At 40.7% G+C, this 63473-nt stretch overlaps 1 protein-coding gene and 3 long non-coding RNA genes across 5 annotated transcripts; 1 reads left to right on the top strand and 3 right to left on the bottom strand.

Moving 5' to 3' along the window:
• Positions 1–3455: 3455 nt before the first annotated feature.
• LOC135741200 (uncharacterized) lies at positions 3456–5912 on the top strand. The gene is made up of 3 exons (XR_010529369.2): positions 3456–5251; positions 5341–5406; positions 5618–5912. It is a non-coding gene; the product is annotated as an uncharacterized lncRNA (long non-coding RNA).
• A 7215-nt stretch (positions 5913–13127) lies between these two features.
• Positions 13128–15604, bottom strand: LOC135741199 (uncharacterized). 2 transcript variants are annotated; one of them, XR_010529368.1, is made up of 4 exons: positions 13793–15604; positions 13638–13703; positions 13497–13562; positions 13128–13422 (listed from the first exon to the last, which is right to left on the bottom strand). It is a non-coding gene; the product is annotated as an uncharacterized lncRNA (long non-coding RNA). The 2 variants fall into 2 exon arrangements; XR_012335947.1 differs by lacking the exon at positions 13638–13703.
• An 11018-nt stretch (positions 15605–26622) lies between these two features.
• On the bottom strand, positions 26623–27679 carry LOC141281607 (uncharacterized). The gene is made up of 2 exons (XR_012335959.1): positions 27087–27679; positions 26623–26881 (listed from the first exon to the last, which is right to left on the bottom strand). It is a non-coding gene; the product is annotated as an uncharacterized lncRNA (long non-coding RNA).
• A 1101-nt stretch (positions 27680–28780) lies between these two features.
• LOC135741069 (uncharacterized) lies at positions 28781–40562 on the bottom strand. Its single transcript, XM_065259712.2, has 3 exons — positions 38025–40562; positions 29637–29731; positions 28781–29361 (listed from the first exon to the last, which is right to left on the bottom strand). Exons 1-2 carry the CDS (start codon positions 40560–40562, stop codon positions 29681–29683), a joined length of 2589 nt encoding a protein of 862 aa, XP_065115784.1. The 3' UTR covers positions 28781–29361; positions 29637–29680.
• Positions 40563–63473: the final 22911 nt, after the last annotated feature.

The following is a 63473-nucleotide window of genomic DNA, read 5'->3' as shown; positions in this document are numbered from 1 at the left end:
CAACAAAAATGCTTTTATTTTATTTTAATTTATAGATATGGGTTGCCGAAGTAGTAGACAACAAGCATACTTGCATGTCCCCACTAACCATCATTACATTTTCATTGAATATCAAACAAATAAAAACTGCAATTAATGCAAAATAGTTGCTGCTAATTTAATCATACGTGGGTTTACTTTAACTAAAATATACATATGTATATAAAAATGCATTAATTATATATGAAATTGCAATATTTATACACGTCCTCCAGTTTGTTTTCCACCCCGTCACGCCATACTATTTACCCCCCTATAAAAATAACGGATCAATCCCTGTGGCATCACACCCAGAAAGTGATATCACACAAGTCTCTTGAAGAACATGCTGCAAAGAAAGGCAAGTGTCAGAATCTTTTCTTACATTTATTTCATGTTTTTCACTGTCAGATTAAGATTGTCAGGCTCAACATTTCAACTCTGTTGTATTACTAAATGATAGTAAACAACGGTTTAAGAAAAATTAAATAACAGTTTTGCAAAACATTAAACTTGTATGATTTCCTAAATGCCATGTGATGCTACTGTCTTAGTTAAGTACGGAGTTACAGCTACTGTTAGGCAAAAACTTCAACCCCGTCACATTCAACCCAAAATTTGACACTTTTTAGTAGAGTACTCAATTGTAGACTTGTTATATTGTTATGTGACCTGTTAGAAATAATCGATTATGGTATTTTATGTTCAATAAAACCAAATTGAAAGATCGATTGATGTTTTTGATCAATTAATCCTTAATTCTTTTGATTTAATGTAAAATACTTATTAAAATGTTTGTTTGTTTTTGCCAACTTTAATAAAATACAATTTTATTGAATGTGATATCATTAATTTTACAGGTAAGAAATCCATGCTATATTAAATGATGATCATCACTTCAACCCTGTTATCATTTTCAACCCCGTTATGCTGAGTTCAACCCTGTTATTTGATAGTTTTTATTAATATTTTGGTGATAAAACGACAAATTAGGTCAAAGTTTGTTTTGCTGTGTGCAGAATTTACAGGACAGTCTGAAAAAATATGAAAGCCTGATTAAATTCTAATGTTAACGCATATTTTGTGATAAGATATGAAGACCAATGTTAGATACAATTTTCATGACCTGATTTGGTATTCAAATGGTGAGCATTAAAAAAAAAATTCTACATGCAATAAATGATATCAAACAAGGGACATCTCATTGAAAAGCTTCTACAAGAATTTACTTGAAAATCTTTTTAAATCATATTTAAACAGGGTCCAAGTCCAAGTGGAAAAAAACACTCAATATTGATTAGAATTTCATGCCTGAGGTGGGAAAATGTATTTTCTTAAAGGTTTGACTAATCCACTATCACATGAAATGATCAAAAATATAACTATTTAAGGTATATATTTAAAAAAAAGTATGACCCAAAAGGCACCCAATTCAGAGAATCACCCATGTACACCTTTCAAATTTTTTAATTACACTTAAGTCATATGTGGTTTGCAAAAATTGGGTGTGAACAGAGGCACTTTTCTAGTCAGCATAATATCTAATTTCTCTTTCTCCATTCAAACCAAATCACCCAGAACTGTCACACTTCAGAAGTAAAAATGGTTATGAATGGTCTTTTTTTAAATGTAAAAATAAATAAGCTGCATACTGCATGTATTTATTTGTTTGCACACTGTGATAAGTATGTGATGTTTATATTTGTTTTTGTTTTTCAGCCACCTTCCGTGAATGGCTAGAGCATAAAAAATCCAAAGGAGGAATTGGAAGCCAGGGCCTCAAAGTCTGGCCGTTACATCACAGAAAAGATAATGGACATTAACAAACAAAAAGAAAAGACCTTCAGCCTCTTCTCCTCATCTGCCAAATGCATTGAGGAACATAAGTCAATTCACACCTTTGTGGAGATAGAGTACCAGTCCCTGCTTATACATGTGCCCACAAGATGGCTGAGCTTGTGGCCTGCAGTGAAGAGGCTTCATGACAGCTGGGCTCTTATCAAGACCTACTTTCTCTCAATGGGAGAGGACCAGTGCCCAAAGTCACTATGACAGCCGTTCAAGGATGACCAGGATGGTGAGGGCAACCCCCTTGATCTACAGGTAATTCATTTTGCACTCAACTTTTTTTTCATCTAAATACTATTAAATGAAACAGGGATTAGAGAAGTTATGATAATGCAAACAGTGGCAGCACACAGGATCACTGACTCTCCTTACTTCCTTTAAGTTTACCTGTCCTTCCTCAGCAATGCACTTAAGATTTTCCACGACACTGTGCTGGTGCTGGAGTGAGAAGATGGGACTGTCTATGAGTTCTACGATATGATGTTCACCCTAAAAACCAAGCTACAGCAACGACAGAGTGATGGTTTCTTTGGGGCCCAGACAGGTGTACTCCTCCAGCAGTTTCCAGACAGACACGCAGCTGTGCTCAGAGAGGACATGTGCAACTTCTACCATTCCTCTCTCACCTACCTGCAGCAGTGCTATGACTTCTCAGACTCCAACTACCAGAAGAAAGTGGCTAGCCTGGCACTAAAGAAGAGCCCATTCAACTTCTCTATGAAGCTGTAGAGGTCCTGCAGCTAAGCAAGAAGTTGGACATGGATGCGCTATATGATGAGTACTGTGTCCTTCTGCCACACCTACAGGCCATCGTGCAGTCTGGAGCTCCAGTCGTGGAGAAGTGGACCACCTTACTCAAGCACATACACACACCAAACATGACAGCATTTGCCATCATTTGTACCAATCACCAGTGCTTCAGTGGATCTGGCATCTGTTCCAACAGATGTTCGGTAAACCTCATCAAGTCAGAAATCCAGGTAAAGAGCAACTTCACATTCAGTTGCAAGGACTTCTACACTTATGTATTGAAAGAGAAGGTTCTCCCCAATGCTGTATGCTCCAACAAGAAAAAACCTGAAGGTAAGCTTGTTATGTAAGACCTCATTTGTCTAAGATGATGTTTGATTGATTTTGAACATCGGTAGACTGTCTACAGGGGTGCAAATGAGTCACTTTTAGGAAACAGTAGCCTTTTAGATCAAAATATCTCATTGTTTTGCATAGAATTATCTATTTGTATTGTTGTCACCTTGTGGTGGTGATAGGTTTGCTCTCCCTCTGTCTATACTGGATAACCATTTGGAAGCTTATCATAAAAATGAATGTTGCTTTAATTCTGTTTCTATTCTTTCTTCCTTATTTGATCCAGATGCTGGGGAAAAGGTTGTTGTTAGGGATTTACAAGAGGAACCCAAGTGCAGACAGTGGTGGATGAACACTAAAGACTTTTATTGTGACAAAAACAGAAAGCAAAACCCATGAGGGGGCAAAACAACAAACTGGATACTTAGTAAACACTAAACTAGACAGGACACAGGACTAAACTAAAACACTAAACTGGATACACTAGTAGTTATAACGGGGCAGCATTCGTCAAACTTTTATGACCCCCTCCCCCACCCGGTGACAGTTGCTATCTGACAGGTCGTTTTTATGACCCTTTGACAGGGGGGCGGGACCATCAATCAAAATCTGTACAAGTTGTCAACTTTAGACAGAAAGTATTTAATGGTTTTATTGCCGGTCATTTAGAGTGATTGTTTTTCCTGAGTGTGTTTTATGTTAAGCGTATGGTGTCATGTTTAATGACGGCTCGTGTTTCGACATTTACTGTTTATTGACATTTGATGTCAGATCTCAACCATCCTCCCACCTTTGCTCGCCCCGTGCGCTTCTCAATACTGACTTTCACACCGCGGGTGTGTTGTTGAATCTAAAGTTTTGCAACAGCATAAGTTTATTTAAAGGCAATCACTAATCATATATATATATATATATATTAGATGTACCAGGCTACGCTTAAAGCCGATGTTTTCTATCGAGCTATAGTTTCTGATCAGACACAAAGTCTGAACTAAATAAAATTTTAAACGGTTCACGAAGTCCGGGAATCTTTTCATGACCTGGTCTACAGTTTCACGCGTATTAAAGATCCGGCGGTGTCTGACAAAGCGTCGGGTGATTGTTCATATCTGTCATTTAAAATAAAGTTAATAAATGTAATTCTGTCCACTATGGCAAAATAGGAATTTATTTTAGATTTAGGGGAATCTTTAACCATGTCTCTGATTAAAACTTTTGATTGTAACATCACAAGTTATTTAATTAAATATTCTGTATACGGGTATAGTTTAAGCAATGACCTGAGCCATTACCTTCGGAGCCGTCAATACTACATTCTTTAGACGATAGTCTAAACTAAATAAATTTTTAAACGGTTCAGGAATCCCGTGAATCTTTTCATAACATGCACTATAGTTTCACGCGTATTAAAGATCCGGCGGTGCCTGACAAAGCGCCGGGTGAGTGTTCATATCTGCCATTTTAAAATAATGTTAATAAATGTAATTCTGTCCACTATGGCAAAATAGGATTTTATTTTAGATTTAGTGGAATCTTTAACCAAGTCTCTGATTAAGACATGTGTATACGTGCACAGATGGTGACAGAGAAACAACGTTAATAATCTTTTAAATGTTTTTAAGACGTATTCACCCCATTTTGGGGTTTTATTTTTAATTAAAGGCTTCTTAAAACATGTGTGAATATGTGTATATTATACAAAGAGTCTTATATTGTCTGCTCTGACAAAAATAAAGTATTTTTTAGGTTTAGGGCAATTGACTGCGTGTGTCTTATAAATACAACTTGATAATACGTTTGTTTTGTAAAGAGACTTCTTTAAAGTCACGCAAGAATAAAATATTTTAGTTGTAACTGGTTAAACTTAAAGCCGATATTTTCTATCGAACTAGTCTATTTTCTGTTCAGACACAAAGTTTTCTGATGCTGATATTATGTCAGTGTGTGTTTGTGTGGGGGTCGTGTGATGTAATCTTTGAAAGTTTATGACCGAACCTTTATTGGGGAGCGACAAGAGATCTCCCGGAATCAGTTTGGATGGAGCAGAGCTGTTATACTCAAGTCTATTGGTATGTATGTGTTTCGCTGTGTTCGTTCCAGTATTTTGTATGATTTATTTAAAAACTAAAAATTCGATCTCTGGTATTGCAGCGAAATTGTCTAAACTGGTATTAACTATTCCTGGTAAATCGCGGAGAAGAGTGGCCTGAACAAAAAAGTCAGACCGAGACTAGAACCTCCCGCAGCGTAACACGGAAATCTTGGAACAAAAGAGACGCCGACTGGCTCGTGTTGTCCGGTGGGTTTTTATTTAATCCTGTTACAATAGATTTAAACAAACTGGTTTGGTTTAATATTTTCTAATAACATGTGTTATCTGTTTTAAAGGTTTGGATATCAGAGGCAAAGCGAACGTTGTGTGTACTATTGCAAAATATATAGCGGATCTCCACGGTACGTTTATCTTGCATAAGAAAATTGTTTTATTTAGATATTTGTCCTAATAACTTGTTTTTATCTGTTTTAAAGGTTTGGATATCAGAGGCAAAGCGAACGTTGTGCTATTGCAAAATATATAGCGGATCTCCACGGTACGTTTATCTTGCATAAGAAAATTGTTTTATTTAGATATTTGTCCTAATAACTTGTTTTTATCTGTTTACAGGTTAGGATACAGACCACAACGCTTTGGACGTATCTTTAAAAAAGATTAAAATCAGAGACTTTTTGGATTTGTCTGGGGACATTTTAAACATTTTGTGGCAAATTGGATTTAAAACATTTCGGATACTGGATACCTAGTTTGATTTGTCCACAGAGCTTGTTTAAGACGTTTTCACCGCATTTTAGGGTTTATTTTTAATTAAAGGCTTCTTAAAACATGTGTGAAAATGTGTATATTATACAATGAGTCTTATATTGTCTGCTCTGACATAAATAAATTTTTATATTAGATTTTAGATCAATTGACTGTGTGTGTTTTATGTCAAGCGTATGCTGTTATGTTTAATGACGGCTCGTGTGACAGCTTGTGTTTAGGCATTTGATGTCAGATATCACCCTTCCTCCCTCCTTTCGCACAAGACCTGCATTCTTTCACAGGAGTGCGTGTTGTAAAGCGATTAAAGATTTCTAAAACTCAATGTTGGTAAAACAATCCCCCATTACGGTGTCAAAAAAGTAAAATGTTTATTTTAGATTTAGACAAATCATGAACAATGCTACGATTAAAACATTTGTTTGTAACATCACAAGTTATTTAATGAAATATTCCGTATACGTGTATAGTTTAAGCAATGATCTGAGCCATAACCTTCGGAGCCGGCAATACTATAATCTTTAGACGAAAGTCTAAACTAAATAAAATTTTAAACGATTCATGAGTTCCGTGAATCTTTTCATGACCTGCTCTATAGATTCACACGTATTAAAGATCCGACGGTGCCTGACAAAGCGCCGGGTGAGTGTTCATATATGCCGTTTTAAAATAACCTTAATAAATGTAATTCTGTCCACTATGACAAAATAGGATTTTATTTTAGATTTAGGGGAGTCTTTAACCAAGTCTCTGACTAAGACATGTGTATACGTGCACAGATGGTGACAGAGAAACTTATATATGACGTTAATAAACTTTTAAATGTTTTTAAGACGTATTCACCCCATTTTGGGGTTTTATTTTTAATTAAAGGCTTCTTAAAACAGGTGTTAATATGTGTATATTATACAAAGAGTCTTATAGTGTCTGCTCTGACAAAAATAAATTATTATTTTAGATTTTAGGACAAATGACTGCGTCTATCTTATAAATACAACTTGATATATACGTTTGTTTTGTCAATAGACTTCTTTAAAGTCACGCAAGAATAAAATATTTTAGTTGTAACTGGTTAAACTTAAATGTACTATTATCTATTTAACTATAAGCTATATTTTCTGAGCAGATATTTTTCTGTTTCTGATGCTGGTCTTATAACAGTGTGTGGGAGATGATGGCTGTTCACAGCAGGTGGCGGGTTGTAAACTAGGGTCTTTTTAAAACTGTAGTGGTAAAAAATGTAATAGCACATTGACAAAAATAAAGCATTTGGTTGTAACAAATTATTTAATGAAATATTCAGTATGTGTATAGCGATGAACGGTGTCAAAATCACCGGGGTCCCAACAATACTATAGTCTTTAGACTAAAGGGTATTTATTTTAATATAAATAAAATCTTAATCTTTTCGTGCACAATATTCTGATCACGCCATTAGATTGTGTACCAGCGTTTACAATAGAGAACATACGCGGATGAGTGTTCATATACACCGTTAAGAAACTTTTTTTTAAACGATTAAAGACATTTTCAAATCATCTTATGGGGTTTGTTTTAAATTAATGACATCTTAAAACCAACAGTGGGATATGTGTTTATTACACAATAAAATGTAATTCTGGCCGCTCTGACAAAATAAGGGTTTTATTTTAGATTTAGTGAATTCTTTAATCAAGGCTCTGATTAAAACACATGAATGCGCGAACCACAGTTGCCAGAGAACGTACGCTGAGGCGCTCTTATGGCGTTAAGAACCTTTTTATTGTTTAAGACATTTTGACCCCATTTCCTGGTTTTGTGTCCGCTGTGGATCCCAACCTCTATGTGTTTATTATACAACAAATGCAATTCTGTCAGCATTTCTAATTTAGAACGCCTTTGATTTAAACATGAGGGTTTTAAAATGAAACGGCCATGTGACTTTTATGACAAAAGCTATTCGATCTTAATTTTTTGTTTTAACATCCAAAAGTTTTATACACAGTCCATAATTAAACAACTAGGTGTGTATGAGTAAGATTATATCTAATGTCACACGAGCACCACCAAATCGCGCATGTGTCTGTGTGTGTGTGTGTGCATCCAGGCTGTTTATGTGTGGGCGTGTTTATGAGCCTGTGTCTTTGCAAGGTGTGTGCGTGTGTGTGTGTGTGTGTGTGTGTGTGTATGTTTGCATGGGGGTCTATGATGTCTCTGTTTGTTACTAAAGTTTTGATATTAAGTCTGTGTCCTCATTGACAATAAGTAAGGGTTTTTAGATGTAGGCTTTATTACACAGATACTGATTAAATCATGTTATGCATTATTTGCGATTTAAAGAAACTTAAAAGGTTTAAGACATTTTATCTCACATTGTGGTGTTGTTTTTTAATTAATGTAACCTTAAAACCCTCTGTTATCCATTTAGGGAACAATAAAATGTTAGCAAATATTATTTATCAAAGTTGACGATGTTATAAGCCAGGATGTCACTAACGTGACAACAAACATTTATTTAAAGACAAAACATTTTAACAAAATTGCCATGGCTTACAGAGACACACTAGACTTAATAATAAAAATAAAAATATACTATTCGAACATCCTAACCTGGTATTAGGTTAGATTAGGTTTTAAGGTCAATCAGCGTCTTTAGCTTTACAACTTACAGCACAAAACCCCCAATGACAGGATTTTTATGAAGTGGAGCAGACCCTTGGTATGCCTGTGGGGTTAGGTACAACTAAGGTCAACATCTATCAGTGCATAATAAGCAAACATGAAATTATATTTTAACTATGGTTTGTTAATGATGTTGCTAGGTTCGCGTATTTTTTCTGAAACAAACTTTTCTTTTCAAACTTAGTTAGGATACACACGTTTGTCGCCTCAAACACCTGATCAAAGTTTTTCTTCGCTAGCGACAACTAATGTCTGAGATTTTGTAAATTCATCAGATGTTTCTTACTTGTGTATTTTCTTAAACAAACTTTTTCTTTTCAATCTTAGACAGTCTTCATACGTTTGTCTTTCGATAAGTTGTTCATAGTTTTTCTTCGCTAGTGTCAACTCATGTATGAGATTTGTAAATTTCATCATATGTTCTTACATGTGTATTTTCTGAAACAAATTTATGCTTTTCAAACTCAGGTAGTCATCATACTTTTGTCTCTACATACATTTGTTCAAAGTTTCTTGTAGCTAGTGTCAACTGATGTCTGAGATTTTGTAAATTCAACAGATGGTCTTACGTGTGTATTTCTTAAACAAACATGTTGCTGTTCAAACTTAGGCAGTGTTCATACGTATGTCTTTTCATAAGTTGTTCATAGTTTTTATTTGTTAGCGTCAACTAATGACAGAGATTTTGTAAACTCATCAGATTCAAACAAAACTCATTCATTTCTGTAGTTTATGTAACACCTTGTCAAACTCTTAAAGGTAGTACTATCTGTTTAAAACAACAATGCAAAGTATTTTAGATTTACTTGATAAATCTTTTACATCAAAACAAACTAGGATAGCAATATGTTTGAATCTGTAACAGGTGATACCACCAATAGCGTGTTGTACATAACAAAGTCTGTAAAATAATAAAGATTGATTAGGTTTTTATTTAGTAAACCTTTTAACACAAAGTGTAGAGTCTTTTGTATGTAACAACAAAGATGCGATGAAACAACGCAAAACAAGAGAGGATGCGTTTGTTAAAACACATATAAATTAAGATGCATACATCTACAAATGGGGCAATGTTTGAAATAGTTTGGCCGTATAGCCTCTAAATTCGGGACCAATAGATTAAAGACATTGCCCCATTTGTAGATGTATGCATCTTAATTTATATGTGTTTTAACAAACGCATCCTCTCTTGTTTTGCGTTGTTTCATCGCATCTTTGTTGTTACATACAAAAGACTCTACACTTTGTGTTAAAAGGTTTACTAAATAAAAACCTAATCAATCTTTATTATTTTACAGACTTTGTTATGTACAACACGCTATTGGTGGTATCACCTGTTACAGATTCAAACATATTGCTATCCTAGTTTGTTTTGATGTAAAAGATTTATCAAGTAAATCTAAAATACTTTGCATTGTTGTTTTAAACAGATAGTACTACCTTTAAGAGTTTGACAAGGTGTTACATAAACTACAGAAATGAATGAGTTTTGTTTGAATCTGATGAGTTTACAAAATCTCTGTCATTAGTTGACGCTAACAAATAAAAACTATGAACAACTTATGAAAAGACATACGTATGAACACTGCCTAAGTTTGAACAGCAACATGTTTGTTTAAGAAATACACACGTAAGACCATCTGTTGAATTTACAAAATCTCAGACATCAGTTGACACTAGCTACAAGAAACTTTGAACAAATGTATGTAGAGACAAAAGTATGATGACTACCTGAGTTTGAAAAGCATAAATTTGTTTCAGAAAATACACATGTAAGAACATATGATGAAATTTACAAATCTCATACATGAGTTGACACTAGCGAAGAAAAACTATGAACAACTTATCGAAAGACAAACGTATGAAGACTGTCTAAGATTGAAAAGAAAAAGTTTGTTTAAGAAAATACACAAGTAAGAAACATCTGATGAATTTACAAAATCTCAGACATTAGTTGTCGCTAGCGAAGAAAAACTTTGATCAGGTGTTTGAGGCGACAAACGTGTGTATCCTAACTAAGTTTGAAAAGAAAAGTTTGTTTCAGAAAAAATACGCGAACCTAGCAACATCATTAACAAACCATAGTTAAAATATAATTTCATGTTTGCTTATTATGCACTGATAGATGTTGACCTTAGTTGTACCTAACCCCACAGGCATACCAAGGGTCTGCTCCACTTCATAAAAATCCTGTCATTGGGGGTTTTGTGCTGTAAGTTGTAAAGCTAAAGACGCTGATTGACCTTAAAACCTAATCTAACCTAATACCAGGTTAGGATGTTCGAATAGTATATTTTTATTTTTATTATTAAGTCTAGTGTGTCTCTGTAAGCCATGGCAATTTTGTTAAAATGTTTTGTCTTTAAATAAATGTTTGTTGTCACGTTAGTGACATCCTGGCTTATAACATCGTCAACTTTGATAAATAATATTTGCTAACATTTTATTGTTCCCTAAATGGATAACAGAGGGTTTTAAGGTTACATTAATTAAAAAACAACACCACAATGTGAGATAAAATGTCTTAAACCTTTTAAGTTTCTTTAAATCGCAAATAATGCATAACATGATTTAATCAGTATCTGTGTAATAAAGCCTACATCTAAAAACCCTTACTTATTGTCAATGAGGACACAGACTTAATATCAAAACTTTAGTAACAAACAGAGACATCATAGACCCCCATGCAAACATACACACACACACACACACACACACACGCACACACCTTGCAAAGACACAGGCTCATAAACACGCCCACACATAAACAGCCTGGATGCACACACACACACACAGACACATGCGCGATTTGGTGGTGCTCGTGTGACATTAGATATAATCTTACTCATACACACCTAGTTGTTTAATTATGGACTGTGTATAAAACTTTTGGATGTTAAAACAAAAAATTAAGATCGAATAGCTTTTGTCATAAAAGTCACATGGCCGTTTCATTTTAAAACCCTCATGTTTAAATCAAAGGCGTTCTAAATTAGAAATGCTGACAGAATTGCATTTGTTGTATAATAAACACATAGAGGTTGGGATCCACAGCGGACACAAAACCAGGAAATGGGGTCAAAATGTCTTAAACAATAAAAAGGTTCTTAACGCCATAAGAGCGCCTCAGCGTACGTTCTCTGGCAACTGTGGTTCGCGCATTCATGTGTTTTAATCAGAGCCTTGATTAAAGAATTCACTAAATCTAAAATTAAACCCTTATTTTGTCAGAGCGGCCAGAATTACATTTTATTGTGTAATAAACACATATCCCACTGTTGGTTTTAAGATGTCATTAATTTAAAACAAACCCCATAAGATGATTTGAAAATGTCTTTAATCGTTTAAAAAAAAGTTTCTTAACGGTGTATATGAACACTCATCCGCGTATGTTCTCTATTGTAAACGCTGGTACACAATCTAATGGCGTGATCAGAATATTGTGCACGAAAAGATTAAGATTTTATTTATATTAAAATAAATACCCTTTAGTCTAAAGACTATAGTATTGTTGGGACCCCGGTGATTTTGACACCGTTCATCGCTATACACATACTGAATATTTCATTAAATAATTTGTTACAACCAAATGCTTTATTTTTGTCAATGTGCTATTACATTTTTTACCACTACAGTTTTAAAAAGACCCTAGTTTACAACCCGCCACCTGCTGTGAACAGCCATCATCTCCCACACACTGTTATAAGACCAGCATCAGAAACAGAAAAATATCTGCTCAGAAAATATAGCTTATAGTTAAATAGATAATAGTACATTTAAGTTTAACCAGTTACAACTAAAATATTTTATTCTTGCGTGACTTTAAAGAAGTCTATTGACAAAACAAACGTATATATCAAGTTGTATTTATAAGATAGACGCAGTCATTTGTCCTAAAATCTAAAATAATAATTTATTTTTGTCAGAGCAGACACTATAAGACTCTTTGGGGCTTTTTAAGAAGCCTTTAATTAAAAATAAAACCCCAAAATGGGGTGAATACGTCTTAAAAACATTTAAAAGTTTATTAACGTCATATATAAGTTTCTCTGTCACCATCTGTGCACGTATACACATGTCTTAGTCAGAGACTTGGTTAAAGACTCCCCTAAATCTAAAATAAAATCCTATTTTGTCATAGTGGACAGAATTACATTTATTAAGGTTATTTTAAAACGGCATATATGAACACTCACCCGGCGCTTTGTCAGGCACCGTCGGATCTTTAATACGTGTGAATCTATAGAGCAGGTCATGAAAAGATTCACGGAACTCATGAATCGTTTAAAATTTTATTTAGTTTAGACTTTCGTCTAAAGATTATAGTATTGCCGGCTCCGAAGGTTATGGCTCAGATCATTGCTTAAACTATACACGTATACGGAATATTTCATTAAATAACTTGTGATGTTACAAACAAATGTTTTAATCGTAGCATTGTTCATGATTTGTCTAAATCTAAAATAAACATTTTACTTTTTTGACACCGTAATGGGGGATTGTTTTACCAACATTGAGTTTTAGAAATCTTTAATCGCTTTACAACACGCACTCCTGTGAAAGAATGCAGGTCTTGTGCGAAAGGAGGGAGGAAGGGTGATATCTGACATCAAATGCCTAAACACAAGCTGTCACACGAGCCGTCATTAAACATAACAGCATACGCTTGACATAAAACACACACAGTCAATTGATCTAAAATCTAATATAAAAATTTATTTATGTCAGAGCAGACAATATAAGACTCATTGTATAATATACACATTTTCACACATGTTTTAAGAAGCCTTTAATTAAAAATAAACCCTAAAATGCGGTGAAAACGTCTTAAACAAGCTCTGTGGACAAATCAAACTAGGTATCCAGTATCCGAAATGTTTTAAATCCAATTTGCCACAAAATGTTTAAAATGTCCCCAGACAAATCCAAAAAGTCTCTGATTTTAATCTTTTTTAAAGATACGTCCAAAGCGTTGTGGTCTGTATCCTAACCTGTAAACAGATAAAAACAAGTTATTAGGACAAATATCTAAATAAAACAATTTTCTTATGCAAGATAAACGTACCGTGGAGATCCGCTATATATTTTGCAATAGTACACACAACGTTCGCTTTGCCTCTGATATCCAAACCTTTAAAACAGATAAAAACAAGTTATTAGGACAAATATCTAAATAAAACAATTTTCTTATGCAAGATAAACGTACCGTGGAGATCCGCTATATATTTTGCAATAGTACACACAACGTTCGCTTTGCCTCTGATATCCAAACCTTTAAAACAGATAACACATGTTATTAGAAAATATTAAACCAAACCAGTTTGTTTAAATCTATTGTAACAGGATTAAATAAAAACCCACCGGACAACACGAGCCAGTCGGCGTCTCTTTTGTTCCAAGATTTCCGTGTTACGCTGCGGGAGGTTCTAGTCTCGGTCTGACTTTTTTGTTCAGGCCACTCTTCTCCGCGATTTACCAGGAATAGTTAATACCAGTTTAGACAATTTCGCTGCAATACCAGAGATCGAATTTTTAGTTTTTAAATAAATCATACAAAATACTGGAACGAACACAGCGAAACACATACATACCAATAGACTTGAGTATAACAGCTCTGCTCCATCCAAACTGATTCCGGGAGATCTCTTGTCGCTCCCCAATAAAGGTTCGGTCATAAACTTTCAAAGATTACATCACACGACCCCCACACAAACACACACTGACATAATATCAGCATCAGAAAACTTTGTGTCTGAACAGAAAATAGACTAGTTCGATAGAAAATATCGGCTTTAAGTTTAACCAGTTACAACTAAAATATTTTATTCTTGCGTGACTTTAAAGAAGTCTCTTTACAAAACAAACGTATTATCAAGTTGTATTTATAAGACACACGCAGTCAATTGCCCTAAACCTAAAAAATACTTTATTTTTGTCAGAGCAGACAATATAAGACTCTTTGTATAATATACACATATTCACACATGTTTTAAGAAGCCTTTAATTAAAAATAAAACCCCAAAATGGGGTGAATACGTCTTAAAAACATTTAAAAGATTATTAACGTCATATATAAGTTTCTCTGTCACCATCTGTGCACGTATACACATGTCTTAATCAGAGACTTGGTTAAAGATTCCACTAAATCTAAAATAAAATCCTATTTTGCCATAGTGGACAGAATTACATTTATTAACATTATTTTAAAATGGCAGATATGAACACTCACCCGGCGCTTTGTCAGGCACCGCCGGATCTTTAATACGCGTGAAACTATAGTGCATGTTATGAAAAGATTCACGGGATTCCTGAACCGTTTAAAAATTTATTTAGTTTAGACTATCGTCTAAAGAATGTAGTATTGACGGCTCCGAAGGTAATGGCTCAGGTCATTGCTTAAACTATACCCGTATACAGAATATTTAATTAAATAACTTGTGATGTTACAATCAAAAGTTTTAATCAGAGACATGGTTAAAGATTCCCCTAAATCTAAAATAAATTCCTATTTTGCCATAGTGGACAGAATTACATTTATTAACTTTATTTTAAATGACAGATATGAACAATCACCCGACGCTTTGTCAGACACCGCCGGATCTTTAATACGCGTGAAACTGTAGACCAGGTCATGAAAAGATTCCCGGACTTCGTGAACCGTTTAAAATTTTATTTAGTTCAGACTTTGTGTCTGATCAGAAACTATAGCTCGATAGAAAACATCGGCTTTAAGCGTAGCCTGGTACATCTAATATATATATATATATATATGATTAGTGATTGCCTTTAAATAAACTTATGCTGTTGCAAAACTTTAGATTCAACAACACACCCGCGGTGTGAAAGTCAGTATTGAGAAGCGCACGGGGCGAGCAAAGGTGGGAGGATGGTTGAGATCTGACATCAAATGTCAATAAACAGTAAATGTCGAAACACGAGCCGTCATTAAACATGACACCATACGCTTAACATAAAACACACTCAGGAAAAACAATCACTCTAAATGACCGGCAATAAAACCATTAAATACTTTCTGTCTAAAGTTGACAACTTGTACAGATTTTGATTGATGGTCCCGCCCCCCTGTCAAAGGGTCATAAAAACGACCTGTCAGATAGCAACTGTCACCGGGTGGGGGAGGGGGTCATAAAAGTTTGACGAATGCTGCCCCGTTATAACTACTTACACTTAACAATAAACTAGACAAAACACTTAATATATAACACTAGACTTGACAGCTTAACAAAGTACTCACATGAATTGGAAACAATGCACAAGCACAGGACAACAAACAAGGATCTTAAATAAAGGACAACTAATGAGGGCAACAGGTGACAGGAGTTAAACAATGAAGAGGAGGATAACAAGGGAGCGGGGTAAAAGAGACAAAACACAGGGAACACGTGGTCTAGTAAACCAATACGGAGACCACGTGAACCCACACAAAACGTGGGTCTGTCATGATTCTGCCACAAGACTAGATTAAACAAAGGACAAGATGGCAGAACCATGACAGAATCCCCCCCTAAAGGAGCGGCTTCCAGACGCTCCCCAGGGGAACACTAGACATGGGACAAGACAGACTGACAGATAGACAGACACCAAGAAAACATGACAAATATACATAGGGGCAGACAAGAAAAAATTACAAGAGGGTTGGGGTGAAATAGTAAAAACAATAAACAAGGGAGGGGGGGGGCGAAGGGACAAAAAAGTTCACAGGTGGTGGTCCGGGCTGGGTGGGACTAGGTGGGGAAGGAGTCTTGGGTTCAGGGGTAGTTGAGGGCTTGGGACGAGGAGTCCGGGTGGGCTTGGTGGGGTTCTTGGAGACAGCAGGCTTGGTAGGGGAAGCAGACTTGGTGAGGGGAACAAAAGGAGGCAAGGCAGGGTTCCAGGGCGTGGTAGGGGTAGACAAGGGAGCAGATGGGGGTGAGCCAGGACTCACAGGGTAGGGGAGAGAGTTCAGGGAGGACATGGAGACAGTGGCAGGGGACCAGGCAGAAGAACAGGACGACAGTGCAGGGGAGGAAGCAGCAGGTGAGACAGGGGGGCAGTGGTGGCGAGACAGGAACAGAGACAGCTTATCATAAAAATGAATGTTGCTTTAATTCTGTTTCTATTCTTTCTTCCTTATTTGATCCAGATGCTGGGGAAAAGGTTGTTGTTAGGGATTTACAAGAGGAACCCAAGTGCAGACAGTGGTGGATGAACACTAAAGACTTTTATTGTGACAAAAACAGAAAGCAAAACCCACGAGGGGGCAAAACAACATAAACTGGATACTTAGTGAACACTAAACTAGACAGGACACAGGACTAAATTAAAACACTAAACTGGATACACTTAACAATAAACTAGACAAAACACTTAATATATAACACTAGACTTGACAGCTTAACAAAGTACTCACATGAATTGGAAACAATGCACAAGCACAGGACAACAAACACAAGGATCTTAAATAGAGGACAACTAATGAGGGCAACAGGTGACAGGAGTTAAACAATGAAGAGGAGGATAACAAGGGAGCGGGGTAAAAGAGACAAGACACAGGGAACACGTGGTCTAGTAAACCAATACTGAGACCACGTGAACCCACACAAAACATGGGTCTGTCATGATTCTGCCACAAGACTAGATTAAACAAAGGACAAGATGGCAGAACCATGACAGTTGTGTTATATTGTGAGTTGTGACTTTTTTCAACTGTTCCTGTGGCAACTTCAATTCCTGTTAATCCTATAATTTTATATTATAAATTATTTAAAGTGAAAACATTGTAATGAAAAAATAAATAAAATTAAATAGCTAAAGTAAACCGTAAGTGGAAGTGCATCTGTCAATTCATTGAATGTTCAAAATATTATGAATCTTTATTTAGAAAAAATAACATTGGTTGGCCTATTCATGAGAATACCTAAGCAATTACACATGTTTAGGGGAAATGAAAGCTATAGCGTAAGTTCTAATAGGAAGACTAAATTCCACCTCATTCATTACATTTTGATCTAGCCAATCATCACTTGACTCTTGGAGTATATAAGTTCCCTACTCATCCTCTTTTGCGTGTGCAGATGCTGACGCTGATGTTCACTTGCTCGATGCTTAGTGCAAACCAAACGTTTTCAAAACAATTGTTACTCGTACTACGGAGAATCAGATGTCAAACCGTTCGCCCTCCCTCTGCTTATTTGTGAATTTGGTATGTTTACTCGGCCATCAATGTTTTCGTGGCCATTTAACTGCTTCCCAGGATATTTCCATCCACGAAATGCTGCTCGTTCTCATCATAGACTGCAACACAAGTTACCGTTAGGCGTGTTGTTTGACCAGCCTCTTCGAAAGCAACTCTCAGGCATCTTTGCCAAAGTACCTTATTTAAGGAAGCTCGCAAACTTGGCACAAAAACGCAAAAAACGTTTAATTTCAATGAAAATATTAAAATCCAACGCTGTCCTGTTAAACGTAAACTGTAAGGTCACTGTTTTACATAACAATTTTCCTGAATATGTCTTATCTATACAACCTTCCCGAAACAGGTGCCTACCTGTTCCGACCAATTTAAGGGACATATTAAATATGTTACCTATTGTATTTGTTAGTTATTGCAGTCTTTTAACAAAAATTGGCAGAAAAATAAAGCATGCAGTTGTAACGCTCAACTTGCATTGCTTGAGCAAATCGCGAGTGTTTGTCTGGTTATGTTGTGCAAATGTACAATTATCACTGTTTTATCCGACGACCGTTCGAAACCCTCTGTCACTTACACAGTTTAAATCAATTTATTGTATTTCATAAGAATTGTGGCATTTAATGCACTGTCATTTTAATTTTGTGTGTGGTAAGTAACACATCATTAAAATTATTTTTCTGATCTAGAATTGGGCGATATTACCCTAGTGCGAGGAGAAGTCCATTCTACATGCATTACAAGTTCAGGTGTGTGGGATTTTTATGTTGTTTTATTAATCAGTATGTTATGTTATAATCCATATGTGCCATTATGCGTTTTGTGCTGAGATATGTGAGTAAATGTCTGTGTGAGTGGAAAGTAACCAGCTTTTGTATGTGTGTAAAAGCTACAAGGAGCATATGCTGAGGAATTTACGCCTGGTATAGATCAAGATAAGAGAGAGGCCTGAGGGGGAAAGCAAACAGGCAAATATGTCATTAACTACTGTAATGCTTTAATGTTCACAGGATAAAATGTGCAATGTATTTCTTACTTAATCAGTATTAATCATTGAATAATTGATGTAATAAATATAAGATGTTGTCTTTGATAAATGTGTATTAACCAATGAAATGAAGGTTGCATACAGAATAACTTAATGGGGGCAGGGCAGCTCAACCTTGAAGAAACAGAATTTCCTATGTGTATGTATGTGTGTGTGTGTGTGTGTGTGTGTTTGTGTGTGTGTGTGTATGTGTGTGTGTGTGTGTGTGTTTTCTTTCCTAACAGATGGTTTTTAATAATGATTAAAGTGTTTGCTTAGAAGTAGTATTGCAGTAAAAGATTTAATATGTGTTTATCTATCTAAAGAAGTTAATGTGTGCCTTATTCATATAACCAATTTTACAAATAATGAAATGATGTCATGATATTGAAATATGTTTTACATAATAATCACTTTCATCTTACAGCTTATGTTTTTTATAAATGAATGTTTTATTAATGATTTGTTTTTAAGAAAGCATTATAACATGCTATTCAAAGTGGAGGAGTACTGGAGAGGAACTGCAGGGCTCCCAGGGATGAGAGGAGAACAGTTTGTTTTTCTTTGTCTATGTGTGTCCATCTTTGCCTACAGGCTAAAATTGGGTGTGGTGATGGAGTCAGATGGACGAGGGGAACAGCCTTTGTGGGTGGAGATTTTCTGAAGAAAGATCGACGTCACATATTTTATAAATAAGCATGTTACTTCCTGAGCTGGTTGTTCGCTACTTGAGAGGACCCAGCGCTGTTAAACTTTTTCATATCTGATCAATAAATATTTGAACTTAGATATTTGTATCTTTTGCCTTTCCTCTAAATTATGAACATGCAAATGGACGCCTTAAAGTCCAACAATTGGTGACCGCCGACGTTTTGTGGAGGGAAAGGAGAGAGTGAGAGGAAGGAGGGTTTCACATTGAAGAAACCAGAGTAAGGGAGGGCTCCATTTCAACACAAAAGACCGGTCTTCTAAAATAAAGGTAAGCAGAAACCTGTTATATCAAATTCTGCTATTTGGATATACCAAATTAATTGTGTTGATAAGGAGATCCGAACTGAATTACAAATTTACATTTTTGTAAATTGATCAGAGTGAAAAACTTTTATTTTTATAGATATTAAGAGATTTATTAAAATTGGGTTTGAGGCCCTTAATGTATTAGACATTATAAAGTAATAAGTTTGGGTTTGAGGCCCTCGGGTTAAAGTCCCGTAAAGGTAAATTGTGGTTGGAGTCCATTAATGTATTAGACATTATAAAGTACCAAGTGGGTTAAAGTCCCTCGGATGCAAATTCCGTAAATTCTAATTTTAATCCGGATATTATTTAATCGCTTTCAACTTTCGCTAAAAAGACGGGTCAGTAGTCGCGCGGGTGAAACCCCTGAAAACTACTGGTGTATATATTCTTTTGCTAGATTAGAGTGACGTTTTGTGGTTTTTTGAAATTCTGAATGCTTGTAAATTGTGTGAAAATGGCTAAATTTCAGAAAGAATGTAATGAGTATGAGTGTCCACCAGTGTATGTGTAATCGCAAAAGATTGTGAGGCTTAGGATGGTCCGCACAGATCCAAATGATTTTGTATATAAAGAAAAGACAAAAAGAGGTTGCATTAGCGTGGAACACGTTGAGAGAAGAAATCTGTTGGGAGGCAGAGGAGAAAAAGAGAGTTCCTCTCACGCCTATTATTTTTGCCATGGAACATAGACTGGTAAACAAAATTAAGATTGTAAAAGCAGAAGGAAAAAGTGGTTTGGTAAAGGACCAAATGTGACAAGCTTAGAGAAAGAGTTGAGAATTCAGACGAGATTAGCTCTGGTTGCTGGTGCCATGCAGGCTATTAAATCAAATAGAAAAGGGGAAGTTTTCAGTGGTGCAGCTGCAAAGCAAAAGGAAGTTAAACAAGGAAACAGTCAGCCAGACTCAAGTGTGACACCTACGGCTCCTCCTCCAGTTCCACCCCCAGTGAAATCGATCTACCCCTCCTTGCACACACCTCCTCCTTATGAGAAATCCAAAGCCACAATGCAACAGCCTGTTTTTCAAATCAATAGCGGTGAATTAAATGTAGATGTAGATTTTATTTGTGTGAAAATGTAGTGTGTCTGTGATATAATGAGTCTGTTAAAACCATAAATGGGATTAAGCAAAACCTAGCAGAAAGACAGAAGCGAAGCTTTGAAAGAAAAAACAACAAATTACAGAAAAGAGTAGAGACCAAGTTATTAAAGGTGGAAATAAAGATGAACAATTAAACAAGGACAGAAAGTTGTTAAAAGGTGAATGACACAGATAAATTGTATGAAGGACAAAAAGATTTAACAAAATGAAGAGGAGTCTTCATCTGATGATGGAAGGTGGTCACAAGATAAATTTTATTTTAAATTGAAAGGCAATATTTTGCAATGGGTTAAGTTAAACCTTGAAAGGCTGAAAGCTCTCATCCTTTGACATTCAAGAAAGTGACTAAAAAGCTGGCAAGTAACAGACAATGAAAAACTGTGTGTGATATCAAAGTGTTGGAGCAGCAAAGAGAGGAGTAACTCATAAACTGGACTGAGAACACATTCTATTTGAATGGAACTATAATTGAACTCAAGCAGTGAAGGGGGCACTGCATATGGTCAGAGACATTTACAAGGATGAAACACCAAAAAGACTGAGTGGAATCCAGAAAGAGACTAACAAAGACAATAATGTTCTTGGAGGCAAGAGAAACTGGACAATATTTCACTGGACACTGAACTTTTTCATCTTCATACGAGCCTTTGAGTGAAAAAGGGGAAAGAGTAAACAGCCGTTCAATGTTTAGTAAAGACCTTGTTACTATAGGGACACAGACAATCTTTATGAGAAAATCAGCTAGACACATTTAAAGGCTGATCAAGAACTTTGTTGTTAGGTGTGACTACCTGTTCTGAAATCAAATCAGACTCCTATTAATCTGACAGGAAGAAATGCATAATTAAATTTGGTATCTACAGAGGAAGTCAGAATTCCACTGATGGTATTAGGCTAAAAAGCAAATATATATGGCATAGAACAGCTATGGCAGAAAGGAAATTAAAATAGATATAAGAAATAAATTGAAAAAGAAAAAAAGAACACCATAGAACACTATAAAAGGTAAACAAGAAAAGCTGTGAGTATAGAAAATAACTGATTATTGTGACCAACTTTGTATTTAAGGAAATCGCCAGCCCCAGACATCATATATGTGCATGAAGGTGTTCACATGGCAGATCTAATCACTGAGGGTGAGCCGCAGGATTGTATACCATTGACTGATATACAAATTATTCTTATTGTAATTAATTATAATTGTTATACCATTGACTGAAAAAGCAAATAAATTGAGAGATGGTTTGTTCGCGGTACCACTGACAACTACCCCACCATTAATCACAATGTTTACAGATGGTTGTTGTTTCAGAGCAGCAGATGACAAATTCAAGGCAGGCTTTGCTGTGGTTGAGCAAGTTGTGGGTGATTTTGTAACACGACTGAGTGGTAGATTGAAAGGTAAACGGTCAGCACAGAGAGCTGAAATGACAGCTGTAATCAAAGCCTTGCACTACACTGGTGAAGAGAGGGTGATTGTTTATAGTGAATCTGCATATGTGATTGGTGCAGTATATATGGAACTGCCATATGGCAGATAGGTGGGTTTGAAACCAGGAAAGGCCGGCCTATAGTAAATGCTAGCAAAGCCTGACACATACTACAGGCTGTGAAGGTACCTAATGAAGTGGCTGTTGTCAACTGCCTAATAAACCACTTATATCCCCAACCATGGTTTCCCAAGACAAAGTTAGATCTGACAAACTGACAAACACGCAATGGAATTGACATATAGTTTCGGGGCTGCTTATCACCCCAATGTTAGAGCAAAGTTGAAATAGTGAACCTGACTTTGACATTAAAACTTGACTTGACAAACTATGTGCACAGACAAAAATAACATGGCTTGACGCATTACCAATTGCATTAATGTCTATTCACTTTTCTGTTAAAAGGATCACTGGTTTGACACCATTTGAATTGCTTACAGGTCGTCAGTTTCCGGGTCCGAGGAATGCCTTGGTGTAGGATCCAATCCTGCCACTAACTAATGCTGTTTATTTCTACAAACTAACTGCTATGATTGAACATTTTTCCTGACAGGCTACCACACAACGAAATTGTGAGAACGACCCAGCTGTTAAAAATGATGATTGGGTTTCTAACAGACACAGGTGTGGACCTGAGGACTCAGGTCCAAGAGAGGGAAAGTGTTGAAAGTGAAAGTGAATCAGCTGGAATACAGAGAGGACAAACAGGAAGTGGTAACACATCAGTGGTAACACTCACACAACACCAACAACAAAGTCAACAAACACTCTGTAAAATTGTGCATAAAAAAGGTGACATTTTTTCTAGCCCAGCAACAGAACCCCTAGCACACTGTGTGAGTGCAGATTGTGCCTATGGAGCAGGTATATCCGTACAATTCAAAGCGAAGTACGGTACACAAAAGGTTGTAAGACAGAACAAACACACAGGTGAATGTGCAGTTACCCATGAGGACGACGGCAGATTGATTTTTCATTTAATAATAAAACAAAATTGTACTGATTTACCAACATATGAGAATTTTACCTACAGCCTCAGATGTATGAGAGAGTGGTGTGAGAAAGAAAACATAACAAGTGTATCCACTCCCCGGCTGGGGTGTGGCTTAGATAAATTGGATTTCCACAAAGTGCTGGAAATAACTACATACCATATTGACCTTTGAATTTTGATCTTTGAATTTCTTAAGTTTCTTATACAATTCTACAGTATTAATTTCATATTTCATTTTTCTTTTCCTTTTTGAATTTACGATTGTTATTTGAGTATTAGCCAATAGGCATAAGTGTATTTTTTCCACAGAGATGAAGCTATATGGAAATTGGAAGGTTCTGTGGGCCCTAGGAGTTATAACTGCAATTATAATCACCATAATATTTGGCATAAACAATGGAGATCCCTGTGTAACAGACTGATAGTGTCTGCAATAGAGAAAAAAAGAGAATAGTCCACCCCCATATAGCATGCCCCTATTAGGCCTAACCTGGACGAGGAGGAAGAAGAAAATGTGTGACCTCTTTCAGAGGTCAAGAGAGGGAATTGTGGGATTTTTATGTTGTTTTATTAATCAGTATGTTATGTTATAATCCATATGTGCCATTATGCGTTTTGTGCTGAGATATGTGAGTAAATGTCTGTGTGAGTGGAAAGTAACCAGCTTTTGTATGTGTGTAAAAGCTACAAGGAGCATATGCTGAGGAATTTACGCCTGGTATAGATCAAGATAAGAGAGAGGCCTGAGGGGGAAAGCAAACAGGCAAATATGTCATTAACTACTGTAATGCTTTAATGTTCACAGGATAAAATGTGCAATGTATTTCTTACTTAATCAGTATTAATCATTGAATAATTGATGTAATAAATATAAGATGTTGTCTTTGATAAATGTGTATTAACCAATGAAATGAAGGTTGCATACAGAATAACTTAATGGGGGCAGGGCAGCTCAACCTTGAAGAAACAGAATTTCCTATGTGTATGTATGTGTGTGTGTGTGTGTGTGTGTGTTTGTGTGTGTGTGTGTATGTGTGTGTGTGTGTGTTTTCTTTCCTAACAGATGGTTTTTAATAATGATTAAAGTGTTTGCTTAGAAGTAGTATTGCAGTAAAAGATTTAATATGTGTTTATCTATCTAAAGAAGTTAATGTGTGCCTTATTCATATAACCAATTTTACAAATAATGAAATGATGTCATGATATTGAAATATGTTTTACATAATAATCACTTTCATCTTACAGCTTATGTTTTTTATAAATGAATGTTTTATTAATGATTTGTTTTTAAGAAAGCATTATAACATGCTATTCAAAGTGGAGGAGTACTGGAGAGGAACTGCAGGGCTCCCAGGGATGAGAGGAGAACAGTTTGTTTTTCTTTGTCTATGTGTGTCCATCTTTGCCTACAGGCTAAAATTGGGTGTGGTGATGGAGTCAGATGGACGAGGGGAACAGCCTTTGTGGGTGGAGATTTTCTGAAGAAAGATCGACGTCACATATTTTATAAATAAGCATGTTACTTCCTGAGCTGGTTGTTCGCTACTTGAGAGGACCCAGCGCTGTTAAACTTTTTCATATCTGATCAATAAATATTTGAACTTAGATATTTGTATCTTTTGCCTTTCCTCTAAATTATGAACATGCAAATGGACGCCTTAAAGTCCAACAGGTGCAACGAAGTCAAAGCCGGGAGCATTACTAGTGTATTCAAAAGCCTGTTTCTCTTAAAGCTCTTCACTTCTCTATGCACATTTTTGTTGCAACTGCAGGTTATGTAAGAATGTTATGTAAAGATATATAATTTCTTCGTCATCCTTTTGGGGTAGGCTCCGCCCCTGCCTTCGTCTCAGGCAGGAACAGTGAAAAGCTCCGGCTAATGGACAGTGGTTCTACGCAAAAAGAACTGTATCATAGCTGCATCCTTTTGCTAACAAACTGTTAAATAAATGCTATCAAATATTACATTACCTCCTGAGTCTTTCTGGTAGAAATGAAAGTTATAGCGTAAGTTCTAGGAAGACTAAATTCCACATCATTCATTACATTTTGATCTAGCCAATCATCACTCGACTCTTGGAGTATATAAGTTCCCTACTCAACCTCTTTTGCATGTGCAGATGCTGACGCTGATGTTCACCTCCATCCTCCCCACCACTAGGTTGGCCCTATCCATACATCGGGGAGTAGGCTCTGCCCCTGCCTTCATCTCAGGCAGGAACAGTGAAAAGCTAAAACCCTCCGGCTGAGTAATGGACAGGGGTTCTACGCCAAAGAACTATATCATAGCTGCATCCTTTTGCTAACAAACTGTTAAATAAATGCTATCAAATATTACATTACCTCCTGAGTCTTTCTGGTAGAAATGAAAGTTATAGCGTAAGTTCTAGGAAGACTAAATTCCACATCATTCATTACATTTTGATCTAGCCAATCATCACTCGACTCTTGGAGTATATAAGTTCCCTACTCAACCTATTTTGCATGTGCAGATGCTGACGCTGATGTTCACCTCCATCCTCCCCACCACTAGGTTGGCCCTATCCATACATCGGGGAGTAGGCTCTGCCCCTGCCTTCATCTCAGGCAGGAACAGTGAAAAGCTACAACCCTCCGGCTGAGTAATGGACAGGGGGGTAACACTTTATTTTACGACCCGCAAAGTACCGCGTAATTAAACCGAATTTACAGCGTACCTATTTGTAACAACAGAGTACCTCTACAGTACGTACTTGTAGTTATAAGGGAATAATATTTTAAGTTTGGGGTAATAAGGGGGTAAGAATATATGGAAACTTATTCTCTAAGTATTTCATAACTACAGGGTACCTATTGTAATATTACGTGGTATGTATGACTTACGTCTATGGGTAATATGGTCTATGTGTAATGGTTTTTTTTTTCATATTTGCTACTTACCTGATGAAGTGTTTTGTATAGCCTACAGTTGATGTCTACAAGCCACGTCGGCAAATAAAATATAACACACAATAAAGATAATAGCAACTTGTACCTCTTTGATCTGTATATGTATACAGGAGTTACCAGGTAACTCTTATATTTGCGGGCTGTAAATTGAAGTGGGGCTTATTCCCCGATTGTTCTGTGTATGTACCAGGTAACTCTTATATTTGCGGGCTGTAAATTGAAGTGGGGCTTATTCCCCGATTGTTCTGTGTATGTACCAGGTAACTCTTATATTTGCGGGCTGTAAATTGAAGTGGGGCTTATTCCCCGATTGTTCTGTGTATGTACCAGGTAACTCTTATATTTGCGGGCTGTAAATTGAAGTGGGGCTTATTCCCCGCTTGTTCTGTGTATGTACCAGGTAACTCTCATATTTGCGGGCTGTAAACTAAAGTGGTGCTTTGTTCACCTCTTGTTAATAAATGTTATAGGGTAAATACCATAAACATACAGAATATTGTTATTTTTATTTTAAAACAACTTATTTCAAAACATCTTTAAAACACTATAATTAAGCCAACACTTAATGTTTATTATCACATAACTTTTATTTAAAATAAAAAGTCATGACAATTTTTCATTGTTTTTGCGGCTTGGCTTCCTCTGTTGGTGTTCTTGTCCACTCGGATGATGAGTTGATGTCGTCTCACAAATGCTGTTCTGCATTACATATAAAAAACATAAATGAAAGCCTTCAGTAAATGTTTCTTCACTGTGCCTTGACAGAAACAGAGTTTTCTAAGCCAGTTACGTTTATAAATTTTAGGCTTACTTATGTGCTAGCTAACCTGCTACCGTTAGCTAGCAACTTTCTTGAAAAACATTGTTTGAAATGCGTGAGTCATGTATTAACAAAACCAGTCACCTTATCCAGCATGCGGAACCTGCTAACATCACTCGCAGCTGTACTCCACAGTGTAGAACGTTTTTAAAACCTCTTAAAGAAATTTCACCTCAGGATCGCGTTCCAGCAAACCTCCTGCAGACGACCGCGCGCTCTACACCTGCGCAGTAGTCTACGCATGTAGTCGTCTTTTGCTTTAGCGGGAGCTGATATCTGCTGTTGTTTCATTCTGGTTTGCCATTGCATAAATTATATTTGGCTAAAATACTTGTGTTTACAGTAAATAAATTGCAAAGCACCACTTCAAATATGTCCGCAAATGTAGGAGTTTCCTGGTAAATAGGGAATAAGTTGCTATTTTTATTGTACTTACCTTAAAAAAAAGATAACCACATTAAATCAGCTTGACTTTTGTTATTAAAAGCAAGTAATATAGGCTACTAAAATAAAAGTGATATGCTGTTATATTTATTTGCCGATGTGGCTCGTAGACATTGACTGTATACAACATTCAGTAGTCAATATGAAAAATTCACAATAAAAAATAAATAAAACATAATTTCCCCATAGACTTGACTAAGTCATACATACCACGTAATATTACAATAGGTACCCTGTTGTTATAAAATACTTAGAGTAGCCTATAAATAATTTATAATTCTTCATATTCTTACCCCCTTATTACCCCAAACTTAAAATATTATTCCCTTATACCTACAGGTTACCTACCCTGTTGTTACAAATAGGTACGCTGTAAATTCGGTTTAATTACGCGGTACTTTGCGGGTCGTAAAATAAAGTGTTACCGACAGGGGTTCTACGCCAAAGAACTATATCATAGCTGCATCCTTTTGCTTACAAATTGTTAAATAAATGCTATCAAATATTACATTACCTTCTGAGTCTTTCTGGTAGAATTGAGGTTGATTAATATACCATGTAAGGTGGTATGTGCTAGAAATGGGTAAACCACTATCAGTGAGTCTGCCCATGGGGTGGGGGCACCGCTGCGCCAGACAGTGTCCCACATTGTACTTCAGAAACATACCGCTTGTCCCCCCTTGGGCTTATGAGCAGGTGGTCACTCTAGTGGGGGTGTATATCCTAGATACCACTACTTCAGTGTTACTTTAACACCCTTCTGGTAGTTTCCATATTGTATGTTAATTTAACATCAGGGATTTAACTCAGATGTGTTGTTGAAAAAGTGACATTATCTTTCTGCAAATCTACATAATATAATTACTATTTAATGGCAATGTATTTATTCTGCTTTGCATTTGTTCATGACAGGGTTGACATATTTTCCGTTTTAATTGTCTGTTTGCAGCTAATTCATAAAAAGTGCTTGAGCTTGACCAACATGCATTTTAATAGACTAAAGTCATCTTAATATAACAAATATGAATCTAAGATTTGCAAAATCTTAGATTTTTAGAAATTATGAAGTCTCAAAGGCAGTTTATGGTGATATTGAACTTTGTTTAAAAACCACAGCTGTTAAGATTTTAACCAGGACATTTATGTATGGTTTAAGTCAAAAGTAATAATATAGTTTTATGACCTGAAGTAAAGGTGGAGGAGGAAATTTGTTCCTAAATATTTTTAACATACAAATATATAAAGATGTAATATAAAGTTTCCTTATTATCATTTTGGTTAATAAACATTTTATTCACTTCAACATTGTTCAACATTATATTCAGAGGTAAACAATCACATCAAGTTTAAAAAAAAACTTATACAGCATACAGTCTCTTAAAATTTTAATTCTAAATATACACAAACTTCCTTATCAGACCTACAGTGCAAAAATGCAAATAGTATTGATGTTAAAGTATACGTTATATGTTTACATATGTTTACATTGATTCAAAATAAATAAAGGTGAAAAATTTTGAAATATTCCACTGATATTTAAATCTGCAACAGCACACAAAACTATTTTACATTAAATAATAATCTCTTCTTAGTAGAGTAATAAACATCTAAGGTTTTTTCATCCTAATCTCATGAGAATTCATATTAGTGTAAATTAAATTAGATAAGTACAAAGTATTTCATAAAACTAACAAATTAACATGAATTAGCCACCTTTAAAATACATAGTACTACATAATAATACATAGTATTGGGTGTTTGGTAAGGTTATGTTAAGTTTTAGGATTTTTGTGTAAAAAGTAATTTTAGGATTAGGGTTAAGAGCATTGTGACAGTCTGAGCTGTCAATCTATCTAGGTTGCATATCCGCCTAGGCCCTCAGATTCTCATGATAGGCTCCAATCATCCCTCGACCCTGTAGAGAAAAAATAGGATTGGTTGGATAGATTAGGACTAATATATTAGGTAATTGTGTTATTTTAAGATATAATATGATAACAACGTAATAATTAAGTCAAGATCAGAACACTCATCAGAAATATGTTTGGGAGTTAAAGATAGGCCTATATGTTTTAATAAATTTACAATTTATGTAAAATTACTTTAATAAAGCAGCTTCAGATTTTTCAAAGTAAGCCTATCTTTGAATTAAGATTATATTCTGCCTTTAGTTACAGGAGCTGTACTTGCATGAATGAAAATAGCTGCCTGAGATGTCAATCAAGTGGGTTTCTTCACAGTAGCTTGATGGTTACATTGAAAAGTCTTTCAATCTTCATGACAAACTGCAATAAAAAGTTTTTATAAGCATTTATACAAAGTTATTTCCATTTAACTCTAGAATAAAAAGATTACTTACTTTTAACAACATATCACTTAACTGAATTTTTTTCTAATTAAACTTTCTAAAGGCACATATCTGAGTGTTTGAACTTTTTTATTTGTAGAAAAATATAATTGCACAAACATGTTATTAACATTCATTTAAAAAAAACTGAAATGAAAAGCAGACCTCAGAATATATAGGAACTTTTAATACTGTTTGAATAACATGTGTTAAAAAAACTGATTTATAAAACGGTGAACACATTATTTATTGTTCCCTTTCAATACGGTTCACCTCGCATTGCGTCAGTAGCTGTGCTATGGGGGGGGGGGGGGGGGACTCCTGTTTTCTCAGCGATTGAAGCCTATTGGTAAGTTTTTAAAAATTACAGACAAATGGCGTTTGAGCCTGTGAAAGGTTTCTGCCCTTTATAAGTCCAGGTCGAATGCAGGAACTCAACTTTATTCTTCTTCAACGCGATCCTCTCGCTGCTCCGAAGAAGAAGCCTTACTCGCCATCGACCAATAAGCCCTGCAGCGGAATCAATGCCTAGTTTCTTCCCCTGAAACTTTCCGGTTGAGCACAAAAGAGCGAATTTTCATTCAAGAGCAAATTTCCAGAAGCGTGTTAAGATAATGTTGCTTCGGCATTGTGACTTGTGCCAAGCTCCTTTGCCCATGAAAGATCCCCATGATGTGTGCGTCTCCTGCCTGGGTCCTGCCTACATTGAGGCGGCACTCGACGAGGTGGGCTGCGCCCATTGCGAATTTTCTCCCCTTTCTCCCTCCAGTCAAACCGACACTTTTGTCCAGGAGGAACAGCGCCCCCTGCTGAGCGCCAGCGCCATGGTTTCTTTTGGAGCGAGTGACGCGGGGGATATGATGTCATCCTGCGATGAGTAGGAGGATTGGGCGGCTTCAGACAAAGATGCTCACACACCTGAGGAGCCCAGCGAAAAAAACGCTCCCAGCATGACTCTATATCCTCTCAAAAGCAACAGCGAAGCATGGGCTTCAGTGATCGCCGCTGTCAGAACCATAGCACAGATGGCTTGATGAGTGGTTCCTACAGCTGGGGCATCGGCAGACAGCTCGCCAACGAAAGATGCCGTTCTTACCCGAGGTCCACCAGGAGCTCATGAAATTCTGGCATGCCCCTCACTCCACCAGAGAGCAAAGTTCTGTCTCCCAAGTCCTATCGGTGGTGGACAGTGCAGATGAATGTGGCAATTCAAAACTGCCGCCGCACGAGGAGTCTGTAGCTGCCCACCTCTGCCATCCTCTGTCATCACTGGCGTCCAAATCTTACGCCACTGATGGACACACCGCATTCGCTCTCAATATGATGGCGCTGCTGCAGGTCTATCGAGCAAAACTCCTCCATGACACAAATGAGGATGGCCCAGACCGGGCATCCTTCCAAGATCTGCGCAGTGCGACTGACCTGGCCTTTTGTGCCACTAGAGACATCGGTGGCTGAACCTGACGGAGAACAAAGACACGGATCGTGTGGCTCTCCTCAATTTGCCCATTTCACCATCAGGGCATTTCGGCGCCGCCGTGGAGGGTTTCACCCAGCGCTTCACAGATGTTCAGAAATCGTCCCAAGCCATGCAGAATTTTCTGCTCAAGCGACCTACCTCTGCGTCTGAGACCGGCCGTCAAAACCGCTGCAGGCTCAGCGCCCAAAACCAACGCCTCTGACGCAACCCCAGCAACAAAGAGCTAAGCCCGAGGTTAGACATCAGCGTTCTATGCGAAGCACTGCCCCCCACGATGCTGTGGTCCCAGGATCACGCTGGACCCACCGCCGCTGCCTCCTCCCTGACGTGAAACTGAGGAGGAAACGAGGCTTAGGTCCCGCTTCGGCTGGCCCACCCTCGAAAGTTCTACGTGTTTCAGTCCCCTCGTGCGTTGGACACACCCCCACTGCCACAGCGAATTTTTTTTACCTTTTCACAAAAACAAATTTTAAAAACAAAAGCAAATTTCCTCCTCTATGCACACACACAGCTCACCGTCCATAATCACATCGATGCTCGCTGTAAAACTTCACATTTGGCAATCCATCCCCATTATGCTGGGCAGACCGATATTAGACCTATGCATTTTGAACCGCCCTCTCGTCAGACACCTTTCAAAATTTAAACGACCAAACAAATAATGGCATTCATTCAGCCAGGCAACTGGTTTATATCAGTGGATCTGAAAGACACTTATTTTCATATCCCAATAGCCCCTCCCCACAGACTGCTCCTGAGATTCGCATTTGACAGGATAGCATACCAATACAAAGTGCTGCCCTTCGGATTATCTCTGGCACCATGCACGTTTACCAAATGTGTGGATGCTGCTCACGCTCCGCTGAGAAAGCACGGCATTACATATTGAATTACCTCAACGATTGGCTTGTCTTAGCCCAGTCAGAGAGGGAAATTGTCGTGCACAGAGGCGCTTGCAGACTCAACCCCCCCCCGATCGCGCATTGTTGCATCATGGGATCTATCCACGGTGCTGAAAGCGCTACGCAGTCCTCCCTTCGAGCCTCTCAAACAGGCAGACTTGTGAGCTCTCTCGTTTAAACCCACCCTCCTCCTTGCGTTGGCGTTGGTTAAAGGGGTGGGCGAATTAAATGCACTTTCAATTGACCCCTCGTGTCTAGAGTTTGGTCCTAACAATAGCAGAGCGAGACCGAGAGCAAGATACATTCCTAAAGTTTTGTCTACGCCGCTTTAGAGTTCTGGTGGTCTCCCCGCTTTACCTCCCCTCGGCGGATGGCAAACGGCCATCGAACCCACTCTGCCCTTTCAAAAACTTTGAGAATTTACACAAACCGCTCTGCCGTATATTGGAAGTCAGATGGTGCCCTGTTCAGCGTCTCTCCTGTACGCACTTCAGTCCATTTTATGCACGGCGTGAGGGGATACGTTCCCCATACCGTCAGCTACTGACGCAATGCGAAGTAAACCGTATTGAAAGGGAACAGTAAGGTTACTCACGTAACCCTGGTTCCCTGAAATAACGTGAACGAGCATTGCATAGCTGGCCATGCTTAAAACGTCACGCAGCGAGAGTTATTTGACTGCGCGCTTCAGTCGAATAATGTGAGTTACTGCATTCGACCTGGTCTTATAAAAGGCGTAACCCCCCCCCCCCCCTTTCACGAGCTCAAACGCCATTTGTCTGTCATTTTTACAGACGTTAACCAATAGGCTTCAAACGCGGAGTAAACAGGAGTTTTCCCCCAGAGCGTCAGCTAATGATGCAATGCTCGTTCCCGTTATTTCAGGGAACCAGTGTTATGTCAGTAACCTTATCGTTTTCTGTTTTGATTTGTTTAGGTTATTTGAGTCACAACAATTAAAAAAATGAAATAAGGGGTCTTGTCTCCAGACAGTTTTAATCTTGATAGTTATACACTGATAAACTTGTCAAACAAAATGCTTGAAGGTAAAGGGGTAATGACATGTATTTTTTATATTTTAGTGTGTTCCCTGAGGTGTACTTATAGTATTACTTAAGTTATGTGCTGAAAAACATAAAAATTTAATTGTGAAACACAGCATTACAGCATGAAGAGAGAGTATTCATCACAACAGACAGGCTGTAAGAGCCTCCAGGTATTCATATCTTAGTAAACTTAATGATGAAAATCATAATAATCCTAGATTCCTTTTCAATACACCTGCAAAACTGACAAGAAACAAAACCTCAAGAGAATAAGATATTATATTATATTATATTATATTACATTATATTATATTATATTATATTATATTATATTATATTATATTATATTATATTATATTATATTATAGCACAGCACAGTTGGAATGATTTTATGAAATTATTTTCTATTAAAATCGAGATCATTAGGGGAACCATCGTAATTATGCAACCAGCCACCAATGTGTCAATTAGTATACTAAATAACAGAATGCCATATGAACAGTTTCAAATATTTCAAGACCATCACAAGATTGGAATAGCTAATAAAACTAATAAAATCATTTTAATTGTCATAATTTCCCCATATTCTTTTCCCAATAAAGTACAGAAAGAGGTTTTCCTGTTGTGTCATAACCTCTGCTCAATATTAACTCATCGCTAGTTTGGCATGTTTTCTAGAATATGCAGTTTATAAGCTGGCAGTTATCAAGCCTCTAATAAAAAAGCAACACATTGACAAGGCGAAGCTAGATAATTTTAGACCCGTCTCAAATCTTTCTGTCTCTCAAAACACGTTACAAAATCAATTAAAATTCATTCTGCGAATACTTGTTACATAAACATGATGCACATATCCAAAGAAAGCCTAAAATCTCTACTTTAAACATACGAATTATATTTGAAAACAAATATTGCCTGTTTAATCTGTATTGAAGTAAAGAGAGTACCGGTTTCCTGGCTGATCTCATCATTTCTAATGAGGGTCATGCCCACATGCGGTAACAGCTATTCATTTGATAATGACTAGGCGAACAGTTCAAACAGTAACAAGTAAAGCATTAAGTATTATCAGATTCAAAGACTTAACTGCGTGTTTGAATGATAGACATTATACACACATGTAAGGAAGATCTTCAGTTATTTCTGGACAATGAGGAAGAGTAAAGAAGCATTCATATTTAACGTACTTCAGAAGAACAATGGAAGACGACTGGAGGACAATAATATTTCTGAAGTAAGTCATTTATCCTCATTTATATATTTGCCATCATGTAATTTGCTTATGGCTTGTGCAGTTCAGCCTGCATGTGCCATCAGCACTGCAACCTGCACACTTCGGATTGATAAAGCCTTGTTTACAAATGAGGACACATGCCATGTAGTTTAGACACAGTAACATTAATTCACTATTATGTATCCGTCATGGCAACTTCCAGTAAGGCTGCACAGGATATTTTAAGTGTGTGCTGTAATATGATTCGATACATTGCGCTTTACACGCAACAAAATTTTTTACGAGCAGGTTTACATATGAAGAGACGCGAGTTCTCGCACACATGGACAATGCCATATGCGATGTGTTTTTAAAGTTCATACGCTCTTACAGAAACATGCGCATTAAAACATTGTCAAAAAAGAACATATAAACAATCAGTTGATGGGCATCTAAAAACAGCTTTTTATATAACTAAGCACTGCAGATGTAAATCTGAGTTCTGAATGTATTGTGTACAGTTTATCTGAATTTAGTAGGAATGTAATGGTATTATAAATTTTGCTCTGTTCTGGTATCAAATTTTCCCGGAATCATTGTGGTCACATGATTCGATAAAACGTTAGGTCTTCCGGGCAATAAGTGTAGTTTTTTTCAGGTCAAGTGTAGTGAGCGGAGGGAGATCTCTACAAGATCCAGAACTTTTTTTGTTGGTGACAATTTTTTTGTATGTGTTCCTTGGCCTTATTTTAGCAACCTTTATTTTCTTTATTTTTACTAACCATGCATAAACATAATTTACTTAAAAATACAAACATGTACAGACATGTTACTCACATATTATTTTAGAAAAATTTGGGGCTGAATACAGTGTTATGTTATACTTTTTAGGTGAAGCACCCGTTCGAAAAAACGTGTCACGACATCACGGTGTATACAGTGAATGCGTGATGAAATTATTGTTGCGTGACTACATAAAAGTTTAAGCATATGCATTGCCACGATTGGTCTGACTAGCGTGTGAGAGAGATGTGGGTGCATGCGTGTGTGTGTGTGTGTGTGTGTGTGTGTGTGTGTGTGTGTGTGTGTGTGTGTGTGTGTGTGTGTGTGTGTGTGTGTGTGTGAAAAGGTTCTTTTTTTAGGTTATACTCTCTTGCAATGGAACATGAAGATGTTCACTACTTAAAAACATCAAAGCTAAACATCATATCTAGTCAAACCAAATCACAACATCGCTACAAATTCAGTATGGGATATACAATGTATAGGCTTAGGCTACGTAACATTGTTATAGCGATGCTTGGTGAAACAGCAGTGGATGTTTTTGGGTTCAGATGCTGAATGTAATGTAATAAGAATGCAATGATCCCAAACTTTAGACATTCTCTGCCATCTTTATGGACATCTTTACTCTCCGCCATCACACCAAATAAATTCAAAATGTGTGTGTATAGTGCACATCAAAGGAATTTAACGAGGCTTCGAGGCAGAATTTTTGCCTCGAGGAATTTTTGTAATCAAGTTACTCGAGTAACTCGATGAATCAATTCAGCCCTACATCACCTCCCCTTCTGTTGCCAAGTTCCACTAAGATTGTATCTGCAAAGGTCCGGAAATAAGATCTCTGCATTACAGTGTTGAACCGGTTCAACACCCCCATCCACCGCCAGCAGAGGTGCCGATGGCGATGGTGGGCACCTGTTCTACGATGCCCCCCGGCATCTGTCTGTCCTCCCGAAGTAAACTCTGGGTCAGTCGCTGCACCGCAGGGGGGCATCTATTTTTAAGGACCAACTTGGATCCACCTTGTATCCACTCCCTCCATCGGGTATGGTTGCAGAATCTGTGTTCGACCCCAAGATGTCAGCCCTGCTTGCTTGGGGGTTGGGGCTTGGCATGGATGTAACCTCCCTCACCCAACCCGTCCCGCCTCAATGATTGGTAGTTTGGACATGCTCAGGAATATTAACCCTCACCTCCAGCACCTTTCTTCATGATGAACTGACTAGGTCGTGGAGAACCCCGTTGTCTTCTCACACTCAACCTTTTCAACATCACCCCTTACCTCCTAAAGTCAGGGAGGATGAAGAGAGCATTTTACTGATTGCCCTTCACTGGACCACCAGGAACTGGTTCCCATAACTCATGCTCCTTGCGACAGCCCTCTGGCAGATTCCCTGAGGATGAACCTTCTTTCTCAGGGAGGGGGCACAATATGGCACTAAGGAGGTTTTAAGTGATTTACTGCAAGCAGGATCTAACACTATTGCTGCTGCGCATGTGCCGAAACACACTTATACGCTGAAATGGAACCTGTTTGACAAGTGGTGTTCTTCTCAACGAGAAAACCCCTGAGAATGCCTGATCAGTGTCTTATTTTTAGCATCTGTTGGGTATTAGCTTGGGGTTCCTCGCTTACAGACATCTGCGAAGCTGCTGGCTGGGTGACACCGAACATATTTACTAGATTCTATATTGGTCATGTCAAGCCAGTTTCCTCTCGTGTTTGCTCACATGTAAGCACAAAAGTGCCATTATGGAGCTAATTTAGTGCCATAAATGCTTTACAAAAATTTTGGTACTCCACTGCCTTGGCGACCGATGTTGCAGTGCATCAGCTGTCAGCCTTTCAACAGATGTATTCAGGCGTCCTAGACGTCCATATAGCGTCCCCTACCCAGGGTTCCTATGTGTGTATTTTTCGTGGGGTGAATACTGCCAGCCCACGTTTTGCCTTAGCAGAGCCCGCTCTGCATCTCTGTCAAGTTCATTTGACTACTCAGAGACTTCATAAAGAGCTTTCCCAAAATGTCAGTTTATATGTTTCAGGAAACAAGGATTACATACGTAACCAAGGTGTTTTCATGGTCAACAAATTATGTTTTTATACCAAAGAGTTACCTGTTAAAGCTGTTACCATTAAAGCTGTAACCATTAAAGCCACTAGGTTGTGCTCTTACCTGCCTTAGAAAACACTTAAACATCCCTGAATTCAAAAAACAGTAAAAACGCTTTGTATGTTTTGATCATTGTTCTGAATCTAATCTCTAACAAAATTCCTTCAGAAAATGCAATTATGTCAGCTTTTGTTTTTGGAAGGAACCTACCCCTATTTGAGAGGAAATAACAAGAGAACATATGAAGATAAGATGTTTTTTTTAAGGAGAGGGTCTGTTCTTTCATTTAATATATTGTATGTTTGTATATTTAAAAATATTTTTATAAGACTTTTTACAACTTTTGTGTAAGTCATAAAAAATGTTGCTGCTGGTTGGAAACTAAAAAAAAATTGCTGGCGGGGATAGAGTATAGAGTTAGGATATTCATCTCTAAGACAGATTCCATATTTCCTCAAATTATTCATTTGATCCACATATTTTATAAATGTAATGTGCTTACATCTTACACAAAATTAGACATGACAGTTTTAAACCAATCTAAAATGAATAATCATCAACAGTGGTGGCTGACTGTAGGATGCCCTTCATGGTAAAACACCAACACAACATACAACATCTACTTAAGTGACAAACATTAAAAGAGAAAGGCATATTGTTAAAGAAAAAAACTAATAAAAAAATGGATCTTACCGTTTGAATATTCTTGTATTCTGGTATTTTAAGGTTGCTTAGGTTATTAAAAAGCTTCATCCTGAGAGTTGCATGAGCAATTGTTGTTTGAGATTGTGGATTACTTATGTTTGTAGTTGGTGTGAAAGATATTTGTGGAGTAATTGTTTTTGTTGATGGAATAATTTTTGGTGGAGTTGGTTTATGTGTAACTTTTGATAGAGTAGTTCTTGAAGTAGTATTTGTAACAATTGTTAGTGGAGACACTGTGGTTCGAGAAATATTTGCCATGGTTGGAACATCAGTTGTAGATGTTTGGGAAACTTTGATGGTTGGAGCAATAGTTGTAGGGGTTGGAGCAACTATGTTGGTTGTTGGAGCAACAGTTGTGGTTGCAGGAGCATCAGTTTTAGTTGTTCGAGCAACTTTTGTGGTGTTAAAATAAACTGTTTTTGTGGTTGATTCAACACTTGTGGTTGTTGGATGAACTGTTTGGGTGGATGGATCAACTATTGTAATGGTTGGAGCAATTGTTGTTGTTGTTAGTGGAGCAACAGTTGTTGTTGGAGCAACTGTTGTGGTTGTTGGAGCAATAGTTGTTGTTGTTGGAACATGTGTTGTGATGATTGGAGCAACTGTTGCTGCCAGAGCAACTGTTGAGGTAGTTGGAGCAACAGAAGTGGTGGTTTGAGCAGCTGTTGTTGTTGGAGCAACTGTTGTGGTTGTTGGACCAACAGTTGTGGTTGTGGGAGCAACTGTTGTGGAAGTCAGAGCAACTGTTCTGGTTGTTGGAGGAACTGTGGTAGTTGTTGGAGGAACTGTTGTGGTTGTTGGACCAACAGTTGTGGTGGTTGGAGCAACTGTTGCTTTTGTTGTTGGAGCAACTGTGGTAGTTGTTGGAGGAACTGTTGTGGTTGTTGGAGCAACTATTGTGGTTATTGGAACAACTGTTGTGTTGGTTGGAGCAACTGTTGTGTTGGTTGGAGCAACAGTTGTGGTCGTTGGACCAACTGTGGTAGTTGTTGGAGCAACAGTTGTAGTCGTTGGAGCAACAGTTGTGGTTGTTGGAGCAACTGTGGTAGTTGTTGGAAGAACTGTTGTGGTCGTTGAAGCAACAGTTGTGGTTGTTGGAGCAACTGTGGTAGTTGTTGGAGGAACTGTTGTGGTCGTTGGAGAAACAGTTGTGTTTGTTGGAGCAACTGTGGTAGTCGTTGGAAGAACAGTAGTGGTCGTTGGAGCAGCAGTTGTGGTTGTTGGAGCAGCAGTTGTGGTTGTTGGAGAAGCAGTTGTTGTTGTTGTTGGAGCTACAATTGTCGTGGATGGAGCAACAGTTGTGGTTGTTGGAGCAACTGTGGTAGTCGTTGAAAGAACAGTAGTGGTCGTTGGAGCAGCAGTTGTGGTTGTTGGAGCAGCAGTTGTGGTTGTTGGAGCAGCAGTTGTTGTTGTTGGAGCTACAGTTGTCATGGTTGGAGCAACAGTTGTGGTTATTTGAGCCACAGTTGTGGTCGTTGGACCAACTGTGGTAGTTGTTGGAGCAACAGTTGTAGTCGTTGGAGCAACAGTTGTAGTCGTTGGAGCAACAGTTGTGGTTGTTGGAGCAACTGTGGTAGTTGTTGGAAGAACTGTTGTGGTCGTTGAAGCAACAGTTGTGGTTGTTGGAGCAACTGTGGTAGTTGTTGGAGGAACTGTTGTGGTCGTTGGAGAAACAGTTGTGGTTGTTAGAGCAACTGTGGTAGTCGTTGGAAGAACAGTAGTGGTCGTTGGAGCAGCAGTTGTGGTTGTTGGAGCAGCAGTTGTGGTTGTTGGAGCAGCAGTTGTTGTTGTTGGAGCTACAGTTGTCGTGGATGGAGCAACAGTTGTGGTTGTTGGAGCAACTGTGGTAGTCATTGGAAGAACAGTAGTGGTCGTTGGAGCAGCAGTTGTGGTTGTTGGAGCAGCAGTTGTGGTTGTTGGAGCAGCAGTTGTTGTTGTTGGAGCTACAGTTGTCATGGTTGGAGCAACAGTTGTGGTTGTTTGAGCCGCAGTTGTCGTCGTTGGAGCAACTGTGGTAGTTGTTGGAGGAACTGTTGTAGTCGTTGGAGCAACAGTTGTGGTTGTTGGAGCAACTGTGGTAGTCGTTGGAAGAACTGTTGTGGTTGTTGGAGCAACAGTTGTGGTCGTTGGAGCAACAGTTGTGGTTGTTGAAGCAGCAGTTGTGGTGGTTGGAGCAGCAGTTGTTGTGGTTGGAGAAACAGTTGTGGTTGTTGGAGCAACTGTGGTAGTTGTTGGAGGAACTGTTGTGGTCGCTGGAGCAACAGTTGTGGTTGTTTGAGCTACAGTTGTCATGGTTGGAGCTACAGTTGTTGTGGTTGGAGCTACAGTTGTCGTGGTTGGAGCAAAAGTCGTGGTTATTTGAGCCGCAGATGTGGTCGATGGACCAATTGTGGTAGTTGTTGGAGCAACAGGTGTAGTCGTTGGAGCAACAGTTGTGGTTGTTGGAGCAACTGTGGTAGTTGTTGGAGGAACTGTTGTGGTCGTTGGAGAAACAGTTGTGTTTGTTAGAGCAACTGTGGTAGTCATTGGAAGAACAGTAGTGGTCGTTGGAGCAGCAGTTGTGGTTGTTGGAGCAGCAGTTGTGGTTGTTGGAGCAGCAGTTGTTGTTGTTGGAGCAGCAGTTGTTGTGGTTGGAGCAACAGTTGTGGTTGTTGGAGCAACTGTGGATGTTGTTGGAAGAACTGTGGTGGTTGTTGGACCAACAGTTGTGGTCGTTGGAGCAGCAGTTGTGGTTGTTGAAGCAGCAGTTGTTGTGTTTGGAGCAACAGTTTTGGTGGTTGGAGCAACTGTGGTAGTTGTTGGAGGAACTGTTGTGGTCGTTGGAGCAACAGTTGTGGTTGTTGGAGCAACTGTGGTAGTCGTTGGAAGAAGTGTTGTGGTCGTTGGAGCAGCAGTTGTGGTTGTTGGAGCAGCAGTAGTTGTTGTTGCAGCCACAGATGTCGTCATTAGAGCAACTGTGGTAGTTGTTGGAGGAACTGTTGTATTCGTTGAAGCAACAGTTGTGGTTGTTGGAGCAACTGTGGTAGTTGTTGGAGGAACTGTTGTATTCGTTGAAGCAACAGTTGTGGTTGTTGGAGCAACTGTGGTAGTCGTTGGAGGAACTGTTGTGGTCGTTGGAGCAACAGTTGTAGTTGTTGGAGCAACTGTGGTAGTCATTGGAAGAACTGTTGTGGTTGTTGGAGCAACAGTTGTGGTCGTTGGAGCAGCAGTTGTGGTTGTTGGAGCAACAATTGTTGTGGTTGGAGCAACAGTTGTGGTTGTTGGAGCAACTGTGGTAGTTGTTGGAGGAACTGTTGTGGTTGTTGGAGCAACAGTTGTGGTGGTTGGAGCAACTGTGGTAGTTGATGGAGGAACTGTTGTGGTTGTTGGAGCAACAGTTGTGGTCGTTGGAGCAGCAGTTGTGGTTGTTGGAGCAGCAGTTGATGTTGTTGGAGCTACAGTTGTCGTGGTTTGAGCAACAGTTGTGGTTGTTTGAGCAGCAGTTGTGGTTGTTGAGGCAGCAATTGTTGTGGTTGGAGCAACAGTTGTGGTTGTTGGAGCAATTGTGGTAGTTGTTGGAGGAACTGATGTGGTCGTTGGAGCAACAGTTGTAGTTGTTTGAGCTACAGTTGTCGTGGTTGGAGCTACAGTTGTTTTGGTTGGAACAACAGTTGTGGTTATTTGAGCCGCAGCTGTGGTCGTTGGGCCAACTGTGGTAGTTGTAAGAGCAACAGTTGTAGTCGTTGGAGCAACAGTTGTGGTTGTTTGAGCAACTGTGGTAGTTGTTGGAGGAACTGTTGTGTTGGTTGGAGCAACAGTTGTGGTCGTTGGAGCAGCAGTTGTGGTTGTTGGAGCAGCAGTTGTTGTTGTTGGAGCTACAGTTGTCATGGTTAGAGCAACAGTTGTAGTTGTTTGAGCCGCAGTTGTCGTCGTTGGAGCAACTGTGGTAGTTGTTGGAGGAACTGTTTTAGTCGTTGGAGCAACAGTTATGGTTGTTGGAGCAACTGTGGTAGTCGTTGGATAAACTGGTGTGGTTGTTGGAGCAACAGTTGTGGTCGTTGGTGCAGCAGTTGTGGTTGTTGGAGCAGCAGTTGTTGGAGCAACAGTTGTGGTCGTTGGAGCAGCAGTTGTGGTTGTTGGAGCAGCAGTTGTGGTTGTTGGAGCAGCAGTTGTTGTGGTTGGAGCAACAGTTGTGGTTGTTGGAGCAACTGTGGTAGTTGTTGGAGGAACTGTTGTGGTCGTTGGAGCAACAGTTGTGGTTGTTTGAGCTACAGTTGTAGTGGTTGGAGCTACAGTTGTCGTGGTTGGAGCTACAGTTGTCGTGGTTGGAGCTACAGTTGTCGTGGTTGGAGCAACAGTTGTGGTCGTTGGAGCAGCAGTTGTGGTTGTTGGAGCAGCAGTTGTTGTTGTTGGAGCTACAGTTGTCATGGTTAGAGCAACAGTTGTAGTTGTTTGAGCCGCAGTTGTCGTCGTTGGAGCAACTGTGGTAGTTGTTGGAGGAACTGTTTTAGTCGTTGGAGCAACAGTTATGGTTGTTGGAGCAACAGTTGTGGTCGTTGGAGCAGCAGTTGTGGTTGTTGGAGCAGCAGTTGTTGGAGCAACAGTTGTGGTCGTTGGAGCAGCAGTTGTGGTTGTTGGAGCAGCAGTTGTGGTTGTTGGAGCAGCAGTTGTTGTGGTTGGAGCAACAGTTGTGGTTGTTGGAGCAACTGTGGTAGTTGTTGGAGGAACTGTTGTGGTCGTTGGAGCAACAGTTGTGGTTGTTTGAGCTACAGTTGTAGTGGTTGGAGCTACAGTTGTCGTGGTTGGAGCTACAGTTGTCGTGGTTGGAGCATCAGTTGTGGTTATTTGAGCCGCAGTTGTGGTCGTTGGACCAACTGTGGTAGTTGTTAGAGCAACAGTTGTAGTCGTTGGAGCAACAGTTGTGGTTGTTGGAGCGACTGTGGTAGTTGTTGGAGGAACAGTTGTGGTCATTGGAGCAACAGTTGTGGTTGTTGGAGCAACTGTGGTAGTTTTTGGAGGAATTGTTGTGGTCGTTGGAGCAAAAGTTGTGGTTGTTGGAGCAACTGTGGTAGTTGTCGGAGGAACTGTTGTGGTCGTTGGAGCAACAGTTGTGGTCGTTGGAGCAACTGTGGTAGTTGTTGGAAGAATTGTTGTGGTCGTTGGAGCAACCGTTGTGGTTGTTGGAGCAACTGTGGTAGTTGTTGGAGGAATTGTTGTGGTCGTTGGAGCAACAGTTGTGGTTGTTGGAGCAACTGTGGTAGTTGTTGGAGGAACTGTTGTGGTCGTTGGAGCAACAAATGTGGTTGTTGAAGCAACTGTGGTAGTTGTTGGAGGAACAGTTGTGGTTGTTGGAGCAACAGTTGTGGTTGTTGGAGCAACTGTGGTAGTTGTTGGAGGAACTATTGTGGTCGTTGGAGCGACAGTTGTGGTTGTTGGAGCAACTGTGGTAGTTGTTGGAAGAATTGTTGTGGTCGTTGGAGCAACAGTTGTGGTTGTTGGAGCAACTGTGGTAGTTGTTGGAAGAACTGTTGTGGTCGTTGGAGCAACAGTTGTGGTTGTTGGAGCAACTGTGGTAGTTGTTGGAGGAACTGTTGTGGTCGTTGGAGCAACAGTTGTGGTCGTTGGAGCAGCAGTTGTGGTTGTTGGAGCAAGTGTGGTAGTTGTTGGAAGAATTGTTGTGGTCGTTGGAGCAACAGTTGTGGTTGTTGGAGCAACTGTGGTAGTTGTTGGAAGAACTGTTGTGGTCGTTGGAGCAACAGTTGTGGTTGTTGGAGCAACTGTGGTAGTTGTTGGAGGAACAGTTGTGGTTGTTGGAGCAACAGTTGTGGTTGTTGGAGCAACTGTGGTTGTCGTTGGAAGAACTGTTGTGGTTGTTGGAGCAACAGTTGTGGTTGTTGGAGCAACAGTTGTGGTCGTTGGAGCAGCAGTTGTTGTAGTTGGAGCAACAGTTGTGGTCGTTGGAGCAACTGTGGTAGTTGTTGGAGGAACTGTTGTGGTCATTGGAGCAACAGTTGTGGTTGTTGGAGGAACTGTTGTGGTTGTTGGAGCAACTGTGGTAGTTGTTGGAGGAACTGTTGTGGTCGTTGGAGCAACAGTTGTGGTTGTTTGAGCTACAGTTGTAGTGGTTGGAGCTACAATTTTCGTGGTTGGAGCTACAGTTGTCGTGGTTGGAGCATCAGTTGTGGTTATTTGAGCCGCAGTTGTGGTCGTTGGACCAACTGTGGTAGTTGTTAGAGCAACAGTTGTAGTCGTTGGAGCAACAGTTGTGGTTGTTGGAGCAACTGTGGTAGTTGTTGGAGGAACAGTTGTGGTCATTGGAGCAACAGTTGTGGTTGTTGGAGCAACTGTGGTAGTTTTTGGAGGAATTGTTGTGGTCGTTGGAGCAAAAGTTGTGGTTGTTGGAGCAACTGTGGTAGTTGTCGGAGGAACTGTTGTGGTCGTTGGAGCAACAGTTGTGGTCGTTGGAGCAACTGTGGTAGTTGTTGGAAGAATTGTTGTGGTCGTTGGAGCAACCGTTGTGGTTGTTGGAGCAACTGTGGTAGTTGTTGGAGGAATTGTTGTGGTCGTTGGAGCAACAGTTGTGGTTGTTGGAGCAACTGTGGTAGTTGTTGGAGGAACTGTTGTGGTCGTTGGAGCAACAAATGTGGTTGTTGAAGCAACTGTGGTAGTTGTTGGAGGAACAGTTGTGGTTGTTGGAGCAACAGTTGTGGTTGTTGGAGCAACTGTGGTAGTTGTTGGAGGAACAGTTGTGGTTGTTGGAGCAACAGTTGTGGTTGTTGGAGCAACTGTGGTAGTTGTTGGAGGAACAGTTGTGGTCATTGGAGCAACAGTTGTGGTTGTTGGAGCAACTGTGGTAGTTTTTGGAGGAATTGTTGTGGTCGTTGGAGCAAAAGTTGTGGTTGTTGGAGCAACTGTGGTAGTTGTCGGAGGAACTGTTGTGGTCGTTGGAGCAACAGTTGTGGTCGTTGGAGCAGCTGTGGTAGTTGTTGGAAGAATTGTTGTGGTCGTTGGAGCAACCGTTGTGGTTGTTGGAGCAACTGTGGTAGTTGTTGAAGGAATTGTTGTGGTCGTTGGAGCAACAGTTGTGGTTGTTGGAGCAACTGTGGTAGTTGTTGGAGGAACTGTTGTGGTCGTTGGAGCAACAAATGTGGTTGTTGAAGCAACTGTGGTAGTTGTTGGAGGAACAGTTGTGGTTGTTGGAGCAACAGTTGTGGTTGTTGGAGCAACTGTGGTAGTTGTTGGAGGAACAGTTGTGGTTGTTGGAGCAACAGTTGTGGTTGTTGGAGCAACTGTGGTTGTTGTTGGAAGAACTGTTGTGGTTGTTGGAGCAACAGTTGTGGTTGTTGGAGCAACAGTTGTGGTCGTTGGAGCAGCAGTTGTTGTAGTTGGAGCAACAGTTGTGGTCGTTGGAGCAACTGTGGTAGTTGTTGGAGGAACTGTTGTGGTCATTGGAGTAACAGTTGTGGTTGTTGGAGGAACTGTTGTGGTTGTTGGAGCAACTGTGGTAGTTGTTGGATGAATTGTTGTGGTCGTTGGAGCAAAAGTTGTGGTTGTTGGAGCAACTGTGGTAGTTGTTGGAGGAACTGTTGTGGTCGTTGGAGCAACAGTTGTGGTCATTGGAGCAACTGTGGTAGTTGTTGGAGGAACTGTTGTGGTCGTTGGAGCAACAGTTGTGGTCGTTGGATCAACTATGGTAGTTGTTGGAAGAATTGTTGTTGTCGTTGGAGCAACAGTTGTGGTTGTTGGAGCAACTGTGGTAGTTGTTGGAGGAACTGTTGTGGTCGTTGGAGCAACTGTGGTAGTTGTTGGAGCAACTGTGGTAGTTGTTGGAGCAACAGTTGTGGTCGTTGGAGCAACTGTGGTAGTTGTTGGAGGAACTGTTGTGGTCGTTGGAGCAAAAGTTGTGGTTGTTGGAGCAACTGTGGTAGTTGTTGGAAGAATTGTTGTGGTCGTTGGAGCAACAGTTGTGGTTGTTGGAGCAACTGTGGTAGTTGTTGGAGGAACTGTTGTGGTCGTTGGAGCAACAGTTGTGGTCGTTGGAGCAGCAGTTGTGGTTGTTGGAGCAAGTGTGGTAGTTGTTGGAAGAATTGTTGTGGTCGTTGGAGCAACAGTTGTGGTTGTTGGAGCAAATGTGGTAGTTGTTGGAAGAACTGTTGTGGTCGTTGGAGCAACAGTTGTGGTTGTTGGAGCAACTGTGGTAGTTGTTGGAGGAACAGTTGTGGTTGTTGGAGCAACAGTTGTGGTTGTTGGAGCAACTGTGGTAGTTGTTGGAGGAACTGTTGTGGTCGTTGGAGCGACAGTTGTGGATGTTGGAGCAACTGTGGTAGATTTTGGACGAATTGTTGTGGTCATTGGAGCAACAGTTGTGGTTGTTGGAGCAACTGTGGTAGTTGTTGGAGGAACTGTTGTAGTTGTTGGAGCAGCAGTAGTAGTTGTTGGAGCCGCAGATGTCGTCGTTGGAGCAACTGTGGTAGTTGTTGGAGGAACTGTTGTGGTCGTTGAAGCAACAGTTGTGGTTGTTGGAGCAACTGTGGTTGTCGTTGGAGGAACTGTTGTGGTCATTGGAGAAACAGTTGTGGTTGTTGGAGCAACTGTGGTTGTCGTTGGAAGAACTGTTGTGGTTGTTGGAGCAACAGTTGTGCTCGTTGGAGCAACAGTTGTGGTTGTTGGAGCAGCAGTTGTTGTTGTTGGAGCAACAGTTGTGGTTGTTGGAGCAACTGTGGTAGTTGTTGGAGGAACTGTTGTGGTCGTTAAAGCAACAGTTGTGGTCGTTGGAGCAACTGTGGTAGTTGTTGGAGGAACTGTTGTGGTCGTTGGAGCAAAAATTGTGTTTGTTGGAGCAACTGTGGTAGTTGTTGGAAGAATTGTTGTGGTCGTTGGAGCAACAGTTGTGGTTGTTGGAGCAACTGTGGTAGTTGTTGGAGGAACTGTTGTGGTCGTTGGAGCAACAGTTGTGGTTGTTGGAGCAACTGTGGTAGTTGTTGGAGGAACTGTTGTGGTCGTTAGAGCAGCAGTTGTGGTTGTTGGAGCAGCAGTTGTTGTTGTTGGAGCTACAGTTGTCGTGGATGGACCTACTGTGGTAGTTGTTAGAGCAACAGTTGTAGTCGTTGGAGCAACAGTTGTGGTTGTTCGAGCAACTGTGGTAGTTGTTGGAGGAACAGTTGTGGTCATTGGAGCAACAGTTGTGGTTGTTGGAGCAACTGTGGTAGTTTTTGGAGGAATTGTTGTGGTCGTTGGAGCAAAAGTTGTGGTTGTTGGAGCAACTGTGGTAGTTGTCGGAGGAACTGTTGTGGTCGTTGGAGCAACAGTTGTGGTCGTTGGAGCAACTGTGGTAGTTGTTGGAAGAATTGTTGTGGTCGTTGGAGCAACAGTTGTGGTTGTTGGAGCAACTGTGGTAGTTGTTGGAGGAATTGTTGTGGTCGTTGGAGCAACAGTTGTGGTTGTTGGAGCAACTGTGGTAGTTGTTGGAGCAACTATGGTAGTTGTTGGAGGAATTGTTGTGGTCGTTGGAGCAACAGTTGTGGTTGTTGGAGCAACTGTGGTAGTTGTTGGAGGAACTGTTGTGGTCGTTGGAGCAACAAATGTGGTTGTTGGAGCAACTGTGGTAGTTGTTGGAGGAACAGTTGTGGTTGTTGGAGCAACAGTTGTGGTTGTTGGAGCAACTGTGGTAGTTGTTGGAGGAAATGTTGTGGTCGTTGGAGCGACAGTTGTGGTTGTTGGAGCAACTGTGGTAGTTGTTGGACGAATTGTTGTGGTCGTTGGAGCAACAGTTGTGGTTGTTGGAGCAACCGTGGTAGTTGTTGGAGGAACAGTTGTGGTTGTTGGAGCAACAGTTGTGGTTGTTGGAGCAACTGTGGTAGTTGTTGGAGCAGCAGTAGTTGTTGTTGGAGCCGCAGATGTCGTCGTTGGAGCAACTGTGGTAGTTGTTGGAGGAACTGTTGTGGTCGTTGAAGCAACAGTTGTGGTTGTTGGAGCAACTGTGGTTGTCGTTGGAGGAACTGTTGTGGTCATTGGAGAAACAGTTGTGGTTGTTGGAGCAACTGTGGTTGTCGTTGGAAGAACTGTAGTGGTTGTTGGAGCAACAGTTGTGGTCGTTGGAGCAGCAGTTGTGGTTGTTGGAGCAGCAGTTGTTGTTGTTGTTGGAGCAACAGTTGTGGTTGTTGGAGCAACTGTGGTAGTTGTTGGAGGAACTGTTGTGGTCGTTAAAGCAACAGTTGTGGTCGTTGGAGCAACTGTGGTAGTTGTTGGAGGAACTGTTGTGGTCGTTGGAGCAACAGTTGTGGTCGTTGGAGCAGCAGTTGTGGTTGTTGGAGCAAATGTGGTAGTTTTTGGAAGAATTGTTGTGGTCGTTGGAGCAACAGTTGTGGTTGTTGGAGCAACTGTGGTAGTTGTTGGAGGAACTGTTGTGGTCGTTGGAGCAACAGTTGTGGTTGTTGGAGCAACTATGGTAGTTGTTGGAGGAACACTTGTGGTTGTTGGAGCAACAGTTGTGGTTGTTGGAGCAACTGTGGTAGTTGTTGGAGGAACTGTTGTGGTTGTTGGAGCAACAGTTGTGGTTGTTGGAGCAACTGTGGTAGTTGTTGGAAGAATTGTTGTGGTCGTCGGAGCAACAGTTGTGGTTATTGGAGCAACTGTTGTAGTTGTTGGAGGAACTGTTGTGGTCGTTGGAGCAACAGTTGTGGTTGTTGGAGCAACTGTGGTAGTTGTTAGAGGAACAGTTGTGGTTGTTGGAGCAACAGTTGTGGTTGTTGGAGCAACTGTGATAGTTGTTGGAGGAACTGTTGTGGTCGTTGGAGCGACTGTGGTAGGTGTTGGACGAATTGTTGTGGTCGTTGGAGCAACAGTTGTGGTTGTTGGAGCAACTGTGGTAGTTGTTGGAGGAACTGTTGTAGTTGTTGGAGCAGCAGTAGTTGTTGTTGGAACCGCAGATGTCGTCGTTGGAGCAACTGTGGTAGTTGTTGGAGGAACTGTTGTGGTCGTTGAAGCAACAGTTGTGGTTGTTGGAGCAACTGTGGTAGTTGTTGGAGGAACTGTTGTGGTCGTTGGAGAAACAGTTGTGGTTGTTGGAGCAACTGTGGTTGTCGTTGGAAGAACTGTTGTGGTTGTTGGAGCAACAGTTGTGGTCGTTGGAGCAGCAGTTGTTGTAGTTGGAGCAACAGTTGTGGTCGTTGAAGCAACTGTGGTAGTTGTTGGAGGAACTGTTGTGGTCATTGGAGCAACAGTTGTGGTTGTTGGAGGAACTGTTGTGGTTGTTGGAGCAACTGTGGTAGTTGTTGGAGGAATTGTTGTGGTCGTTGGAGCAAAAGTTGTGGTTGTTGGAGCAACTGTGGTAGTTGTTGGAGGAACTGTTGTGGTCGTTGGAGCAACAGTTGTGGTCGTTGGAGCAACAGTTGTGGTCGTTGGAGCAACTGTGGTAGTTGTTGGAGGAACTGTTGTGGTCGTTGGAGCAACAGTTGTGGTCGTTGGATCAACTATGGTAGTTGTTGGAAGAATTGTTGTTGTCGTTGGAGCAACAGTTGTGGTTGTTGGAGCAACTGTGGTAGTTGTTGGAGGAACTGTTGTGGTCGTTGGAGCAACAGTTGTGGTCGTTGGAGCAGCAGTTGTGGTTGTTGGAGCAAGTGTGGTAGTTGTTGGAAGAATTGTTGTGGTCGTTGGAGCAACAGTTGTGGTTGTTGGAGCAACTGTGGTAGTTGTTGGAAGAACTGTTGTGGTCGTTGGAGCAACAGTTGTGGTTGTTGGAGCAACTGTGGTAGTTGTTGGAGGAACAGTTGTGGTTGTTGGAGCAACAGTTGTGGTTGTTGGAGCAACTGTGGTAGTTGTTGGAGGAACTGTTGTGGTCGTTGGAGCGACAGTTGTGGTTGTTGGAGCAACTGTGGTAGATTTTGGACGAATTGTTGTGGTCATTAGAGCAACAGTTGTGGTTGTTGGAGCAACTGTGGTAGTTGTTGGAGGAACTGTTGTAGTTGTTGGAGCAGCAGTAGTTGTTGTTGGAGCCGCAGATGTCGTCGTTGGAGCAACTGTGGTAGTTGTTGGAGGAACTGTTGTGGTCGTTGAAGCAACAGTTGTGGTTGTTGGAGCAACTGTGGTTGTCGTTGGAGGAACTGTTGTGGTCATTGGAGAAACAGTTGTGGTTGTTGGAGCAACAGTTGTGGTCGTTGGAGCAACAGTTGTGGTTGTTGGAGCAGCAGTTGTTGTTGTTGGAGCAACAGTTGTGGTTGTTGGAGCAACTGTGGTAGTTGTTGGAGGAACTGTTGTGGTCGTTGGAGCAACAGTTGTGGTCGTTGGAGCAACTGTGGTAGTTGTTGGAGGAACTGTTGTGGTCGTTGGAGCAAAAGTTGTGGTTGTTGGAGCAACTGTGGTAGTTGTTGGAGGAACTGTTGTGGTCGTTGAAGCAACAGTTGTGGTTGTTGGAGCAACTGTGGTAGTTGATGGAGGAACTGTTGTGGTCGTTGGAGCAACAGTTGTGGTTGTTGGAGCAACTGTGGTAGTTGTTGGAGGAACTGTTGTGGTCGTTGGAGCAACTGTGGTAGTTGTTGGAGCAACTGTGGTAGTTGTTGGAGCAACAGTTGTGGTCGTTGGAGTAACAGTTGTGGTCGTTGGAGCAACAGTTGTGGTCGTTGGAGCAACTGTGGTAGTTGTTGGACGAATTGTTGTGGTCGTTGGAGCAACAGTTGTGGTTGTTGGAGCAACAGTTTTGGTTGTTGGAGGAACTGTGGTAGTTGTTGGAGGAACTGTTGTAGTTGTTGGAGCAGCAGTAGTTGTTGTTGGAGCCGCAGATGTCGTCGTTGGAGCAACTGTGGTAGTTGTTGGAGGAACTGTTGTGGTCGTTGAAGCAACAGTTGTGGTTGTTGGAGCAACTGTGGTTGTCGTTGGAGGAACTGTTGTGGTCGTTGGAGAAACAGTTGTGGTTGTTGGAGCAACTGTGGTTGTCGTTGGAAGAACTGTTGTGGTCGTTGGAGCAACAGTTGTGGTCGTTGGAGCAGCAGTTGTGGTTGTTGGAGCAGCAGTTGTTGTTGTTGGAGCAACAGTTGTGGTTGTTGGAGCAACTGTGGTACTTGTTGGAGGAACTGTTGTGGTCGTTGGAGCAACAGTTGTGGTCGTTGGAGCAACTGTGGTAGTTGTTGGAGGAACTGTTGTGGTCGTTGGAGCAACAGTTGTGGTTGTTGGAGCAACTGTGGTAGTTGTTGGAGGAACTGTTGTGGTCGTTGGAGCAACAGTTGTGGTTGTTGGAGCAACTGTGGAAGTTGATGGAGGAACTGTTGTGGTCGTTGGAGCAACAGTTGTGGTCGTTGGAGCAGCAGTTGTGGTTGTTGGAGCAACTGTGGTAGTTGTTGGAAGAATTGTTGTGGTTGTTGGAGCAACAGTTGTGGTTGTTGGAGCAACTGTGGTAGTTGTTGGAGGAACTGTTGTAGTTGTTGGAGCAGCAGTAGTTGTTGTTGTAGCCGCAGATGTCGTCGTTGGAGCAACTGTGGTAGTTGTTGGAGGAACTGTTGTGGTCGTTGAAGGAAAAGTTGTGGTTGTTGGAGCAACTGTGGTTGTCGTTAGAGGAACTGTTGTGGTCGTTGGAGAAACAGTTGTGGTTGTTGGAGCAACTGTGGTTGTCGTTGGAAGAACTGTTGTGGTTGTTGGAGCAACAGTTGTGGTCGTTGGAGCAGCAGTTGTGGTTGTTGGAGCAGCAGTTGTTGTTGTTGGAGCAACAGTTGTGGTTGTTGGAGCAACTGTGGTAGTTGTTGGAGGAACTGTTGTGGTCGTTGGAGCAACAGTTGTGGTTGTTGGAGCAACTGTGGTAGTTGTTAGAGGAACTGTTGTGGTCGTTGGAGCAACAGTTGTGGTCGTTGGAGCAGCAGTTGTGGTTGTTGGAGCAACTGTGGTAGTTGTTGAAAGAATTGTTGTGGTTGTTGGAGCAACAGTTGTGGTTGTTGGAGCAACTGTGGTAGTTGTTGGAGGAACTGTTGTAGTTGTTGGAGCAGCAGTTGTTGTTGTTGGAGCCGCAGATGTCGTCATTGGAGCAACTGTGGTAGTTGTTGGAGGAACTGTTGTGGTCGTTGAAGCAACAGTTGTGGTTGTTGGAGCAACTGTGGTTGTCGTTAGAGGAACTGTTGTGGTCGTTGGAGAAACAGTTGTGGTTGTTGGAGCAACTGTGGTTGTCGTTGGAAGAACTGTTGTGGTTGTTGGAGCAACAGTTGTGGTCGTTGGAGCAGCAGTTGTGGTTGTTGGAGCAGCAGTTGTTGTTGTTGGAGCAGCAGTTGTTGTTGTTGGAGCAACAGTTGTGGTAGCAACTGTGGTAGTTGTTGGAGGAACTGTTGTGGTAGTTGGAGCAACAGTTGTGGTCGTTGGAGCAACTGTGGTAGTTGTTGGAGGAACTGTTGTGGTCGTTGGAGCAAAAGTTGTGGTTGTTGGAGCAACTGTGGTAGTTGTTGGAGGAACTGTTGTGGTCGTTGGAGCAACAGTTGTGGTTGTTGGAGCAACTGTGGTAGTTGTTGGAGGAACTGTTGTGGTCGTTGGAGCAACTGTGGTAGTTGTTGGAGCAACTGTGGTAGTTGTTGGAGCAACAGTTGTGGTCGTTGGAGTAACAGTTGTGGTCGTTGGAGCAACAGTTGTGGTCGTTGGAGCAACAGTTGTGGTCGTTGGAGCAACTGTGGTAGTTGTTGGAGGAATTGTTGTGGTTGTTGAAGCAAAAGATGTGGTTGTTGGAGCAACTGTGGTAGTTGTTGGGAGAATTGTTGTGGTCGTTGGAGCAACAGTTGTGGTTGTTGGAGCAACTGTGGTAGTTGTTGGAGGAACTGTTGTGGTTGTTGGAGCAACAGTTGTGGTTGTTGGAGCAACTGTGGTAGTTGTTGGAGGAACTGTTGTGGTCGTTGGAGCAACAGTTGTGGTCGTTGGAGCAACAGTTGTGGTCGTTGGAGCAGCAGTTGTGGTTGTTGGAGCAACTGTGGTAGTTGTTGGAAGAATTGTTGTGGTCGTTGGAGCAACAGTTGTGGTTGTTGGAGCAACCGTGGTAGTTGTTGGAGGAACTGTTGTGGTCGTTGGAGAAACAGTTGTGGTTGTTGGAGCAACTGTGGTAGTTGTTGGAGGAACTGTTGTGGTCGTTGGAGCAACAGTTGTGGTTGTTGGAGCAACTGTGGTAGTTGTTGGACGAATTGTTGTGGTCGTTGGAGCAACAGTTGTGGTTGTTGGAGCAACTGTGGTAGTTGTTGGAGCAGCAGTAGTTGTTGTTGGAGCCGCAGATGTTGTCGTTGGAGCAACTGTGGTAGTTGTTGGAGGAACTGTTGTGGTCGTTGAAGCAACAGTTGTGGTTGTTGGAGCAACTGTGGTTGTCGTTGGAGGAACTGTTGTGGTCGTTGGAGAAACAGTTCTGGTTGTTGGAGCAACTGTGGTTGTCGTTGGAAGAACTGTTGTGGTTGTTAGAGCAACAGTTGTGGTCGTTGGAGCAGCAGTTGTGGTTGTTGGAGCAGCAGTTGTTGTTGTTGGAGCAACAGTTGTGGTTGTTGGAGCAACTGTGGTAGTTGTTGGAGGAACTGTTGTGGTCATTGGAGCAACAGATGTGGTCGTTGGAGCAACTGTGGTAGTTGTTGGAGGAACTGTTGTGGTCGTTGGAGCAACAGTTGTGGTTGTTGGAGCAACTGTGGTAGTTGTTGGAGGAACTGTTGTGGTCGTTGGAGCAACAGTTGTGGTTGTTGGAGCAACTGTGGTAGTTGTTGGAGGAACTGTTGTGGTCGTTGGAGCAACTGTTGTGGTTGTTGGAGCAACTGTGGTGGTTGTTGGAAGAATTGTTGTGGTTGTTGGAGCAACAGTTGTGGTTGTTGGAGCAACTGTGGTAGTTGTTGGAGGAACTGTTGTAGTTGTTGGAGCAGAAGTAGTTGTTGTTGTAGCCGCAGATGTCGTCGTTGGAGCAACTGTGGTAGTTGTTGGAGGAACTGTTGTGGTCGTTGAAGCAACAGTTGTGGTTGTTGGAGCAACTGTGGTTGTCGTTGGAAGAACTGTTGTGGTTGTTGGAGCAACAGTTGTGGTCGTTGGAGCAGCAGTTGTGGTTGTTGGAGCAGCAGTTGTTGTTGGAGCAGCAGTTGTTGTTGTTGGAGCAACAGTTGTGGTTGTTGGAGCAACTGTGGTAGTTGTTGGAGGAACTGTTGTGGTCGTTGGAGCAACAGTTGTGGTCGTTGGAGCAACTGTGGTAGTTGTTGGAGGAACTGTTGTGGTCGTTGGAGCAACAGTTGTGGTTGTTGGAGCAACTGTGGTAGTTGTTGGAGGAACTGTTGTAGTTGTTGGAGCAGAAGTAGTTGTTGTTGTAGCCGCAGATGTCGTCGTTGGAGCAACTGTGGTAGTTGTTGGAGGAACTGTTGTGGTCGTTGGAGAAACAGTTGTGGTTGTTGGAGCAACTGTGGTAGTTGTTGGAGGAACTGTTGTGGTCGTTGGAGCAACAGTTGTGGTTGTTGGAGCAACTGTGGTAGTTGTTGGACGAATTGTTGTGGTCGTTGGAGCAACAGTTGTGGTTGTTGGAGCAACTGTGGTAGTTGTTGGAGCAGCAGTAGTTGTTGTTGGAGCCGCAGATGTTGTCGTTGGAGCAACTGTGGTAGTTGTTGGAGGAACTGTTGTGGTCGTTGAAGCAACAGTTGTGGTTGTTGGAGCAACTGTGGTTGTCGTTGGAGGAACTGTTGTGGTCGTTGGAGAAACAGTTGTGGTTGTTGGAGCAACTGTGGTTGTCGTTGGAAGAACTGTTGTGGTTGTTAGAGCAACAGTTGTGGTCGTTGGAGCAGCAGTTGTGGTTGTTGGAGCAGCAGTTGTGGTTGTTGGAGCAACAGTTGTGGTTGTTGGAGCAACTGTGGTAGTTGTTGGAGGAACTGTTGTGGTCATTGGAGCAACAGATGTGGTCGTTGGAGCAACTGTGGTAGTTGTTGGAGGAACTGTTGTGGTCGTTGGAGCAACAGTTGTGGTTGTTGGAGCAACTGTGGTAGTTGTTGGAGGAACTGTTGTGGTCGTTGGAGCAACAGTTGTGGTTGTTGGAGCAACTGTGGTAGTTGTTGGAGGAACTTTTGTGGTCGTTGGAGCAACTGTTGTGGTTGTTGGAGCAACTGTGGTGGTTGTTGGAAGAATTGTTGTGGTTGTTGGAGCAACAGTTGTGGTTGTTGGAGCAACTGTGGTAGTTGTTGGAGGAACTGTTGTAGTTGTTGGAGCAGAAGTAGTTGTTGTTGTAGCCGCATATGTCGTCGTTGGAGCAACTGTGGTAGTTGTTGGAGGAACTGTTGTGGTCGTTGAAGCAACAGTTGTGGTTGTTGGAGCAACTGTGGTTGTCGTTAGAGGAACTGTTGTGGTCGTTGGAGAAACAGTTGTGGTTGTTGGAGCAACTGTGGTTGTCGTTGGAAGAACTGTTGTGGTTGTTGGAGCAACAGTTGTGGTCGTTGGAGCAGCAGTTGTGGTTGTTGGAGCAGCAGTTGTTGTTGGAGCAGCAGTTGTTGTTGTTGGAGCAACAGTTGTGGTTGTTGGAGCAACTGTGGTAGTTGTTGGAGGAACTGTTGTGGTCGTTGGAGCAACAGTTGTGGTCGTTGGAGCAACTGTGGTAGTTGTTGGAGGAACTGTTGTGGTCGTTGGAGCAACAGTTGTGGTTGTTGGAGCAACTGTGGTAGTTGTTGGAGGAACTGTTGTAGTTGTTGGAGCAGAAGTAGTTGTTGTTGTAGCCGCAGATGTCGTCGTTGGAGCAACTGTGGTAGTTGTTGGAGGAACTGTTGTGGTCGTTGGAGCAACAGTTGTGGTCGTTGGAGCAACTGTGGTGGTTGTTGGAAGAATTGTTGTGGTTGTTGGAGCAACAGTTGTGGTTGTTGGAGCAACTGTGGTAGTTGTTGGAGGAACTGTTGTAGTTGTTGGAGCAGAAGTAGTTGTTGTTGTAGCCGCAGATGTCGTCGTTGGAGCAACTGTGGTAGTTGTTGGAGGAACTGTTGTGGTCGTTGAAGCAACAGTTGTGGTTGTTGGAGCAACTGTGGTTGTCGTTAGAGGAACTGTTGTGGTCGTTGGAGAAACAGTTGTGGTTGTTGGAGCAACTGTGGTTGTCGTTGGAAGAACTGTTGTGGTTGTTGGAGCAACAGTTGTGGTCGTTGGAGCAGCAGTTGTGGTTGTTGGAGCAGCAGTTGTTGTTGGAGCAGCAGTTGTTGTTGTTGGAGCAACAGTTGTGGTTGTTGGAGCAACTGTGGTAGTTGTTGGAGGAACTGTTGTGGTCGTTGGAGCAACAGTTGTGGTCGTTGGAGCAACTGTGGTAGTTGTTGGAGGAACTGTTGTGGTCGTTGGAGCAGCAGTTGTGGTTGTTGGAGCAACTGTGGTAGTTGTTGGAAGAATTGTTGTGGTCGTTGGAGCAACAGTTGTGGTTGTTGGAACAACCGTGGTAGTTGTTGGAGGAACTGTTGTGGTCGTTGGAGAAGCAGTTGTGGTTGTTGGAGCAACTGTGGTAGTTGTTGGAGGAACTGTTGTGGTCGTTGGAGCAACAGTTGTGGTTGTTGGAGCAACTGTGGTAGTTGTTGGAAGAATTGTTGTGGTCGTTGGAGCGACAGTTGTGGTTGTTGGAGCAACTGTGGTAGTTGTTGGATGAATTGTTGTGGTCGTTGGAGCAACAGTTGTGGTTGTTGGAGCAACTGTGGTAGTTGTTGGAGGAACTGTTGTAGTTGTTGGAGCAGCAGTAGTTGTTGTTGGAGCCGCAGATGTCGTTGTTGGAGCAACTGTGGTAGTTGTTGGAGGAACTGTTGTGGTCGTTGAAGCAACAGTTGTGGTTGTTGGAGCAACTGTGGTTGTCGTTGGAGGAACTGTTGTGGTCGTTGGAGAAACAGTTGTGGTTGTTGGAGCAACTGTGGTTGTCGTTGGAAGAACTGTTGTGGTTGTTGGAGCAACAGTTGTGGTCGTTGGAGCAGCAGTTGTGGTTGTTGGAGCAGCAGTTGTTGTTGTTGGAGCAACAGTTGTGGTTGTTGGAGCAACTGTGGTAGTTGTTGGAGGAACTGTTGTGGTCGTTGGAGCAACAGATGTGGTCGTTGGAGCAACTGTGGTAGTTGTTGGAGGAACTGTTGTGATTGTTGGAGCAACAGTTGTGGTTGTTGGAGCAACTGTGGTAGTTGTTGGAGGAACTGTTGTGGTCATTGGAGCAACAGTTGTGGTTGTTGGAGCAACTGTGGTAGTTGTTGGAGGAACTGTTGTGGTCGTTGGAGCAACTGTTGTGGTCGTTGGAGCAGCAGTTGTGGTTGTTGGAGCAACTGTGGTGGTTGTTGGAAAAATTGTTGTGGTTGTTGGAGCAACAGTTGTGGTTGTTGGAGCAACTGTGGTAGTTGTTGGAGGAACTGTTGTAGTTGTTGGAGCAGAAGTAGTTGTTGTTGTAGCCGCAGATGTCGTCGTTGGAGCAACTGTGGTAGTTGTTAGAGGAACTGTTGTGGTCGTTGAAGCAACAGTTGTGGTTGTTGGAGCAACTGTGGTTGTCGTTAGAGGAACTGTTGTGGTCGTTGGAGAAACAGTTGTGGTTGTTGGAGCAACTCTGGTTGTCGTTGGAAGAACTGTTGTGGTTGTTGGAGCAACAGTTGTGGTCGTTGGAGCAGCAGTTGTGGTTGTTGTAGCAGCAGTTGTTGTTGTTGGAGCAGCAGTTGTTGTTGTTGGAGCAACAGTTGTGGTTGTTGGAGCAACTGTGGTAGTTGTTGGAGGAACTGTTGTGGTCGTTGGAGCAACAGTTGTGGTCGTTGGAGCAACTGTGGTAGTTGTTGGAGGAACTGTTGTGGTCGTTGGAGCAGCAGTTGGGGTTGTTGGAGCAACTGTGGTTGTCGTTGGAAGAACTGTTGTGGTTGTTGGAGCAACAGTTGTGGTCGTTGGAGCAGCAGTTGTGGTTGTTGGAGCAGCAGTTGTTGTTGTTGGATCTACAGTTGTCGTGGTTGGGGCAACAGTTGTGGTCGTTTGAGCCGCAGTTGTCGTCGTTGGATCAACTGTGGTAGTCGTTGAAGCAACAGTTGTGGTTGTTTGAGCAACTGTGGTAGTTGTTGGAGGAACTGTTGTGGTCGTTGGAGCGACAGTTGTGGTTGTTGGAGCAACTGTGGTAGTTGTTGGAGGAACTGTTGTGGTCGTTGGAGCAACAGTTGTGGTCGTTGGAGCAGCAGTTGTGGTTGTTGGAGCAGCAGTTGTGGTTGTTGGAGCAGCAGTTGTGGTTGTTGGAGCAGCAGTTGTTGTTGTTGGATCTACATTTGTCATGGTTGGGGTAACAGTTGTGGTCGTTTGAGCCGCAGTTGTCGTCGTTGGAGCAACTGTGGTAGTCGTTGGAGCAACAGTTGTGGTTGTTTGAGCAGCAGTTGTGGTTGTTGGAGCAGCAGTTGTTGTGGTTGGAGCAACAGTTGTGGTTGTTGGAGCAACTGTTGTGGTTGGGGGAACTGTTCTGGTTGTTGGAGCAACTGTTGTTGTTGTTGTTGGAGCAACTGTTGTGGTTGTTGGTGCAACTTTTGTGGTTGTTGGAGCAACTTTTGTGGTGGTAGGTGCAACTGTTGTGGTGGTTGGAGCAACTGTTGTGGTGGTTGGAGCAACTGTTGTGGTGATTGGAGGTTTTGATATTGTTGTTGGGGCAACAGTAATGGTGGTTGGAGCAACTGTTGTGGTTGTTGTAGCAACTGTTGTGGTTGTTGGAGCAACTGTTGTGGTGGTTGGTGCAACTGTTGTGGTGGTTGGAGCTTTTGTTGTTGTTGGATCAACTGTTGTGATGGTTGGAGTAACTGTTGTGGTTGCTGGAGCAACTGTTGTGGTTGTTGGAGAAACTGTTGTGGTGATTGGAGCAACTGTTGTGGTGGTTGGAGCTTTTGTTGTTGGAGCAACAGTAGTGGTGGTTTGAGCAGCAGTTGTGGTCGTTGGAGCAAAAGTTGTGGTTGTTGGAGCAACTGCTGTGGTTGTTGGAGCAACTGTTGTGGTGGTACTAGCAGCTTTAGCAGATGTAAAAACAAACAATTTTTTTAGATATACACTATATGATTATCGTAATTAACCCTGAATGGGTCAACATTTATCTAATTTTTTAAATATTTTGACTTCATTCTTGTAATCTAAGAATCTATATTTCTACATGGCATTTTTTACAAGGGTGATGATGTGATGAATTAAAATTTCCCCTGAGCTTTTCTCATGTAAGAGGTCTTGATGTTATTTTTTTATTAAAGATACAAATGATTGCAGCTGTAACATGCCAGATGAGAACTGGCCCTCTCCATTTAGTCTAGTTTTATCACAGTTTTTTCCATCTACTAAAATACATTTTTTTTACCCCTTGATCACCCTCGCCCAGTTGGCTTGCCTACTGGAAGACTGCTAACGTTCGTTTACCTTAGGACAGGTAATGATCAGATGATATTTAAAAAAATCCTTAACAGTTTTATAATGATAATGATTGATTATACGGCTGTATTGTTACATCAAAAACTGTTTAAAAATAAAGTTTTTTGTCCCAAAAGTACGGTAATATGTTTTTGTCTTTACATTTACCATTTTAACACCATAGTATTAAAAAATATAACACTACATTGGAGTTAACAAATTACACCGAGGGAGTTAATTTTTAACAAATAAAAAATATTTAACACTGATTAGTGTAAATTTATAGTTAGATTTTTAACTCTGTGTAGTGTCAATTGCTAACACTTTTTTTCCCCATGAGACACTTTTAAAGTGTTGAAATTAACTCTTATAGAGTTATTCTGAGGTTCCAGATTTTGCTGTGTAGTGCAACTGTGAACATTGCACACAGAAAGTGCAAGTGTAAATAATCAACTCATGTATTATTGTGTATACACCGCCATCGGTGTATGAATGTTTGAGTGAATGGGTGAATGTCAGGCAATATGTATAGCACTTTGTATGGCCATTGATCTATAAGCGCTATATAGATGCAGTCAATTTACCATTTACCATTAGTAACTGTAATGCAGAGCTCTTAAATTTTAAATTTAATTTGTTTATTATTGTATTATTTTTTTGTTTATAACTGTTTAACTGTCATAAATTGTTACATTTCAAGTATTCACAATACATATAGTCTTCACCTAATGACTAAAATTTCACTTTATATGTTCTTTGTTAAAGCAACACTATGTAGTTTTTTTTACCTTTAAACAATGTCTCTAAAATTATTTCAGTGATAGAACAACTTTTAACTGGACAAATTGTACTGTTTCTGCAACCTGAGCAGTCTCCTAGCTACTACAAGCACAATCTGAAAGTGGCGGTAGGGGGTAGAGCACACAGCCCCGCCCCTCCCCCTGCCTGCAGAAGAGTGTCTGATACCAGGCACTGTTGCGCTTTTCCACCACTTGGGGGAGCTGTAAGTCATTTTTACATGGAAACTACATAGTGTTGCTTTAATATTTTAAAGATATAAAGGCTAAACCACCTTTCCATAGTACACTACATTCTGATGTGTTTGTTGGAGTTCGCCCCCTAGTGGCAGTAGTAGTTAAATTGCAGTTTTAAAGGGATGGTTCAGCCAAAAATGATATTAAACCCATTTATATAAACTTTATAAACGAAAATAACTAGCTTTCTGTCATATAAGTGGGCCAGATCCAAATGCAGTTTTATTGAGCAATATTTATAAACAGGCATACATAAACAGGTAACAATTACAAACTTACAGATTTGTCTACTTCATTTATATTATATTGTTAATTAATTCTATTAGGAAATCATTTTAAATACCTCCATGTACTTAATTTCTGCTCGAGATTTTAAAATATAGTTTGGAACTGGAGAATTAATTATTAAATTGTTCTACAAATTTGAATACCTCGCAGTTCTCCATCCTAGATTATGTTAATAACACAATTTGGAATGGAGTACTATTTATTACAGTATTTGAATAATGTAAAACTTAAATAATCCATGTAACTTTATGTACTCTATTCTTAATTATATTTAACAACTATAATGCCTTTGTTGTTTTTTGCTTTACTTTTTTCATGTAAAATTTTGGAACAATCAAAAATTTTGAAAAGCGCTATATAAATAAAATTAATTTGGTTAAATACATTTTGCAAGTTTCAGAACATCCTCCAAGTCTAAGATTGCTGGATCTGTGACATGACAAGCACTCAGCATCATATCACTGGCTTTGCTCACTGGCAATTAATCTGTTGAGTGAGCGCTTTTAAGAGAGCAGTTGTTTATGATCACATCTTGCATTTGTATTAGTATTATTGGTAAGTGCATACTTGTATTTATAAACTTTTTTGTTTCATTACTATCCACCTGTCAGGTTTTAAGAATGTATATGTTGAAACACATGGGGGACGGGAGTAGCCTGGCTCCGCCCTCCTACGTGCTTCCGCTTAATTTTCATTTAGCTTCAGCAGTACGTCTGGGATTGCTCTATAGAGTTTCGTTTTCTCCTGCAAAAATCTGCAGGACCAATCAGCGAACAGATGGGGGTGGCTAAGAACGATGACGTTGAGGTTGTGCAACAGTTTGAGTTGTAGTTCAGTAATGGCAGTGGAGAAAGACGTGAGAAAAGCTATTCGGTCCGTTGTTGCAAAACTGCCGAATATACAGAAGTTAAAGCCGGAGCAAGAACCAGGTTAGCTAAGTTTTGTTTGTCTGATTATTCTGACTTGTTGTTTCCGGACGGTTTCGGTGCATGATATACGTCACGACCACACGTTAGCGATTGGCTTTGGCAGATCCTGAGTGACTCTGGGCAGATCCAATAGTTTTAAACTTCAACAATGGACCCTCCTTAACGGAAGTAACGCTTTGCAATGGAGCGTGGCCAGACTCTCTGTACAAATGAAATGAGTCAGGGCAAGTCGTAGCTTACAGTTTTTGATGTTTGAAATGGATGTTAATTTTCTTAGAATTTTTAAATTAAATTAGCCATGCTTTCTTTTAAGATTTTGTTGAGAATAAATAAAGGTAACAAAGAAAGCATGTGCAGTGTGTGCAAAGAAGAACAGAGTACATGGGTGGTGGTCCAGAATGAGTGAAACTGGGTGGGGAATGAGTTTTGTGTCCATGGGGTGTGGATGAGGACTGAGGGTGCATCAGTTGCGCAGGCTGCTGTGGCTGCGGCTTACAGTCTGGGGGGGTACTGTCAGGATCCTGCCAAAGAGTCTTGTTTTATATTTATGTTTTGTCATGATGGCAGGGTTCTGACAGTCCCATGTTCTATGTGAAGGGGGGGGCGTACTGTCAGGATCTTGCCAAAGAGTCTTGTTTTATATTTATGTTTTGTCATTATGGCAGGGTTCTGACAGCCTCAAGTTCTATGGCTGAATCCGAAATGGCATACTTACTGTGTAGGTACTGAACTTCACTGAGTACCTACTTAACGTGCGCTAAGACAGTACGTTCGTTCACGTTAAGTATGGACAGCATCCGCCATGTTGACGTTATCATGCGACATATGATGTAGTAGACTTGTTCGAGTTCATCACAATACCGCGAGAGTGACTCGAAATCAGACTTCTCCGTATGATTTCTGGAATCGCTCTCACGGTACTGTGATGTCATCCACCTGTTGGTTCTTACAGCGGTGCATGAACTCGAACAAACCTAATAACAGACATGAAAACGTATGTGTATGAGGGACAGGTGCACTAACACCTGATTGCATCAGTAACTTGACAACTCTACTAAGGTCTCTGTTGGTGTTACAGATATATTACACATTATTTTGTAGTGGACAAAAATAAGTAAAACAAGCAAACTGTAATTTAATATCTATTGTCAGATGACAGCTGTGCTTGAATACAAACTAGACAATGCAGGCCATGTGATTATAAACCTTTTAGTGAAGCAATCTCTTGTATTTACTTTAAACAACAGGAAACATGAATGAAAAATGAATGAATAAACCATCACAATAAATGAAAACGTATAGAAGTGAATCCCATATGAAACAAAACTTTATTCAAATGTATTTTTCTAACAAACCATCACATATTTACTGTCATCTCAACACAGCTGTGACAATTCTGCAGCTTTATTTTCATGAATCAGCTGAGCACTTTGTGGTATATCCTGGGTCTGTGCGTGAAGTCAGGGTGCTGAGGAACAATCCTGTGTAACGTATCGAAATCACCCGATTGGCTGGTCTCCGGTCGATTGCTTTGCTTTCCCGTGGCATCATGGGAAATCTGGGATAGAAGTGTCCATCCGATGCACGCTTCAGAATCTGGGGGACTCAGTAGGGCATCCGGGGATTTCTCGCCTACTGATTTTATGGATACTGAGGATTCGGACGTACAACTCTGTTCACGTGCTGTTTCCCCTACTACATTTTCAGTAAGTAGGCGGTTTCGGACGACACTTAAGTACACGTGCCTCTGAATCTCGCGAGAAATAGTCCAAAATCATGCTAGTTCTCGCCTACCCTTTTACGTATACTGAGGTTTCGGACATACTATTCGTTCACCTACTGCTTTTTGCCTACTATATAGTATGGAAGTATGCGGTTTCGGATTCAGCCCAAGTGAAGGC

The sequence above is a fragment of the Paramisgurnus dabryanus genome, chromosome 24 (assembly GCF_030506205.2).
Source record: "Paramisgurnus dabryanus chromosome 24, PD_genome_1.1, whole genome shotgun sequence".
NCBI lineage: Eukaryota > Metazoa > Chordata > Actinopteri > Cypriniformes > Cobitidae > Paramisgurnus > Paramisgurnus dabryanus.
This window is presented reverse-complemented; position numbering and strand designations above follow the sequence as displayed.

Excerpts from the sequence above, each read along its gene's own strand:
- LOC135741069 (XM_065259712.2), bottom strand. The coding sequence starts at position 40,562 with ATGACTACCACAGTTGCTCTAACAAACACAACTGTTTCTCCAACGACC. Across the intron at positions 29,732-38,024 it reads AATACAAGAATATTCAAACG|TTTGTCATGAAGATTGAAAG; the intron begins GTAAGATCCATT and ends TTTTTATTGCAG.